General features: G+C 40.8%; 3 protein-coding genes across 4 annotated transcripts; 1 reads left to right on the top strand and 2 right to left on the bottom strand.

The window, feature by feature from the left end:
* Positions 1-38,729: 38,729 nt before the first annotated feature.
* LY96 (lymphocyte antigen 96) lies at positions 38,730-45,943 on the bottom strand. Its single transcript, XM_075085262.1, has 5 exons — positions 45,542-45,943; positions 43,611-43,700; positions 42,538-42,666; positions 41,539-41,591; positions 38,730-39,314 (listed from the first exon to the last, which is right to left on the bottom strand). The coding sequence occupies exons 1-5, from the start codon at positions 45,633-45,635 to the stop codon at positions 39,213-39,215; spliced, it is 468 nt and encodes a 155-aa protein (XP_074941363.1). The 5' UTR covers positions 45,636-45,943; the 3' UTR covers positions 38,730-39,212.
* An 8,820-nt stretch (positions 45,944-54,763) lies between these two features.
* On the bottom strand, positions 54,764-57,338 carry TMEM70 (transmembrane protein 70). The gene is made up of 3 exons (XM_075085259.1): positions 57,131-57,338; positions 56,526-56,637; positions 54,764-55,441 (listed from the first exon to the last, which is right to left on the bottom strand). Exons 1-3 carry the CDS (start codon positions 57,287-57,289, stop codon positions 54,993-54,995), a joined length of 720 nt encoding a protein of 239 aa, XP_074941360.1. The 5' UTR covers positions 57,290-57,338; the 3' UTR covers positions 54,764-54,992.
* Positions 57,339-57,872: 534 nt separating this feature from the next.
* Positions 57,873-71,514, top strand: ELOC (elongin C). 2 transcript variants are annotated; one of them, XM_075085261.1, is made up of 5 exons: positions 57,907-57,969; positions 58,371-58,442; positions 66,249-66,307; positions 68,388-68,531; positions 71,084-71,514. In XM_075085261.1, exons 3-5 carry the CDS (start codon positions 66,304-66,306, stop codon positions 71,272-71,274), a joined length of 339 nt encoding a protein of 112 aa, XP_074941362.1. In that variant the 5' UTR covers positions 57,907-57,969; positions 58,371-58,442; positions 66,249-66,303; the 3' UTR covers positions 71,275-71,514. The 2 variants fall into 2 exon arrangements, with proteins under 2 accessions (XP_074941361.1, XP_074941362.1); XM_075085260.1 differs by lacking the exon at positions 58,371-58,442 and having other exon boundaries at positions 57,873-57,969.
* The last annotated feature ends 202 nt before the right edge of the window (positions 71,515-71,716 follow it).

Below are 71,716 nucleotides of genomic sequence, written 5' to 3'. Positions count from 1 at the left end.
GACTTAAATGTCACCCAAACTCCCCGTTTTTCATTCACTGAATAGTGAGAGTAAGAATATAATGTAGTGAAACTCACTGGTGCACACAGACCATGGTGTGTGAAGCTGCCCATCACTGACTCTGAGCTTCCTCATCATCCAAACAGGGTGGAAGCTCCCCTCCCATCCAGTGTACAATGCCCAGCACAGCCCAGTCCTGCCCCAGAGCTGCAGCTCCTGGTCAATAACAGAAACAATACATTTGCCCTCACAGCATGTCAAGAAATATGGTCCTATTTACTCTGATTAAAAATAACTTCTTTTGATTACCTGTAAGCAAATAAATTAGCTGCCTGCAGCAGGAGAGCCAGAAAGCCTTGGCACGCTCATCCAGCACCTCTCTCTTGCGCACAGGAGCTCTGGCACTCTCAGGACACTCGGCGATATCCAGCCTAGCTTTTGAAACTCCTCACCCAAACTTCCATGTGCTTTGGGGGGCTGCAGTATCACAATACTGACAGGGTGGAAAACTGTGAGCTTGCAATTTGAAAGCTCATCTTACTGATACTTTATCCCCTCTGTAAAGCTAAGGGGGATGAATTTGTAGCACTCGTTATGAGCACTCTCCTCCACCATCTCCAGCTGCACAGTCATTACCAGCAGCTTTGCTCCAAGAAAGCTGGACAAGTAACCAAAACCAGGCTTTCTTTCCGTGTCTTGCTCAAGTCTATGAATGTGGAAATCTAAGACCTGTCTAAATCATGTTGCTGAGGTCTTCTGCATGAATCTTTCTCTGTCTGTAGCTCAGTAGCAATGCTGCAAATTATCTGCTGTTGGTCTTATAAGTAAGTGTAAAAAAAATTGCCTGCCTTTCCTGCAAAGACATCTCTCTAGCTAAGGTCCAGGTCTCTCAGGTGGTTATCAGGTCCATTTTTGACTCCTGAAAAAGGACATGTTAAGATGACAGGTACCTAAATAGCTAATTTACCAAAAGTAACAATTTTTCACTCAGCTAAGTAGGACAAAATGGCAGGATGACCTGCAACTAAGAGGAATTTGGAGGAGAGCACTTTTATCAACATTCCCTTCAGTGGGGGTATCTGACTCTGAGAGCCCCTGCAACAGAGCCCGTGCACCAGGCACCCACCTCCCCGCAGCGAAGCCAGCCTGCAGGTCACCACGAAGCCCAGGGAGCTGCCGAGTTATGGGGGATCCTCTATTTTGGCTCCACCATGCATCCTTGGAAAGGGGTTCTGGCAGGCTGCTAGCAGTCACTCCTGTGCTGGGCTTCTGTTTCATTCACAAAGCACTGCTCATTGCAGTTCGGCTTGTCCTAGCTGGGTGGTAACAGTCATGGTAATAACTGGATTTCAAAAAAATGTACATGCAAAATAATGAAAGATTGCAAAGGCTGTTTTCCACTGATTCAGCCTTTGACTGGCCAGATTAAATCTGCCTTAAGGAGAAGGAGACCTAATTAATCCAGGTCTCTTACACGATGACCACCTCTGTGTAGCTTCTCACATAAATTGTGTGTGACTCCTTGTGAGTCAGGTGAGTCTGTGGATGTGTCTGTGAGGAAGGTGTGGACAGGCAGAGATGCCAGTGCTGGGGCAATGGACGGCCTGCTCAGCTGGAGAAGGCATCTTGGTAAGACATCATTTATTTTAGAAAGGAAAATGAGAGTTACAGACAACTAAAGGGACTACAAGGGACGGCACCACAAAGAGTAATATCAAGCAGCAAAAAACTTGCTTAAGCATGCCAGCTTGCCTAGCTAAGCCCATTTTGTCAGGGCTGGACAGTGCATTTTGCTATCCCATTGTGGTTCCCACATGACAAGCCCTGTCCTTGAGATATCCTATCCCTGAATCAATAACCACTGGCACCAGCTTGCTCTGGCTTCTCTGAAGCTGCTTTGCAGGAGTCCATGCCTGATGCAGTAGCACATATTTTGCTGCCTCCATTACTTTCTCCCACCACATAAATCTGTGTTACTTTAATTACCTTCATCTGTGACCTGTTATTAAGGGATGCACAGGGGGCCACCAAATTCCCTGAGCTCAGCAGCACTAAAAGGAGCAGGACTTTCAGTCTCTCAAGGTATCAAACCTTTCACACATCCGATGAAATTACGGAGAAAATGGAAGAGTGAGTTTGCTTTCCAGGCAGGCTTTTAAAAGCTCTCCTTTCTCTGTCATGTATAAAAATCTCTTTTTCTTTTTTCTTTTCCCATCAGAAGAGGCATCTCGTCTCCCTTGAGTCACTTTTTCTTACTGCACTGTTTGCCCGCTTCTAGCTTGTACTATTGATATTCCTCAAACAAATAGTATGCCAAGGCTTTCCTAATTCACTTGTCACTGAATTTAAGCCCTTGCTCTTCCATAACCTTTGGAGGTTTTTTCTAAGCAAAAAATAGCACTAAGTACCTTGATTCTATGATGCAACAGCCTGATAAATATAATTTTTAAACATTTTTCTTTTTCCCCAGGATCATGACAATAATTTACAAGGCAATTTTAACCTTCATGAAGTTAAATCTTTATTTCTTTGGGTGTTTCCCTGCATGTTCAGGTTGCTATAGTTTTTATCCTTATTGAAAGAACTTTTTCACTTCCAGATTTTTTTCCAGTGTGTAAAGTCTATGCTTGTATACTTATAATTTTGTATACATACAAACATATTTATGTTCATATTAATGCATTTGTTTTATACTCAGCTTAATGCTTTTCATATATGCTTACATTCTTTGTTAACTTGAGTTCAAAAAGGAAGACCATTCTGTGCCTTGTGTGGAATATGAAGATTGGAAACAATCTTTTCCTAAATTATTCTATTATTCCATATCCTTCCAGTAATTTCAAAATATCTTAAAGACTTTGTTACCTGATTATAGGAGTTTTGTTATTGTTTAAAAGATTCTTAACAATTATTGTAATTTTAGGAATTATAAGTCTAACTGAAATAGTGAAAAACATTGATAATTTAATGCTAACTTAAATTATTTCCTGTATATTCAAATTCAAATATACTTCAAATTTAACAGCTGTTAATTAAAAATACTCTTTTTAAAGTTAAAAGATAATGGTCGTGGTGTCTTTTCTTGTTCCTGCAGATACATTGCCCTTTTCATACAGCTCCCGTTCATCTATAAACATATTGGTGACAAAATATTAATATTGCCTCTATCTTTTCTGTTGGATCTACTGCAGTTCATCCACTGCAAGATGAGTTTCATATACCCAGACAGTATTGTTTTAAGTTACTGGCAGGCCAATTACTTCGTGCATTTACATTCTCAGAGTCTTAGGTCAAATTCTGCTTTACCATTGGATTTATTTCTCTGGTTGTGCTTAAGAAAACCTAGAAATTTATCACCAGCCTTAACAGTTTCTCAGGTTTATATAATCCTATCAATAAAAGATTGAAGATCTAAAGATTGAAGACCAAACTGTGTTTAAAACGACCCAGAAAACAAAAAAAAAAAACCACCAAATCCAAGAAGTAAGAAAAATAAAATAATTTCAAAGACCAAAAATGCCAATTTATTTCTCTACATTGGAGGTAATCGCTGACTCTATATGGTATCAAAAGGTCTGAGACTTTTCAGTACTGGCTAAAAACATATCATGCAAATACTCATGTGTACAATACTGATATTGGGACAGGAGAAAATTGCAGCCCTGGTCCTACCTCTCCCTCCACAGGGTCTAGGAAAGGCTGACATTTCACTCCTGAGGCTTTCTTGGATTTCATGCCAAAGGGTAAGGTGTAGTATGCAGATAAAGAAAAGAGTTCTGCCCCAGAAAACCTGCATCAGGAAAATTCCTGCTAGCTTGGCAGAGGGCAGTGGGCATGGAGGCCCCCACCTCCTGTCCTGCGCCTCATCAGCCTTTCAGGGTCTGTCAGGGAGGTCAAGGCTGAAGCCTGAGCATCTTACACACCCGCACAGCAAGACATGTTACCCACCTGCTCCGCCCCTAGGAAAAGCCACGGCTGGGGCACAGGGGGAAGATCTCTGGCTACAGAACTGCTTATTTTTGCCCAGAAGCCCTGGCATAGAGACCCTCTGAGCTTTGCTCGCCTGGATCCTGAGGGGTTCTTCAAGCCAACCAAGTGCCCTCATGTTTCGTTCACTTGTACAGGGACAATTCTCCCCTGACCTGACTGAGCTCCCATGCCTTGGGTTGTGTTATTTTATGGACTGATGTTTCAAAATCCACAAGCGCATCTTCCTGCATTAAATAATCTCCTGACGAAGGTGTCTAGGTACAATGGTTAACTGCAACTAAAGGCATTTTAACTTTTCCTGCTTGCTAAGCATAAGACTAGAAGGGATGTCTTCAGCCCCAGAATACCACAGGCAACCACATCACATAATCCCTTTCATCAGCTGAGGGAACCCCCACGAGGGAATTCATATTTCTGTCCTCAGACTCTGTTTGGAAGATTATTCCAGAACCCCAGTTCTCCAACATATAGGAGTCATCTAGTTTCAAGCCTACTGTTTTGGCACACAGATTTTTTTTTTAATTTGTAAAAAAATTAAGAAAACTATCTTTAAATTTTTTATTAATTTCAAAATAACCAAACACAAAATTAGAGCGTAACTTTGTAGCAGTAGATCCAGGCCCTGAATTAATAAACAGGCCTGAATATTTAAGTCTGGTGCTACGAGAACTGTTTGTGAGTAAGAAGACCATGCCATAAGGATCTTTACTGAACTGTGTCACTTTGTTACAAAGGTGTTTGTCACTCATGAGTTAAGGGTGACAAAAGAATGCTAGAAAAATTTGATCCTACATAATGCTTCATTACTGGCAGGTAGGGAAGTTCAGTCACTTACATGACAAATTTTCATGGCTGTGAAGTTTCCCGGTTAGTTCTAAGTACTGTTTGCTGTGGAGGACAGTGACATACAGAAACGTTGGTCAGTCTGGAGCCAAAGCAATGTTTTTCCTTCAGTATGCAGCATAAGAGAGGTGAGTGTCATTGGTCTCTGTGTCCCAGAGAAGAAAATCCAGAGAACCTGGGAACTGAAGAAGTGCTGGTGTTCCTGCTCCCTCAGATGCCTTGAAGGCACAGGGCAAGACAGTGTCTGGTCTGGGTGCCTGGAAGACACTGACTCAGAGTATCCATCCAACTGCCTGAATATGAGAGACATGGAGACACTGAAAACATACACGTAAATACCTGAATTTAGTTTTGTCACCAAACTTGAACAATGCAAAATCAACAGTCTGACAAACAGGGAGTAAGGGGACAGGAAAGGATAAAGTACATTCCTTACCTCATAAGCAGTTCTGTGTTTCTTTTATTATTGCAAAGAGCTTTGAAGAGGCACGTGAGTGACCGAGGTAGGTGAACTGTGGCCAGGCTGGGAGTAAATACAGCAGCAATCAGTGGTCCCCCGGGAGGAGAAAGGGGAAGGAAGAAACGCAGCAGAGCACTGTGCTGCTTCTGGCTCAGAGGCAGAGGAAACAGGTCTGGCTGTCTTAATAAAGCCTGTGTGGAGAGATGAAGGTTTGAATGACAGGAAGGAAAATTATAAGCTTCCCTTTGATTGTGATTCAGGTGGGTTTGAGCCACTCCCAGCACCTTCAAAAATCCCAGGGGAAAGAAGATTTTTGGGTGCAGAGCTGTGCTATTCCTGTTACCATACCATGGCTAGAAAATCACGACAGAGCCAACCAGTCAGGCAGTCTTACTGGATGGATTATGAACTTCCACTGGAGAGGTGGAACAGAGGTGTCACCTGAGAGGTGCACTCAGAGACGATCAAAAGGGCTATAAAATGTAGCTCTCCCTGTAACAGCAAAAGTCTCTTACTTCCAATGACATGAATCAGTGTGTGCAGTCCAGATGGTGTAAGGTGGAGGGCTGCAATGCCTGAGAACAAATGAGAAAGGGAAGGAGATATTTATCAGAAATGAGGAAACCACAGCCTACCAGATCCAAGGCTTGTTCTCAATAAAAGAGCCGTCCAACTCACTGGCTAATGAGAACAGTCTTCCCCACACCCTGGGAAGGTGTAGTTATTTTGGATTCTTAACAGAACAAAATATTGCAAACAGAAGTGTCCCTCCAGCAACAGGGCATACTGCTTTTTTGCATTCTTACTAAATTAATAACTCATTAGCCAAAAAAGAAGACAGATGGGGTTGAAGCAAAGAAAACTTGTTCTTCCCTTCCCAGTACAGGCTCTTTGGCTGATGATGTAATAGCGCGTCTGCACGCGTTATTACTGCTAACCACAAAATAGATGAGCAGGTACAATGTACAAGAGACAAGCTGCAACAGCAGGATTCTTACTAAGAGCAAGAATGTTCATTCTTTTCTACCCTGCTGCTGAGAAACACAGATGATCCCTGGCAGAAAAAGAAAAAAAGGCAGAAATGGAACGGAAAGAAGTGTTATTAAAGGTTTTTTGGTCCTGCCAATTTTCCAAGCTTGCCTGAAGTGAAAAGCATATTTTTCAAAGTTTCATAAAACAAAAATACTACAAAGTGTACCTGGTTTGCACTCTGTCTACAAGGCACTGTCCTAGCCTCCAATACTCTCACAGCATGCAATGGTAAAGCAGTGCCTCAGCCACTCAGGGACTTGGAAGACACATTATACTCAGGTTATCACAGAGCACATTTTACTGTAGAGTTTTACAATCACTTGAAGTTCTTTGGAAAGAATAAAATAATAATATAAACCAGCTGGCCTATTTCTGGGTCAGTACATTCCTTGCTCCACCTTTCACCTGAACATCCTGCGCCCCTCCTAGAAGTTCCTTAATTAACCCCTACTTTATCTTGCAACTATCAAATGTAAATTAATAGTCATATGGGGTCATCTTTCCAAGGTTATGCTGCATGGCATCCACCTGCTCCTGCCTGTCAGCATTAAATCTGGAGAGTGCTACGTTGCTCCACAATCTACGTCATTTGAAGATACAGCTTTTCACCTATACAGCGAAGTGTAATATTAATTTGGGCTTTCTGATGTGAGCAACAAAGTCCCAGGAAGGAAAAAACCTCTTTATAAATTATTTTTCTCCCTAGGGTGGAAAGAAAAGGATGAATATGCATTTTGAGATTTTATAACCTTGCTTAACTCTCCTTTTTTTTTATGCGTAGTGGGTTTATTTTAAACCAGCTTTCATTAATAAGGAACAGAATTCCCTTATCTGACCCTAGGTATATGCAGCCTCCCACATTGGAAGGAAGGGTACTTTAGGCTAAATAAGCAAGTGATGTATAGCGTATAAAATGAGGCGAATTCTTCTCCCATTCTCAGGCAGCGCAGCTGCGAGTGGTAACATGTAGTGAGTGACCAGCACGCAGCGTCTCAGCTCTGTGAAAGAAGTTTTATTCCCCCTGAGTCACCGCAGATGACAAACACAGCCATTCAGATGTAAAGCATTTTCTAATGCGTTAGTACTGGGCTCTTGCTACCCTTAGAATAGATACCCCTTCTGTTTGCTTGGAAAAACTCTGAGGCCTAAATTTGCTATTTGAAAATAGTAAAATTTGAGGCAGCTGCATGTTTTTATTAGTGACTTCTTAGCTAGGAACTGTGAAACAGATTGAGTGTTATTACACAGTGGGAGATGGAATAAACTATATTTATGAAGTCACCCCTCCGGTAATCATGAGTTAACAACTGAGGCAAAAAAAAAACTTTAGAGCTAATAATTTTAGTAAATATCTCACTTCCCAGTACAATTTTTTACCCTTTGGTCTTGGACAAAAATGTAATAATTGGAATGAAATTGTTATGAAATTAATATCTTCTTTTTCACTTTATTCAAGTATTTAAACTTCTTTCTTTACTATAAAATATAAAAGAAGAGACAAGGAAAAGAAAATAAAACCCAAAAGCAGTGAACAAGACTTAAAAATAAAATCCTGTAATTTCAAAGAGCTTATAATTGGATTTACTATTTTGCTTTTCACTTCTAGATCAAGAACTTTGTAAAAAAAAAAAAGAAAGCATACAATACCTTGTAAACATTTTCTTGAAGTATTTCCATAAGTCATATATCCCTAAATACAACAGTTTTATAAGCTGAAACAGTAACACAGAGTTCTTCGAAGACTTCAAGAATCATCCAGTAAATCTGTGCCAATGAACTACATAAATGAATCTTCCCCAAAGTCTTTAATCTAGTAATTAGTAATACATCCATATTATACAAGTTCTTCTTAATATCTAAATTAATCAGAATAATAATTATTCATCCTGAACTGTTAAATAATCTATGTACCTATAAGTTCATGTAAGTTCATAATAATATCAAAAATTGAAAGTATTTCCATTACTTCTCCCAGGTGGCATTCTTCATGAAGGTAAAGTTGCTTAAATTTTTTCTATGAAAGTAAAAATGTAAGAAAAAGATATAGAGGAGACCACTTGTAAGAAGTACCTCAATTCATAACTTATGGCAGACAAACCTCAAAACAGTCCAAAACGGAGCCATTTCTGCACAACAGTAACTTACCTTTCCTTCTAACCTACAACCGCATAAGGGTGCACGTACACCTCCTTATCACATTGATAACCCTACATCTGACCCCAGGAAAACTGATCAGTATTAAATCAGGTATTTGTTTCTGCTATTCCCTAATAGACCCTGGTCAGAAGTTAAGGCAGTGTCCATTAGTAAGTACATACTTGTTGGCCAGAAATGGGGAATTCAGTAAATCCATTGAGCCAAAAGACATCTGAGTGTATGGCCTTTCTACCTTTCCATTATTTTCTCAAACCTGCTTGTTTGGCTGATTGCAGCTACAGTTATATAATTTATATAATTAATTGCTAGTAAATACTTTGTAAATTAAACAAATTTTTTTAAAAGGCTGGTATGCACACACACACACACCCCCTCAGGTGCATACACACAAAAAAAGGGTAATAACGTGTTTGTGCTTTGGTTTGCACCAGCACCATGAGTAACAGTATCTGGAGAGGTCCTTAATTAAGGTACGACAGGAGTTATTTTAGGAAAGGCAGAATGTCCAGAAGGGTCCAGCCTTGAACATGACAAAGAGATCCTTCCTGCTTGTTTTCTTAGTAGGAGGAGATAGGTGGACTAGATTAAAAAACTATATCCTGTTGAAACGTCGAAGGTGGCTAATAACTTATGCCTCAGTTTCCAGTGAGATACTACTGATAACACTTCTGTGAGGCTAGGTGTGCTGTGGATCTCCACCATTGCCCTTTACTGGGCAGAATCGCATCCAGTATGCTCTGTGTGCTGAGCCTTACACTGCCAACAGAAGTTATCAGCTGGTTTAAGTGCGTGTAGCTCCAGCAACTCAATGGAGATGTGTCCAGTTACATCACCTGTTGATTTAATTTGGCACTGCATTTGAGATTTTATTACTTGAACATCACTCCTGCCCCATTCTCGCCATGAAACTCCAGTGGACTGTAGTGTTGGGAACAGTATCTGTCTTCGACCTCTCTGAGAAGTCCCATCCAGCTGGCATTTCAGTGGCAAAACCAGCCATGAGCTGGCAGAGCAGCTATTGTAATAGAACCATAATGAAATCGTGTTTGATATTTCATGACTAAATCTTTATTCTGTGCTGCTTAGTCTGCTTTTTAATCATTGTAACTCTTTGCCCATCTCTGTCAAACAGTGCTATTGAGGAGGAAGGGGTAGGATTTTTGGCCCTACTAATCCAACTAGAACATCTGAGGCCTCATTTCTCTGTTAGGAACTTCTTTCTGTTCTGTGTAAGCATTTATTACAATGTCAGCATTGCTCTTTAGTTTAAGTAGTTCCTTCCCTCCCTGGCCTTTGTGCCCTTGAGGTGTTCCCAGAAAGCAATTCATTTTGCTGGGCGAAGTGGCATGTTTTTAGTATGTTCTAAAACATCATTGATGTAATCGCAATATTGTTTTCTGCAAGTATTATAACGTGAGTTCATAATACATGATTATGTGTGACCAGGACAACACCCAGTCTGCTGGAGAAGTCTCACCAGTGCCTTGCAGAGGGGTGTATATAGTGGAATTTATCCCTGCGGAGCTACTCCCTGAGGAAGTCTCTGCTGGAAGTGAAACATTTGATGTATTTCAGTTCCCTAAGTGATTTTTCCTCCATTACTACTAGAGATGCTTCTGACTTTTTTCTTTGTAATTTTTGACAGATGAACTCCTGCCATATTGCAAGAAACTACTGTTATTCTTCCCTAAACACATGAGCTTGCACTTTGTAGTGTTAAATCTAATCCTATTTCTATTACCCCATTATTTATCATAGTCATCCCCTTTTTTCCCTGTAGGAATTCTCTCTGTCCTAAAACCATGTCATCAGCAGATTCCATTAACAAGCCAGTACTCTCTGTGACAAGGTCATTAGCAAACACCTAAAACAGGACCAGAGACTCTTCTGGTCAAAAGAGGACAATCATGACCTCTTCCCAGTCTGACAGGGACCCTTCCAACACAGCCCACAGTTGTCTCCCTGTAGCTAGTCCTTCAGCCCTTTTCTCCAACTGAAATGACTTCTCCTGCGGTGCTGTATCGAAGGCATCAGTGCAGACAATAGGGGCTAGGTGCTGCCCTACCTTGCAAACGTTATCTGCAGTTGTTAGGCTGCAACTACCATCTCTTCCACATAGTGACTAGAAAAGTCACTTCTGCCTGCACTGAGGGCAGGGAGCTCATCAAGACTCGTGTCCTTCCTCCCTGCCCTTTGGAAGGGGTAGCATGACATGCATCCTCCCAAAGCTTTTTCTCAAGACAGTTGCTGGTGTAATGAAATTCCAAGTCTCCTCCATGCTGAAGTCTTTGAGTTCCTCTCCCCAGTTGATATCAAGGCTTGTTGGTTCAGCAAAAACAGCTTCTCTGTCGTGTCCTCGATGCTCACCGAAAGCAAACACAGAAATGGCATTCCTGTTTGTCGGATCAAAGTCATATTGGTGAATAACTGTTATTCAGTAATAACTAAGCTCTGTCATTGCTAGTAATGTGTTCTCCGGTTCATAGCCCAGATGTTGAAGCTTTTAATCATAATTCCCAGAAAACAGTCTCTGCTATCGTATTACACAGCTCCTTGTATCCTGTAAAGTCAGAGTAGCAGTTCTGTAGTTACCTAGATCACTTTTTCTGTGTACCTCAGCTGCTCCCAGGACTATAACAACTACTTCTCATATCCCTTCTCTAGTCCTTCATTCCCACTCACTTAAGATGGTTACGTTATTCCCAAAATTAAAGACCCAAGCTTTACCAAACTGCAGCTGATGTATGTGTGATGGTTGCCAGAGGTTATCAAGCTGCAAGCGCTGCCTGAAGAGCTGAATGCCTCCTCTGGAATACCACAAAGTAAAACTTCGGAGTTGTGGCTGTTGTCACCATTACTACTTCTGACAGCAGCAAACCAAAGTCCGAGAGCTAATGAGATACACAGTGTTGTTCCTGCTTGCCTGCATGCCCACTTTCTATCTTGTAACCTCTATCACTAAGACAGCTTTCTTCAGTGTGCCCTTGGTCACTAGTTAGCAATGCCTTTTTCCTTTTTCATTCTGATTTTATACCCCTTTTTTTAATGGGCTCACATGTGCCATGTTTCTCTTTTTATTTCCTACCTTAAAACCTGCTTGTCTTTGAAGGGATTCATCAGTGAAATTACCTCGTTCCTGTCTTCTCTGTGAATGGTTTTCACAAGAGTTATCATAAACTGATTGAGGATAAAAGTTGTTTTTTTTTTTTTTTTCTGGAAAAGGCACATGAGAACACATTTCCCACCATGTCTGGTATAAACAATCACTACAATTTGCAATAGCATCAGACCTGGACCAGAACTCAGCTGCCCAGGGTGCTACATAAATTCAAAAAGATGGTCCTTGAAGCTAGGATTTTAAAGATAAGAAACCTCAAATATGTACAGAAAGATGGAGAATGCAAGGTGCTGTAAACTGCCTGCATTAACGGCATCTTAGATTAATGATAATGGAACCTCTTTAAAAGCTAAACTAGCTTTCATCATCTGTGTCATTTACTTCCTTTTTATGTTTCACTCAACTTGAATGGTGACAGTTTCGTTTGTACTTCAGTCAGTTCTGTTGTCAGGCAGCAAACCTATGTTGCAGTTCTCGTGTTATAAATACTTAGAGGGAACATTTTGAAATAAACTATTTAAACAGAATTTGAAAGAAATCTTGAAAACCCCTTATCTTGATGATTTTACAGGCTAAATATCTAAACTTTGGCTAAAACTGACATGGTGCAACTTCCCTTAGATATTTAACAGATCTATAATGCATGGACACCATTCTGCCTTTGCACAAAATGCAAGCATATGACTAAATTAACTCTTATCTTTTATTCATATTTCACTTTACACACAACTGCCTGTTATAAAAGTAAAAACTGTGAAAAGTTATTTACCTGGAGAACAACTAGGTTTGATTTCCTTCTTGAAACTGGAAGACTTAAGGCACAGAGAGTAACACAAGCTGTTAACCCCCACATTTTTTGCTGTGCTGCTACTTCACACTGAACACAACAGCCAGAAAACAAGCCCTGTTGTTTTCCAAAGTTCAGCGTAATCACAAGTTGACTCGTGATAAATTTGATCTTTCTGCCACTCCAAGCATTAACATCCCCAAAAACATCTTTGAAGAGAGCAAGCACTCCCATCAAATCGCAGGTCATCCTACTCATGATCCAAAATTTAACATGGAAATGAAATATCTCTGGACTTCTGAACAATCGACTGCTTGAAATATCTCAGGATTCAGAAATTTAGCTGTAATAATCTAGAATTTCTGCTCTTAAAAAGAAAAAAAGAACTAGGCATTATTTAACAATGATGATAGAATATCTCAGAAAGGAGCTAAGAAGCCTCATTGCCTCTGCAGCAGCATTAGCGTCTAACCTGGAAATTGGAAATAAAATAATGTTGGTGCAGCACATATTTACTCCAGGATGTGAAGAGACATCTGGGCAGAGAGGAAAGGGGTAGGCCGACACACAAGTCTGCTTCTTGTCCACTGCAAACACAGAGCTGGTAGATTGATTAGGGAAGATTGGGAAAAGGGGGAAATATACTGGGCTCCAAAAAATCTACTCAAGCTAGCTCTACTAGAGCTCAATCTGCTCTACGCTACTCTACTCAATCTACTCTACTAGAGCTGCAGTGGACCTGACTCAGGATCACCAAGTAAGGTTACCAAAAGCCTGACTACCAGGGAAGGGCACTCAGAATAGTTGCCTCTCAGTGTCCTCTTCGTACGTCCCCAGCACTGGGATTAGGGAAATGGTAATGCAAGAGCCTGCTATGCTGGCATTGTGCTCCCTGGGTATTAATTATGGTGTTAATTACATAGGACAGAAATGGGTCCGAAGCATATGATTCAGATTCAAAATCTGTGTCTCTCACAATTTGGAGAAGTTTAAATTAATGAATCTGAACTTCTCCATCTTTGTAAAATTATTGAAATAATTTCTGCATAGTGATGCCAAGGAATTGAAAAAATGTATGAGTATTGGATCAAAATACATGTAGCTTGACTTTAATGTAAATCTTTTTGCTGTCCCATATAATCAGCCCGTACAAATTGTAATGGAGCACCTTTTTCCCTGAATCTGTCTTCACCTTCAGCCGAGTTTCAGTACAACTTCTTCCCAAAGCTGTAGCTTCGGAGAGAAGATATCTGGAGCAGCATGCTTTGTATGGCTTCCGACGCAAGTTTTTGTGATTATCAGAGTCAGTCTCCGTACTGTAGGGTGGTCAACAAAATGAGTTTGGATTGTTTTTCTGACAGTTCAAGAATGCCCGTCTAAGTGAATATTTCTTCCTTCAAATACAAAGAATGTAGTTGAATATTACAACCATACTAAAGATGAGGGAGCACAAAAGGGAATCCAACCTGAACGAGAGAAAAGCTTTTAAAAATGCCAACAAATCTTCATGAAGATGACTTGTGCTATTCCCTTTAAATTTCATTTAAATTTCAGTTTAAAAACTGACAATAAAATTGTTGCGGTAATAAAACTGACTTCATCCTTGCAACAAAACCAGGAAGTTTTTTCCCAAGGTTGGCTGTGATCTACCCTAAAAAGAGATTTTCACCATCAACCCCAGAACAGACATTTGATTCCTATGAAAAGCTGCAGAAGTATAATGAGAGTAGCTTTGCTGGGCATAGGCACAGGATGCCACACCTCAGATGTTTATGCTGTTAATCTGCAGTGTGAAACTAGTAAGAGGAGGAGGAAGACAGAGAAACCGTGACACAGTATTGTCAGCTCTCACTTCTGCAATCTCTTTCCTCTTATGTTCCCTTAGAGCTTTAGGCCATGTCTACATGCAGAAGGCACACCAGCTTTACTGAAACTTAAGCGAAGAACTTGCATGTGTGAAAGCATGTTTCAAATTCATTGCTGACACAACCTGAAGTGATATGTCAGCCTTAAAACCCACAAAAACTCTTCCCATTTTAATTGGCACCAGATTACAGCATTATTTAAACAACAAAAATATTGCAAGACCCCAGTTTTCTATCTCTGAGACACAGGGCAGGTAAGCTTAGCTCTGGTTGGGATCTTTGCTCTGGCCAGGCAGTGCAAATGCAAAGGCAAGAAGCATAGGTAGGAGGGTTCAGAGAAGTTGGGTGAACTTAGCCAGTAGACCTGTTACGGCAGACATTTATTTATAGCACAGTAGTAGTGCACATGCATTCCCTGAAATACAAATCCAGCTTGCATGAAGCAGGCATGTTTCCAAAGGCGTTTGGAAGGAAAGCAGGACAAGAAATACAGACATGTTACAGCTGCTGTTCAACTATTTTTCCTTTCACATAACGTATTTCCTGGCTTCATATTTATTTTTTCTTAATAACTAACTTTCTACTTATTTGAGCTTGGAGATGGAAGGGGCCTGGGGAAACAAAGGTTTTCCTGGTGAGTAAAAGTTGGTGCAGAAGAACAAAACCATGTTCTTTAGCTGGTGAAAATTACTGTACAGCGTGAACTGGCACAGAGATACCGGTGTGGAAGCTGTTTTCCTTAATTAAGCATGCAGCAAGGTAGATAAAATTTAGACTGGGATGGGCTGCTTTCAGATAGGCCGGCTCTGGGGTTACCAGTGGTAGCTGCTCTCTGCGGGCTGGGATCAGCCTGTGTATTGCCGGTGGCAGGAGGCTGCAGCCCCTGCTGCACCCCTAGCTGCTTTGCTCTTTGCCTCTCTTCTTTGTAGGCCTTTTGCCCACGCATTCAGACATTTATATACTTAATGGCACTGACTGTGTTAGAGACTGGACCACGAGAAATGGTGTGAATGCCTTGCAAAACTGCAGGCAGACCGTGGGTGGGTGCCAGCCAAGGGGAGAGGATAGGGAGGGTACAAATTCCTGATGATTAGCTGTGTGCTTGGCCGCACAGGGAACTGGCTGCTGGTCCCACAGACAAAAGTTCATGTCCTAATTTGCCACCTGTCTTTTGTCCTTCATCTGGACTATTTACACACTTGGGGTGGTGGATGCTGTTACCCTTCACCCCCAGCTCTCCCACACCATCCCGCAAACAAAGCTCTCGGAAAGACGTATGTGATCTTGCCAAAAGCCTTTAAGCAGAGAACGGTGTAGGTCAGCCCTGGAGATTACAGATCAGCGGGTGCCTAAAGAGAGCACAGTGCTGGCTCCAATCAATGGTGACGAGCGTAGCATTCATTTCCCTGCTGCTGGGTCCTGCCAACCACAGACAAGGGGTGACAAGTAGCTCACCTAAAATCTGTGCGACATCTCCTTCCCTCACCTTTTAGGAAGCAGAGAGTGGTCTCATAGGACACCATCTAACCAAATAATTTGCCAGTTAATTCTTAGGCACCCTTCAGATGCAAAATAATGAATGTGAAAGATCAATGGGTGAATTATTGATCCTGTCAAAACCCTTTATAGCTAATTATAGCACTGAATGCTAACTGAAGTGGCTATTGGCTACCTACCACTCACAATAAGGTCACTAGCATGTTTACAAAAAAATCCCAAACAACTCTGAATCTTGCACTGTAACAGCATTTCACCTCATCTATTCCAAAGGCAATGCACGGCACTTGGATTGTTTGGGGCATGGCAGTGTTTTAAATACAAACTCAGTTGTCCTTGTCATCTAAAGTTGGGCATCTTTTAGCAACAGGAAGCATTGCCAGCATTTGTGAACACCTCCAGCTAAGCAGGAACTCGCTGCAAGTCTTAGCGTGTGTTAGACACGTCATGCATACTCACCCTGGAAAATAAACCTTTGCAATTATTTGAGTCCCTCCTTTGCTTTTCCAGTATCATTTCTGTTGCATTCATGAAGGTTTCAGAGAAACCTATGTTTGTTGCAGCAGGGAAAGTAACAGCATGACCTGTATTTCACCTAGAACCGAATCTGTCTGGACCCCATCATAATTTTTTTATTAAAACAAATGGACTTTTTAAAGGTGATTAGTTCAATTTAAAGTCAAATTTAAAACTCCACTGCTCATCTCTCTTGTATTAGCAACCGTGAGGTGCTTTTAAATGTTAGTCTCTTTCCTGAGGTCTCCTGGGCAGGAACAGTTTTCTCTTTCACATTTTTAGGGGAAACATTTGTTCTCATTTCAGATCCAAATGATGCTGACAACTCCCAAAGTTTTCCACAATATGCGAGATATTTCTATTCCCTTTTTGACCCTCACTAGAGTAACTGATAGTAGATACTTCATGTGTGGGAGAGGGAAGTTCAACCTCCAAATCTAACTAGAGTACTCCCAGGACACCAGTCCAGGTTATTCCTAGTAGCCAATCAAGCCTGCTCTGTTTCTCACAGTACCACAAAGCAAAAAGGTCCACTGGGAAAATTTGTTTGGAACTAGGGAAAATTCGTTTGGAACTAGTATGTCTCTACCAGTCCTTTTTGCCTCTGTGAACTGTCATTTTCTAACAACAAATATTCGTCAAAAAATCCCAACCAGCTGCACTGGCATCCCAATTTATCACCACCTAACATGCTGAGACTTTACAGCAGAGCTTGCCTCACGGTGCCTAAGACACCTGTCGTTTAGGAAGCTGCTGTACTGGTAGGTGCTATCAAGGGGTATTGTGCTGTCTGCAGCCTTCAGGAAGTATGAGATAAAAGTTTGATAGAAGATGATGGTGCCTTGATAGAAAGGAGAAATTTGAGTGGAAAACTGAGAATCTCTCACAGACAATGTGAAAAAGAGAAGATGAGAAGGAAAGATTTGGATGCCTTGTGGCCATCCAGACAACCTGAGCTAACCTTTTTACCATGATGTATACTGTCATGCAGGGATTCATTTCCCTTAACTTTACAGTGGACATCTAAATATGTCTCTACTGTCAGGGGAAAGAAGTAGGCACTCCTTAGGCACAGACCACCTTATATTACATTGACATCCAAAACGCTTTAGAAGTAGCAGTCCCATGTAGCTACTTATTTCTCTCCATTGATTATTTTAGGGTGGGTTGACAGATTACTCAGATGGAGACATTGCAGATGTCTGCAGTTTGACAAGAGGCATCTCATTCTGCTTGTGGCTGAATCACATGCCATGTACCCATAAACGAGTCTTCGAAATACAGGACAATCCAGAAAGCTCTATTTCAGAGGTACTTCATAGATAAGTATGATTTTTGCTTCCTACACTCTCTCTCCACTGAATTGGTCAGCAGTCTGAAAGAGGACAAAAAAGTACTTCTTCTGAAGAATCAGACCCTTGATATGAAAAGAGAACATGCTGGCAGGACACAGAGTGCCTAATATTCATGAACTAGTTTTTTTTCCTTTTTATTTAACTAGAGATTTCCTTGTAACTTGCTCAGATGGCATACTCAGTGCCTCAGGCAAGCCTATGCAGCTGGCTCTACAGCTTGCAAAGGACTTGGCTACGTTACAAGTGTCATATTTTCTCACAGATAAATTGTTCTTGAATAACATTGCCTAAGTAATAAGGTTTCCATCAGTATCAGCTTTGCATACCTCCTTCCCCTTTTTCACCCCTCTTTTATCGTACAGACGCATTAACTGTGATCACTGCAAAGAAGGTCTATTTATGCTTTAGTTCCCCCGAGTCCCTCTTGCCATCTTGAAGGGAATGGATGACATACAGGATCATGTTCCATATTCCACCCTCATGTCTTTTTTTAACACCTGCTTTAAAAATCCAAGGCCATGGTGCTGTGGACGAGGTTTAGTGAGTGCCCACAGCAGTTGTTATACAGTAGGCTGGTGGCTGAAAGGAACTGTCCTCACCTGGCATGCCAACTTCCAGGGTCCATTCTTGCAAGTCCCAGGACTTGTGGGGATCCACTGGAGGTAGGGGAGTGGGTTTTGTGCATGCATGAGTGAGACAGATATGGGTTTGTAAATTCCCAGTAAGGAATTGACTTTGACATACCTACAGAAATATATCTGGGGTTTTTAGCTGAATAATCTCTCTTATTCACATTAAATATTTAATCCTTGTCCTTTCCTTTGCAGTGCTGAGAAGGGACAGTATGACACTAATATATAGCCACTTTTGTCCCAAAGGAATTCTATCCTCCTAATTACAATCTCTTCCTCTGTCCAAATGATTCCCCTGATGACACAAATTACACATGGCATGAATGGCAGGACATCAGACCATGTAATTTCCTGAAGACCATGGGGACAGCACAGAGCAGACACGCAAGGTTGTCATTACACTTACAGACAGTGCACCCAAGTCCCTGTCCCTAAACCTGGATGAACAAAAGATTTCAAACTTGTGTTATGAAAGCAAGACCTAAAATCTGCCGCATCCTTGGCTGCAGGTAGGCGGCCCCTCTCTGTTTTCTGTAGCTGTTCCTCACCCCACATGACCCCTAGTCTGAGCTGCCCTGCTCAGAGCTGCGCCAACAAGAGTTGCAGCTACTATTAAAATGGAAATATGGCTGTCTTCCTCACCAGCTCCTGAAGATGAACACTGAAAACCCTGAGGAATCCAGTGTTTTATCTCTTTTTTAAGATAAATTTTGAATAAAGGGCAGTTGTCTGCTTCTGGATGAAAGGTTTGTTGTCCTACCCGCACTTTCAATAAAAATGAACCTAAGCTTTACCAGGAGAACCAACAGGGAGAACAAAATGAGAGCTGGCTAATATTTACAATATTTACAGCACTGTGTCATCCAGCTGAAGACAGCAAGATGACACAGTGGATAAAATGCCAACAGCTTCCGCAGATCTTTCTGTGTTACTGCTCCCAACATTGTTACCACTGATGGGGGCTAAAGTGAGGGCAACAACCAGGGGAAATTTTAACCAACGTCCAGTAACGTGACTGCAGCCCAAGTCGCCATCCAGAATGTAATTCCACTCCTCTGAAGACTCAGCAGGGTTAGCTGCAGCAGATAAACAAGTCATTCTGTTACCCTGAGGCATGACAAATACCACTGTGAAGCTGCCTGGATGGAAATGAAGGGACTGAGCGCAAGGTCCAAGCCCGCATTGCTGCCTGGGAAGGCTGAAGAAAAAAAAAATCTCAGCTTTCTACTAGGTGCTGTCTTTTCACAAGCAGAGTGCATACCCCATTTCTGACGCAGGGGCACCAAGGCAAGGCTTGAAACTGAATGCACTGTCACCGCTGATGGCTTTCTGTCTTCTTGCCTAGGCAGAAAATGTTGAAGGTGCAAGCAGGGCAATTTGGGTTCACTCCACTGCAGTGCCATGGACATCAGGCAAATCACTTAGGGTATGTCTATATTAAGAGGCTGAAAACATACCAACCCTCTCCTCTTTCTCTGGGGCATCTCTAGGCCTAGAAGAAGAAGCAACAGAGAAGCAAAGCAAATACTAGCTGCCCTGTGAGAGTCCAGCAGAAGCAGATATCCTTTTGACATGACAGCTCTACACAGTTCTGCATCAGCACTTTTGTATTTTTCCAGCCCCACCTTGTCATACCCCTGCAGCACCATTCAAATTTGCCTATTCAGAAAAAAAACCCAACAAACAAAAAAACAATCAAACAAACAAACACACTGTCTCAGGTGCTTAGGTAGGAAGCAATATAAAAGCCTCAAAAGCCTCAGAGAAATATGTCATATGGCATGATAACCAGTGAACTCTGCCTCAGCCTGTGACATATACCTTCCTATAATGCTCTTGGAAAATCAATGAAACCTGTGCTCTTAAGCAATGTAAGTATTTTCTATTCCATAAAGTGGAGAGACGGAACTCCCAAAAGGTATCAACAGCATCCAAGCACAGAAGAAATATCATTTGTCAGACAATAACATTGTGAAATATTTCACAGCTGAAACTATATTGACTTGACAGAAACTGAAGCCAGTTAACACCTCTTATTAGAATTTTACTCAAGAATAATGCTTGGGCAAGATGTCCTTAGCCCCAAAAAACATGTTTAACATTTTCTGAACCATGATAAATTTTACCATCTGCCTTCTTGCCCTAATATGCTCCCTGCCTCTTGAGAAAAATGCAAAACCATGAATGAAGATTTGAGCCACTCTCAGACTGCCAGAGTTCAAGGCATCTATCAGCTACACCATGTACCAAAACACGACACACATGGACTACTTGCAGGCATACGCTCAGTAGTCAATGCTTCTCCTGGACTATTTATAATTCCATGTCTTGCAGAGAGAAAACAACATAGAGATTAATGCAGGGTCAGATTCTGCCACAGAAATTAATTGTCATGCCTCTAGTTTGTTCCTAAGTTAAGGTGCTGCTTGATTCAGACTGAATAACAAATAATGTACAGAAAGTTGCATGCTACTTATAAAAACTTGTGAGCCGAAGAAGCAGCTAAATTCACAACAAATCTCAAGCGCTGTTAGTTACTCATTCAGTTTTCTTTCTCTGTGTGACAGTCAGCTCAAGAGTTTCACTGTCAGTTAAATGTTCCCCTCAAACAGCTACTTGCTGAAAAATCAACACTGCACGCTCAGTTAAGATGGCTGGTACGTGTTCAGAGACTCCTGTCCGACTGCAGTCCTACGTAGACTTCAATTGGCTAACTGGCCTCGGTGAGTGCTATGCATAGGAGCTATTAAAGCTCTAATATTTATACCATCACTACCTACATTTGATTAATTCTTGCTTTGTGCTATGTTTTTACTTAAATGACCAGTCAAAAAATCAGATTTTTGCAGTTTATTTTGTTCACACTGAGGATGGTGTCTGCTGTTCTGTTGGTGCAGTCTGCTTCTTTGCCAAGACACTACAAAGTCCTTTTTTGTGAACACAGCAGAAATCAAATGAGTGTCCAAGGCCCCTTCACACTCAGTCCCAAACACTTCTTCTCCTTACTGAGACCATCACATCTGCCCCTGTGTCCAGTAGCCTGCTTCTGCCCAGGGTGTGTGAACCCCAAAAGCACCGGACATACAGCCACTGTATAGCGCGTGCATCACGTGCGGGATGAACAGGGCCTGCTGCCCCGAGGCTGCACAATCAGTCAGATACATCTGTGGTGCTGTAGATGTGAGGTGGGTATCTAGGATTTCTGTGTGTAAAGCAGCCCAGGTGGAGTTTCTCTTGCAGGAGCTCTGGGCAAAGCAAAGGCATTGAATCTGCTCCTCCTGAGCCCTGGGAAAGTGCCTCAAACATTAGCCCTTCTTTGCTGAGGATAATGAATTGCACTTTTATACTTCGCGCTTACTCACTGTTGGCCATTATGTAAACTATTGGTGACACTAGCAACAGGATAAAAAACAAAACCTGAAAAAACTGTCACTTAAAGCTGCCACAGCCACAGCCATGACTCTGAATACCCTCAGGTCACTTCAGCCTGCAGGGAAAGGATGTACAGTGATGGCTTACAGCAACATGAACCAGACAGCTGGAGCAGATCCTCCCCACACTTTTCATTACTTCTCACTGGGACCACAAAGATTGCTTCCCCATTTCTTTTTTTGCAAGCAGCTAAGAACTGTTGTATCCACGCATCACTTTTCCCTTGCCAGGCTGCTAATTGCAACTTCATCAGCCACTTCCCAAGAATCCACATGGTGGATCCATGCAATAGAAAAGCAAGGGTGTTGACAGATGAAGCCTGGCAAGTTTCCCAGAGCCGTTTCAGGATTTCTGACCTCAGCTGCTTGCTCCGTCAGAGATAACCATCCCATGGCAGAGTCAGCAAAAGAAATGTGCCCCAGCCTCAGCTTCTTCAGTCAGTGTCAATGCAGCATTGCAGGGCTCAAAGAGCTGTCAGGCCTTGAACGGGCAGACCTTAGAGACCTCCCCACAGCAAGTTTTGTTGCGATTCCTTTGCCACCTCCCTACAGAACTGCTTTTAGTTCATTGTCTACTTGTTTGCTATTAAAATTGCCATTTTCTCACTGGTTTACAAATTGCTGCTTCTTATATATGCTGTTTCCTCATGCACAAACAAACTGTATATATTGACCAACTTTTCAGTATACCCTTTCTGTTCTTGCTACTAGGCTCTCTGCCAAATAATTGCTGAACACGTGATAAAATGTAAGAGGGAAATGCAGGTGAATTCCACATTCACCTACCCTCAACAATGATGCTGTTATGAGCAATACACCATTGTCAGACATAAAAGAAGTGCTGGGCTTAACATGCGTTTGAATTAAACCTCCAGGCTTGTGTAAAAAGGCTACTAATCCCTTTTGCAATTTAAGTTCCCTGAGTCTCCCCCCGCGCCCACTCTTTAACCCGTTGCTGGTGTAGTCCTAATACAAATACTAATACAAACACTGTAACAACCACACATGAATGTCTATACATCCCAACATATCAAAGCGAACCACTCTTTATCTCAGAGAGCAACAATTGGCCTCTTAAACAGAAGCCAAGAGGCTTAAACGACTAGATGTAATGTTTTGGTAATTGCCAGCTTTCTCAGCCGCATTAGGTCAAGGGAAACATTTGTGACTTGCTTCAAGAAATCCCCAGCAATCAAAGCTACTGACTGGCAGTACTTGAGAGGCTGCAGTGGAGACGGTTCTAGCAAATGACTCCTACTAATGAGGAAACGCTTGCATAAGAGAGCTGGGAAGCAGCTTTTCCAGAACACTTTCAGCCAGCCTGCTTTCTTGCCAAACATCAAAGGATTGCAGAGCTTCTTTTTAGAAAGTAAAGGAAGTTTTCCACGGAAATCTACTGAGCAGATTTGGAATTCACTAATTTAACTCAGTTAACTACTGAGTGGCGTAGTCTTTTTCTTGAACAACCTCACCCCTTCCTTCTTCCCTTTTGTTCACATAAAGCAAGCAAAGTCAGGAGAAGCAGCCAGGACCTGTGTTGTGATTCATAATTGTGGGACTGAGAATCTATTTTCATTGACTGGACAACAGACAGAAATGGTGACTCTGCAGCTGACTCCCAGGACAGTATGTAAGATATGCATGGCATGCTGTAAGCTTTGTAGTCTCGTTTGGCAGAGGAAAATTCCCTAGATAAGGACAACGGTAGGGAAGGGAAGGAGGAACCAACTGAAAAATCTTACAGCAGCAGAATTCCTCAGAGAAGGCTGAGAGGTTTGGATTAGGATCTTCTCTTTTATGGATAAGAATAATTCTCTTAAGCTAAAACAAGAGAAAGAGCAAACATTTAAACATCTGAACTTGAATAATTGTTCCTGAAGTAAACCCTCATATGCACAAACGCAAACAACCTTACTTCACCCCCGTCTTTCCGGATCGAGGCATGTCTCGAGGCAGATCTTCTAACACCTACAGGAATAGTGACAGATAAAGAAAGGGGAGAAACTTTAACTCTTATCTGAAAGGCTTAGATGATTTGGCAAAGATTTTTCCCATCCTGAAAGGTCAGAACAGACCTTGCTCTCTTTTTAAAAATCAAAATGGTATTATTACTTAAGAAATATCTAAATCCCCAATGATTTACAGGTATTTTACACTATGCATGGTGTATCCATCCCATGACTAAATTGAATAAACTTTACTAATGAGAGACACATCAATTGAAGGAAGGAATTTGTCAGTTTTCACTTTCTCTGCAGTTTTTTACCTCCGCCACACATCAAAATGTCACTGTCCTTTTGGATCTCTAAAATTTACAGGAAAACTTACTCAGAAAATTAAACTTTATTTCAGGAGTTCATTAATTAAAAAAAAAAATCAAATGTGGGCTCAATGCCCTTTGTGTAAACTAGTGTAACACATGAATTCTCTAATTCGTCACTTCATTAATCCACAAGTTCTCTAGCTCACGAGCTCTCTAGCTTGCACACCTACAGGCAAAGCAGCCGCCACCCTTCCTCCTCCCTCGTGGTGCGGGCATCCCACTGCTTCACCAGGGAACACAGGGACTTCAGTGGTTCGGCTGCTGACAGAGCTGCCCCAGAGGCTTTTTGGGTAAACTGGCGTATTTCTACCTTCCAGCTTGGGAGGCTGGTCTATACATTTCCATAGGTTAGTGGATTCTGAAGAAAACAACAGACGGTTCCTCTGCAGGAGACGGGAGCTGCAGGGCACAGCTGGCTGCAGGTGACAATGGCTGCAGAGTGGCCCTTATCTCTTCTTCCCACTGTGTCCTGCCTGCGCGTTGCTCTTGCTGTGCCCCGATGGCTGCTCCAGCACATGTCAGGCTGTGGCACGAGCTGTGTGTTTAGCTAAAACTGGAGCTGAGTGAACAGTCACACTTGCCCCTCGGTATAGACCAAACACCCAGCAAACCCACTACCACGACAAGTATTGCTACTCCTCTTGCCTTCGTGAGGGTGAGGGCAGGAGGAAGATCTGGGCACTCACTAAGCCCAAATCAGGTAACAACTGGTGATGCATACTTTCAACACAGCGAGATACGTGATAGACATGGATATAAAAACATATTAATAGCAAAACTAATAAAATACAGCACAATAATACAATGATCATAGGATGTAACATAAGATGCAATATGCCGCTTGCAGATGGCACATATCTCATAATAACATCATACCAATGACGTCCAGCAGTTTGTTCTATTTCTGTCTCAGTCCTGACAATCTGGCCAGTATCATGTTTGATAGCAATGGTCACCTGTTTTTGACAATAGCCTTTTCATATTTGGTGATTACAGTTTCCAGTTCCTCAATTTGAGAATACACTCTGCCCATATATTGGTCCTAAGGGACTAGTTGGGTCCAGGCTGTAGGCCAGTATTCCACCAGCATCAATAGGAGATTAGCTTTCTGGCCTCTATAAAGTTGTCCACAGGTCTCTAGTGACCTTACGGTGCGCTAGCACTCTCAGGCAGGAGCAATAATTTTATACCAGTCATCCCATAACAAAGTTCAGAGCAGGCTGCATGTACTCTCTAGATGGACACTTTCTGTGGTATGCAGATTGAACAGCTTTTGTGTATTCATCCAGGACGTCAGCAGTTCCTAGGGAGGGAGAAAAAAGAATTGGGTCTTGGATCACATCCAAACCAAAGCAATGATTAATTTCCTTCCCACAGTATCTACAATTTCCCATATTCCTTTCCCTTAAAAGTGCTGTAAAGTAACCCAATGTCTTCCAAGTGATGAATTCTCACCTGATCTCCTGGATACCACACTCACATGTTCAAAGTATCACGCTGCTGTTAGTTCAGCATGGGATTCTTCAAAACCTTCATATAATGGACTACCAGTAGGAGCCTGCTGAGATTTCAGTGCTTGTACATTTTGCCATAAGTTTCTTTCAGAGTCAGCATTACTGTTTCTACATTTGAGTTGTTATTTAAGCAATCCATTCCATTTTTCTACTATATCATTACTCTGAGGTCAATAGAGTAAGTGAAAAGTCCACTTAACTCCATGCTTGAGACACCATTCCTGTAGTATTTTATTTTTAAAATGTCACCCATTATCTGACTGTAACTATTGCAGCATTTGCTGCATAGCAAACTCTTGAGTTTAATCCTGCCACAGGATTAAATCCAATCTGGATGTGGTGTGTGTAGGGTAACTATCACCCAATCTGTTATTTCAACACCAAACATAATGAATTTCCGCCCTTCAGAGGTACATGTCATGAGTTCGATATAGTCTACTTGCCAAGTACCCCAAAGGACTTTTCCTTCCCTAAGGTTTGCTGTTGACTTTGGACAATATAATCCTTTATTTCATTACAAAATCCACAGGTGATCACACTCACCCCAGTGAGTGAACTGCTGAACTGCTTCATGGCAAGTAAAGTCCTTAGGAGTGTAGGAGTAGGAGTACCAACAACCCTTCCTACAGAAGTACTTAGCATCTCCAGAGAGAACTGCAAAGCTGCTCTAGCAGGTAATGTCTGGGCAGGGAAATCTGGACTTTAGTCTACCCTAAGGCTGTAGATTTCACTACATTCTCCTTTTTCCTTAAGCTTTCATCAGTCATCAAATATTCCATTCAAGTCAAAGCACTTTCCTTCTTTCACGTGTGTATAAACCTAAGTGAATCTTTTCATGCGCAAGTGATGGCAGAGTATTATTTTGTGGAACCACGTTTTTCAGGTTAGACTTGAATTCACATTCCACAGACTAGCCAGAAACAGGCAAAACACATTAGTAAGATATGAAATCAAAAGTCTCATCACTGCTGGCTATTAAATAGATAGGGCAATGTTCTGTAAATGAAGTACTAACCCGGTAAGTCTAGTAAGCCACCTTCTCTCTTCATTATATTTTGCTAGCATCAACACATTCATCCTTAAACACGTAACTTTTTGTCACTAACACTGCTGCACAGTATTTTCTGAACCCAGTCAAAAGACATGACTGGAGACCTAGCAGGAGAATTTATCATTTGTGGGCACTTCAGCTCCAGCAGGAACATTGCCCCTCCATTCTCCTGCCACGTCCTAAAGCAGGCTTATGTTTGGCAGCCAAATGCCCAGAGTACCACAGGGTGCCTTTATCAGCAGATCTGAAGGACCACTCTCAGTCACAGCTGACCGCAGTGGCAGCAGAAAGTTATCATTCCAAGACTAAAGGCATCACTTCTGGAAAATCTCTGAGTTTTTTGGATTTTTTTCCAGAGTCTTTGAATCAACATTTAACTCTTCTCAGCACTTCAGTGAAAAATATGGAGATGTTTTCTTCTCATTGGATGAGTCACTCCACAGCTCTAATAGGTATATCCTTGAGGTCCCATACCTGCTCATTAGCAGTTACATAGCCTATTAGCAAGCAGGTGAGCGTCGTATTTCAAAGCTAGGAAATGAAAAGTCCTGTTGCTGTAGGACTGCTATTAGAATACTTTCTGCAGAAGCATTCATTTAGATTAATTTTTAATACTTAAAAAAAACTGTCCAAACTGCATTGTGTCAAATGGCCTTGCCAGAACTGTTGCAAAGACTTTCTGGCTCTATATGAAGTTTATGGGTTTGTATCAACTTTCACCCCATGGAATTTGTCCAACAGTTGTAAAACAATAGAAAAAGGAGTGCTTTCTTCAGTTTTGAGCAGACTAAGACAAATAAAACCAGACACAGGAGCCAATTCTGAGAACCTCTAACATGCGTGTTCAAATGCACCAGCTTCATATTATCACTGGATTTTTCGGCACTCTGAATGTTGTAATGCTTTAAGCTGTGGCTGCTTAACACCTCTTAACACAAGGTACTGCCTGCAAGGAGAAATAACTTGTGCCGATTTTCCTCAGGTAAGAGGTGTTTGGGGTTTTTTGTGTGTTTGTATTTTATAAAATTTAGAAAATGTTCAGGTAACCTTTTATCTTGATGGATGAGATCCACATCTGTACGTAAGGGAAAGGTAAAGATCTAATAAGGGTCTTTTGCGCTGAAGTGTCTTCCACCCTAATAAACTCAACATATTCATGCTGTAAGGGTGGTTGCAACCCTGATCCAAACAGGGGGAGTGAAGGGGACACATGCAGCAAGGTGATTATATCAGGCTGTGTAGAAGCTTGAACTGCATCAGCTAGTGCTAAAAAGAAGCTCCAGCCCCACTGCTATGTCTGCTGCCGAAGCTTTTATATATACATACTCATACACAAACACAATTTCTTTATTCAGCTATTTTCTTATTTCTATTCTTCTTCTAAACAAATATTTCTAGCACATGCTGATTAAAAGAACAATCATTTTTAGCCATACAGGTCATATGCAAAAGCTGTATGCACACCAATTTAGTTCAGCAGTTTTAAATAAAATAAATAATAATAAAAAAGACATTTAAATAGAATAGCTGGGACTTGTCTTGAAAAGAAAAACTGAGAGAATGTATAATGGCATGTGGCTGGTATGGGGGTGGTAACTGAAGACAGAAGCAGAAGCAAGAAAAAATGTTTAAAATTAATATTAGGCCTGTAAAAAAGAATGGCAAAGCTGCATTTAAAGTAAATATTCATGGCCATGCCACTGCAGGATATGTTCACACTAGTGTTCCAGGCAACAACAACAACCCACAAACAAAAATTAAAGAAAATGTGCTTCCTGTTCAATTAAATTATTCCTTAAAAATTAAAGACGACTTGTTTTCTGCTTTCACCAGAACAGTAGCTTTATGCCAAATGCCAACACAGGAGTCACTTTGACCTATAAAATACCTTTATTGCAGCAGCCACTGTACAATTTAATGAACTTGTTCACTTTTGCAAGACAGGCTTTGGACAGTTTTCTATTATCTCTTGCTCTCCCACAGCATAAGCACACAAGCTGGTACAAAATGTTAATCACAGTTTTTAATTTGGATTGTTATTAGCTTCTTTAATATTCAAAGCAACCCTATGAGAGAGCGAAACAATAGCTCCAAGGCAACAGAAGCTGTTCACTTCCCTTCCACTGAATAACATTTCCCAGCCTTGCTTTCAGGCTGATGCTGAATTATGGGCAGAGGTGCTCATAGCTCTTGCTAGATCCAGATGATTCTCCATTTCCATACCAACGGATAAGACAGCCTCCTCTTCCTCTTTCAGTGCAAAGAGGGAGCAGGGGAGAAGGAGAGAGGTGTTAATGAGCGCAGACGAGAGCTGGTGGCTGCAGAAGCAGCCCAGGTGCACCTCCAGCATGCTGATGGGGCCTGCAGCACAGGAGCTCTCTGACTTCGGCGGCAGGACGCTCACCATTGCAGCCAAGCTAGTCAGCTCCCCAGAGGGCTTGGCATCAAGCTGTGGGAGTGCTTGAGCCATCACGGGCAGTTTTTGCCACAATTAGCACACAAACCAAGCACCTTTCTGTGGACAAGGGAGCCTTGACCATGCACTGCTGCATGCTTCCTCAGTGACTCAGCCTCACTGCTACTGCTTTTTCTCCCAATTCTGCTTGTGTCAATCACTCTCCAAGTTAATTAGTCTGGTTTCAATTAGTAGGATAATTAACACCTCATTGTAAGTAAGAAAATAGTTCTCTTCATTTCAGTCCTGTATGACTAAATCTGAACTTTGCCTCCAGCTCAACAGCGACTCCTGAATAACTTGACCTGATAGTGAATCTGTAGTAAGTGCTGACTAGGAATCAGAATCCCAACAAATTATAATGTTACAAAGGCTTTCAGCTCTGTCTATTCCAAGCACCACAGGATTTTTCAGGGTGCTCAATCCATTTTTATCTCAAAGCATGCAGTGTGGCATTACAGAGAGCTGTACATAGACAGCTATGCAGGGAAAAACTCTGCCTGTTGCAGCAGAAGAAACAGACATGATCGCTATGTGAACTACCGTCTTCATTTAGGTTTCTTCTCACAAGGAGTGTAAAAAGGTGCTGGTTCAGCCCATGGGCAATTGTGCAACAAAACCTACTTCAAAACTTTAGCCTGTAAATGGAGCTGAGTGAGTCTAAGTCACTTGACTGGCAGAAAACCCCTCTGTGTTGAGGGAGATTTTTACGCAGTAGGTCTTGTAGTAAGGGGAGGTGGGGAGGTGCTAATATATGGAGAGATCTTCAGGAAACAGGAGACCTTCAGAGGGGGAGTTTCTTAGGAAAAGTTAAGGAAACAGAGCTTGTCTTTAGGAGAGATTCTTGTTCAGGTATTCATATTCTTGTTCAGATTTTCCTACGAAAATGCTAAGGGAGTATTTAGGTCTCTTGTATTTCATTTAATGACAGCAAATGATATCCCAGGAGGCAAGACCTATTTAATATATAACTAGCAATCACTAGTATTCCTGATTATATAACGGACCAATTTCCACATAGTTTAAACAGACTCCTTTCAGCTTTGGTATTTTAACTCAATCGATTTTCAGGAAAGACGTTTTCAGTACAACTAAACTCTGACCTTGATAGTGACCGTGATGTACAGTGCCACTCAGATGTGTGCTTATTTTTGTGTTCCTTCATTTAGACCACAATAAGCTTACAGGGTGCTTAGAAGCTGAGTAAATATTTCTGTTCCTCAAAGCAAAGATTTCTGCAGATTTGGGGAAAATGCCTGCACCACACTGCTCAAAAGGTGATATGTGCTTGGGTTATTAAAGACTGAATCGTCAGGCTGTAGCAGAAAGGGGCACATTAAAAATGAGTGACAACCCTTCCCTATTTGAGTATATAACTATACATGCAGCCTTAATATTTTTCTAGCACTGCTTGGAATTTTTGCATAAAATTTCTTGCAGCAGGGACTTTTGGTTGCTTGACAGATTCAGACTGACAATCTACAGGTGAAAGGCTTTCTGCCATGTTACTAGTCTTTTGAGTCATTCAGGAGCATAGTGACAAGTGCATATTATGTGTAGGCACTTATCTTATCAAGGGCCAAGCTGTAAAAATCCTTCTAAAAATTGGCTTCATTGACTTAAGCAAGTTTGTGTCATGCTTAAGGATGTGTAGAATTTGGTTCCAAGTACAGAGCTTCCTTTCTCATTTGATTGCTCATTTATTCAGCAAGATAATAGCCTGTCAATCATCAACAAGGATAAGCTCTCCTAGCTCTGTAATTCAGAGAGCAGTGGTTGATTTCACAAAGTGAGGCACTAACTTGCAGCTAACCTCCTCCTTTTATTCTGGGCTTGATACCAACTTTGGAAGAGTTATTAAGAATTTAAAGCCTAAACAGAACATCTTCTTTCTTGAATATTTTAGTATTTATCTTACCTGTTTAAATAGTCAAATATTACTCCTCTTTTTTTTTTCCCCCAAAAGAAATGAATAGAGTAAAAACAATATAAAGCATGCAGGCAACGTTGTGCCATTTGCTTTCATGCGCATCAAGATCTCCTGAAGGGAATAATGCTCTCTTGACAACTCAAGAAAGTGTACGCCGTAGGATATGGTAAGTTTCATTATTTAGCATATATGCATTTATAAAGCATATATATCTGGCTTGTGTGAAAAACCCTGCTGCTCTGCAGTAACTAGAATGCACCCCCACTAACAGGGCAAAAACCTCACTCAATGGGGAGGCCTTCACTTCAACTCCAAGTGTGTAAATTGCTTCACAGTTTTAAGGGAAGGAGGGAAATGGGAATACTTACAACTTCATGTAAGGGGATTTAAGATCAAGAACTTGGAAAATGTGGTAGCCTAGCAAGATGAGAGTCACCTTGGGGTTTTAACCCTTTGATATTTATTTCTTCTTTGTAGAAAAACTTATCATGTGTAGAAAAATTTACCATGTGTAGAAAGTTGAGGCGACCATGCAACTGACAGATTCTGTGTTACTGTGCACATGATGAGACACTTACCATAACGAGTTTAGGGAAATCACTTTAATTTATAAGACCAGACTACTTCAGACCCAATCCGTGGTGAAGGCTCACAGCCCTGCAGAGAAGAAGGTGCTGGGTGTTGGCTAGCAGTTGCCACCCTGCTCCACTGAGGAGTGACACTGTTGTTCTTGAGTCTACAGGGGTTCTTGTGAGTGACCTGTGAGAAACTGGAAAACCACCCAGTCCTGCCAAGAGACAGCAGACTGAAAGGTTTCCACCCAGCTACAGTAAACATTAGGGCAATGCGCCTCAAAATATATTGCTTTTTTCCTGTGTTTCTCAATCTTCAGATAGAATGTACAAATAGGTCAGTGATTTGGTAAAGAGTTTGCATCAATGTTCTTCTTGTGTTAGGACCTTTTTGATAACACAACTACGTACTTCATTGTGGTCAAAAATAAGGTCGTTTAGTTTGCCTGCCGTCTTATATTTCACAGAACTGTGGTCAACGTGATGTTCCTTGGAAACCTGTGAGACCATTGCAAAAAAGGCTGAATTTGATGTCAAATCCATGTAACATCAATTTAAACATCCAAACAATTCTTATGGTCAAGACCCATCACAGCTAGGCATCTGGTTCTATTTTCAGCTTGGTGTTCCAGCAAAATCCTTGTGCATAGATTCTGGTATATACTTTACTATGTCATGCTATATGCTTTTCAGGCCATTAATGCTTTGAAAGATGAATTACAGTGGAAATTGCTTTGGAAAATAAGAATTAATTCTGTTTGTCTGCCACCCTCAGCAGAAAGCTGTCTTGCACTGCACCAAACAGGTCCCCTCATTGTGTAGGATTTATAGGTTGCTCTTTGGAGATGTCAGACAATCTCACTGCAGAATTAAGGGATTCTGGGTCACTCTCTTGAGGCTAGATGATTAGTAGGTGCTTTGGATCTGGCCATGATTCACATTTCAAAGAACCCTTTAAATATTATTTTACTAATTTCATAAATATTTATACAGTATGCAGCAGGGAAGCAACAGTTCTGATTACAAGCTACTTACAGAAGGCAGCATGCAATTCAACTATTAAAAAAGCAGATCATTATAATAGTAATTGCTGAATACCTTGAGCTTATGGTGAATTTTAGCTCTTCTCACAGAATCATGGTGTCTTAGTCATCCTTGTTGTATTGACAGATCATTTGGAGAATGTCTCCTCTTTCAAATAAACCTAATATTAGTACCTGACTCACTGATATTGCAATGTTTTGTCTATAAATATTTCCAACCTCTTGGATTTGATTGTATATTTTATGTAACTTTTTACCCCACCTATACTTTCTTCCTTATTTTCTTCCACATTTTCAAAACTGAAATTATATTTACCATATTATTGCATATTTTCTCCCTAGAACACAGTGATTTTGGAGTGAAGAAGTGGACTATCACAAGGATTGGCTGTAGCTATCAATGGAGCAGCAGTAAATCAGGGACAAGCTGTGTTTCCCCTCCCATCACAGCAGTGACAGTGACGGTGGACTTTGCAGAGCATTGCCCCTCCAGCAAGGCCAGAAGAAGGCATTCTCTCCTGTGTGGCTCCCTGTCCCACTCACAGACATCCAGGCTCAGCATCTTGAATCAAGCAACATTTGTATAAAACTTTTGCAGTAGAACCAATACCAGCCTGGGAGGAAATATAGTTTCTTTATTATATCATGGACTTCTCATCTACACTTAAATAAAATTATTTGCATTATGACTGTGCTAAGATTAGGATATATGAAAATATATATTGCTGAGTGTGTCCCTCTCTCAGCTTCAGTAAGATTTGGAGACACTAAACACCTCTGGTAGAGCTTATCAGAAGTTGGCCTGTCAGGTCCAGGATGTTACTAAAATATGCTTTAACTCTTGGTCAGCCCTGAAGCGGCCAGGCGGTTGGACCAGATGATTGTTGTAGGTCCCTTCCAACTGAACTATTCTATTCTATTCTATTCTATTCTATTCTATTCTATTCTATTCTATTCTATTCTAAATTTTGTTTACCGTGGCCATATACTCCTAAAGGTGCATAAGCAGGAGGTGTACTGGTACTGGTCTGTTTATTTGTTCTATTTGTTATAGCATTTGCTTTTTATAAAACCAAAAGTACTAAAAGTAAATTATAATTTACAAAGTTAAAATACGTGGTTTGATCTGCTCCCCTGACATCTTGCTTCCTGTTGTACTGTTTGTAAAGTCTTAATGTTGCCCTTTGCATATCAGTTCCAGAAGAAGGCATATAAAGTCGTATACAACTGAGCTGTGCCCCTGTATCCTATAGGAGAACTCAAATTGTCAAGTAGATACTAATATGAGTACAACTATCAGCTTGACTCCTGGCTTATCAGCAGAATCACAGTTTTGTGGCAAGACAGTCTTTCATTGAATAATGACAATTTGTCAAACACAAAAAGTAGAAAAATATTTCTTATTTGCTGAAGCATCTCAAAATTGAGTTGAAGCCTACTATTTTTAAGTTATTTGTTCAAAATAAATACACAACATTCTGAAGTTATAAAAATTATTTATTTCACGCAACCTTTTCTTTTTCCTTATTACTCATCTGAGAATACTTTTTCTTTGTTTTAATATTTTGTATTGTCCTAGATAAGCAATTACTTCAGATTTTTTTTTTTTAGGAATGCCTTTCCTCCATAATTAGAATATTAAAATCACCAAAACTGTTACAGATTAGAGAAACTGTATATCTAGCAATCAAAGTCTCTGGAAGGTAGCTTGGGGAATCAGAAGGGCATATTACTGGTGACAGTCTGTTTTTCTGACAGTCATATGTGAAATTTTCATTAATGACATTCATTGTTCTATGTTATATCTATTCTATTAATGCATCTTTAATGATTTAAAGATATAAAGAAAATTCCACTGCATGCAATGTCCACTGACATAGGACAGATTGCTTCAGTGTGATACACGATTATAAAAGATAACTACCAGTCTGTTCAGCTGATATTCAGATTTGAAATAAAGTCAAGTTGTTCTAAAACAGGGTCAAATTAATTTAGGGTCAAAGTGAACAACAGCTCACTCCTGTATGCATTATGTTTTGTTTGATAATTTCCTCCTTTATGCATCTCAAGTGAAGGGCAGGTTTTTTTATTCTATTGCTTTCAAAGGACTAATGTTAAAATTTTGCTTTTCTCTATCTTTACTTATGGTAGGGTTGTGGGTTTTTTTAAAAAATTTGCATTACTGAAATTGTTAATCTACACTACTATATTAAAAGACAAAAATTATGGGTAATACAGTGAAAAGTTTAAATCAAATCCGGCTGAACAGAATGTATATAAGAATTAATCTACCTTCATGATCAGTATAGAGGTATTTCTTCAGGAGAGATGCCAGACCTCTTGGAGAACAAAAAACACAGTGGATATGCCCAATTAGCAGAAGTTACAATTTAAGAAAAAATTATCGTCTACTCTGTAGTGCTTAAAGGTTTTGTGCAGGGCAGGAAAATGGAGAGACGGGGACTTTAACACTCAGAATGAGTGACCGTTCCCTCCTCTGAGTGAAGAACCAGGTTTGTTATTAAAAGTTTTGCTTTCATTGCTTTCTCACTGACTGATGTAATGTGAGTAAGAAATTATGTTGGTAAGAAATCTAAATTTAAAAACACAACACCTGTAGTTAAGACAGCTGTTTAGGCTAAAGCACACGGAAAAAAAAAAGCTTTTTTTTTTTTCCAGACAGAAGGTTTGGGAAGCTGTTATAAATTACCTGGCCAAATACATGTATGTGTGTATATATATATGTATATATATTCGAGACGTATGTGTGTATATATAGAGAGATATATATAAGGTCTCTCTTTGCCAGAAGTAAAATGAGTCTTGAAGAAAAGAGGTTATGGACATACCCATCTACAGCAGCCATGCAGCAAGGCCCCTGTGCCTGGGATCCACAAGACAAGTACGCGTGCACAGTGACTATTTTCCAGGATTTTCAAAGTCCAGTCATTTCCAACGCCAGCAAGGAGAATTTCTAAATTTCCTTTCTCCTGTCCTCTCTCCCCTGAGCTCTGCAGGCGTGAGCTGCCCTCCCTTCCCTCCTTCCCCATGTCTTCCCGTTAGAAATGTCACTATCCCCATCTGCTGACCCTGAATTCCCTGTGCTGGCAGGAACGCACAGGCAGAAGGAAGCAGCTGAAGTCATTCAGCATTATGTGCTACACTGACACTTAAAAGGCAATTACTAGCATTTTCCACTGAGAAAAAAATTGTGCAAAAGGGATTAATGCTGCTATGTTTCTCTTTTGATGCCTATAACACAGATCAGGATATATCTCCGGCATCATCAAGTCCAACTCCTTCTTGCTTCAGGCACCATGTAGTTTATTTGTTCAGTATGGGTATGTGTGCTTTCGACCAGCTAAGCTAACTGGTGATTGAGGGATTGCTTATGCCTTCAAGTACATCCCTGGAAACAAGATATGCTATTGTAATACCTGAATTACGTGGAATTTCCTTTGTGTGTCTATCTCAAAGGATGTTACAATTTCAGCCAGCAAACGTACATGTTATTGCGGTCAGCAGGACTTCCTTCATTTGAAATTATGCACACTTTACTGTTTTCATCAAATGAAACTGTAATAACACAGCTCAAAAAGTGTGTGCTCTTATTGGAAAACACATTTTACAGGAACTGCTTCCTCTGATAATTACATATTTGGCGACAGAGGGTGAGGGGGTGAAGAAAAGCTATTTTCCCATCTGCAGCAAATCCTGACAGCCACTTAAAAACAACAGTAATGAGGGAGAGAAAACGAGATATTTGTGAAGGCTTTAGATATTAGTTTCAGATAAGCATGTCACACACGAGGCCTTCCTTGATTTATTTCGGTTTGCAGGGGAAGGGGCTGCGCACAGCTCACTGGAACTCCTGGCAAAATACAGGTATCTCAGGGTGCGTAGGTCTCACTGAATATTTTAAGCAAGAAATACTTAGTGAATGGTTTACTTCACAGCATTCACACCATTCAAATTCTGGACAGAGCCAGGAAATGCAGAAGTGAAACATGGATCAAAGTTTACTGGCCCAATAAATTGAAGAAAAAGGAAAGATTCAGGTCAGTCTTTGCTGAGTCCAAGTAATTCACCTCATCCTAAGTAGGTGCCTGTTTGCTGTAGAGCCCTGCGTATGGGCTCAGGAAAGTTTGGAAAGGAACAAAGTCAAATGATAACTGTTGTCAACTTTGGACAACAGTAGAAGAAAGGAAAGCCTTGTAACAGCTCTAGGAACAAGACACGCAGAGCAGACCTCTGCCTTCAGCTGTGCCCTTCACCCTGCGGTATCGCAGCAATTTCAGGGTAAGCTGTTTGCCTGACCTTACACCTTACAAAAACCTGTCTCCCCTTGTCCATGAGGGAACGTGGCGTGGCAGTCACCAGTGCTGCAATAAGTGGAAACCTTCAGTCATGCTCAGGAGAGAGCTTGAGGCCTTTGAAAGGTCTTTGCTTTATAAAGTTGTGGCTCTTGCGTTCTGTCTCGCAATCCTATCTGCTGGCATGTGTAATCATAACCCTTCAGCTGAAGACCTACACTATAAAAGTCTGCAATGCCAGCTACTGAATACATATGTTTATCTGTAAATGTCCCTATTTAGATACAGAAGTTCTATTTCTACCTTTACATATACTGTAAATCTTCTGTATCATCTATAAGGCATTAAAACGTGTACTTATGAAAAATAATGCATGCGAATGTCCTTGATTTCCAGGAGCTGTCAGTCCCTCCTATCTGTGGTACTTGCTGCTTAATAAACGAAACACGTCTTCTAACACCCTGAATAATTCAGGGCAGCGAAAAACTCAGAACACTTTGTCACTAAAAACTGTTTTGAGGCTTCACCTGGCGGTTGCTGGAAAATGTGAAATGGGTACACAGGGACATCACACAGTTAAGACTGTTCCCTAGACCAGTAATACTATTTGAAATGAACAAAATAGAATAAGAAAAGTAGGAATTGGTTATCAGGCTCTCTGGCTGCTTTTTGACTGGTATTTTAGACAAAGAGGAAACTGGTTGCAACTCTAGTAACTTGGTTACAGCGGCAGGAGCCACTGTGATACTCCATCAGGGACCGTTTCTGCAGTGGTCTGTGGGCTGAATGCAAGACAGATGCTTCGCCATTGCCACTTGGATGTAATCATGGCTTCATGTCTCCACCATAATGCAGTCCTACTTCTTATATTTTTATTGCCTTCTGATGATTTTGCTTTAGGTTGCTGAACTAGCACTATTGAAACCAATTTTTAAATGGAGTATCTACATACTTGGGTGTGGGGGTTTTGTTGAGATTTTTTTTTTCTGATACCCAGTATGAAAAATGTCTTTGCATTTAAAGTGAGATTAAAAGCTTCACTTCTGCTTATTTTCATGCTTGGTATTTAGCAGCCTGGAAGAGGGTTGATTTGTTCTGGTTTTTCATTTTTTTCAGGCATTTGGAAGTCATCTGCTATACACAGCATGACCTCACAGCCAGTGCACCACACACCTTCAACACCAGCCCGTTCATTAGAGAAAAGTGTCTGAACTCACTAACCAACCACTGGTTGGGGGCTGAGCATGAAAAGAGGACATGGCATCTTAACATCAAGGAGGGTACCTACCTGAAGACAGGAAACATTTGTACAGTGTGCTGGTCAGCTGTCTTTGACCATACAGGGGCACGAAATTGCCATGAAACCTGCAAGGATGCCACCGCTCTTCCTAAGGACCAAATCTTATACTCCATCAAGATTTTACCAAAAGTCTTGGATGTAGAGGTGCAGCAGAGAGGGAAGGTGGGCACCAAGCATCAGGCTGCCCAAGAGGCAGAAGTCACAGAACAAGCTTTAGATGTGCTTTTGGTAACTGAGAAAAAGATCAATCTTTTGGGCAGTGATTGTCCTCCTTCTGAAGGAGACGGCTTGTGTAGTCTGCCCCTCGGACACTGAGCAAGAGCTAAAAACATGCTACAGGGTTGTGGTTACAGCCCTGGAGGGCTAAATTCAGCCATACCAGATCAGTGTAACTGGAAACATGTTCCACTTTGGACGTTATTCATATCAGCTAGTACCACATATCAAATCATTACTCCTCTGCTTCAGCTCGGTGCAAACAGAGCAAAACACTAGGAAACCTTTAAAGATCATCAGAAAATAACAGGAGAATAAAAAACATGTATCAAATTGATTGTACAAACGAGTTTTATTATGAAAAGAAAGAAAGAAAGAAACAAACAAACAAAAAAATCCACCGCAGGGTTCCAAGATTCAAATGCTGTTATATGTTGAGTATTGGAGAACTTCTGATTCTTGCACTTCAAAACTTCTTGCATTAGTTCAGCACAGTCTGAAGAACTCAACTTTTTTGTAACTCAAAGCACAGCACTGAAATATAGTCCTCAGCCTGAGCCTCCAGTCAGGGTTAGTCTGTGGATTAATCAGGATGCCTGATTCACAGAGATTTTGAGATTTGCACATTGACTGAGCATCTGATTACAGCAGTGCTATAAATGGATAAGACCATCCCTCATGTAGCTTTCCAGACAGTACATGGTGTATTCTACCTCAGGAAAATTAGTGTGTTTATTATTTCACAGCTTGGATTCCAGTTGCTTGTAGAAGCGACCTCCATATTCTGGAGTTATTTGAAATGTTTGTTGCATTCAGAAACTGTCTTGTTTTACTATCATGGTGAAATTCAAGCACATGATCATATTACTCTCAGGAATATCAGAGAATATATGTAAAATAATGTTATAATTGCCCTAAAACAAGCAAGAAGGAAAAAAAGAAAATTAGTGCATAATGTTGCATGCTTTTGTCCAAGTAGCTGCTTGGAATCGTTCTGGTGATTTCTGTTAGGACTGAAAAAGAAAGATTCCCATCAGGGACTGTTATCATGGGTATATTCAGATATATGTGTACATAAAAAATAGTGCTCAACTTCCTTCTCATGACCAGGGTACTAAGGAACAGCAGCAGGCTGTGGTCCATCTTTCACTTGTCAGGGTCCCCTCTCAAACCAGAATCCTGTGCTCCTGAGGGCGCCTGCTCCCCCTTCCAGAGCCCTTCTCTTGAGTAATATCTCTGACTCCACAAACGGGAATTAAATCAGTTGATACACCAGGCTGCGTTCTGCAGGAATGGGCTTTTTTGTCCCCAATGTGAGGCAGTAACCTTATTAGCCCTTATAGCTTACATGTAGCAAGGATTCAGTCCTATCAACACTTCTATATTCTGCCACCTTCTTGCCCCATATGCAGACCGTAGGTAGCTGCAGTAACAGCCTCTGTATTTTACAGGCAGTCCTAGGGAAATCCTCCAGGCTACATACCACACAGCTTCTGACCAGTCTTGTACAGAGTTTGTTGTACTGAACAGTCCATCTTTTTGTTTTCAGCTATAACCACATACTGGACATTTAACTGCTCTTTGGCCTCAGTGGTATTTACCAAAAATCATCAACTTACGGTGAATGTATGGCGTGAATACACCAAATGTCTGCTTGACGAAAGCTAAAGCAATCCCACTATTATTGGTGGTAAAAAGTTTGTCCTGATTTTGGACATGATGTTGAGATTAGGATCAAGTAGACTAGAGAGAGGAGAGTGGAAGAAAAGACCGACGTGAGAAGAGTGCTGTAGTCATTCTTCAGTCCCTGATCAAAGTATAGCCAGCACTTCTAATGTGAGGTCTCAAACTGCCTACTTAAATCATGCTGTCAGGGCCTATCTCACCACCCTGCATGGAGCATCTGCTCCTGACCAGCAGGATACCGCTTGCCTGAACCTTAGCCGTAAGCCCAGCTCTAAGTCAGACACACTTTCTCACAGTGAATACTGCTGTAAGCAATACCGGTCCTTGCGTCAGCTCAGCATTCCTTCCAGACCCACTGTGCTCATCCACATCCAGCAGTCTGATCCGTAAAGCAGCATCACCCCAGGTTTAGCTGTTGTCTAACTACTCATCTTCACATCCTTGCACAGTCAGACTTTTGTAAGCACCAGGGCAGAAGATAGCTTGGTGGCCTTTACTGAACCCAAGTCTTTCTCTACCTTCTTTGACTCCTGTCACCTTCCTCTTCTAGTATGGCAAACTGGGGATGAGCACTGGGGAGCTGAAGGGCTCTCAGGACTAATCTAAAGACAGGGAAGCTTGCAAGAGTTTCTAGTATACAGCAAAGCCTGTAGTTCCTGGTGTTAGTTCCTGGTCTGGCAGGGTCCCATTGGGAAGCATCAGTTCTGCCATAAGCACCTCATCTATACGAGGACTGCTCATGGCAGAAGACATTGCTTTCTATTACCAGCTCTGGGGCTAGAAGAGATGCTGGATGGGATGGTGTTCAACAATGTTAGAGACCCATGAGCTTTGAGTTAGGGGGAAGCGGGAGATTTTGTATCAGTAGGAGATCCTTAGTGACATTTGTGAGGACTAATAGGGATGGTAAGGGTCTTGGGAAGGCTCAGGCAGCTGATGAGGCAGATGTTGGATGAGAGTGGGATAACCTGAGGACTGGTGCTTCTCCTGATTTAATGCTGGTGCATTGCTTTTACTTTTGGATATTGTTATCCCTCTTCAAATCTTTGAAAAGTGTTTCAGGGAGGAACAGACCAGTGAGTGAAGAGAACATAAAGTAAAGAATCAAATGGGCAGAAAGAATATGGATGGATTTACTCAAACAGGTAAAAGGAAACACAATAATTTACCAAACAAAAGGGAATGATAAAGGTGACTTTAACTGATAACTTTGGTCTTCTCTTCTATAAAATAAAGGAGGAATATTAGAGAAATGATAACCTGAGGACATTTAGCATTTCAGAGATGCTACCATTCTGGAGTCATCACTTCAAGCATGAGAAAGTTTTCTGACATTTCTTTTTGCTGTTTTCTACAGTTTGGGTGAACCTCTATTTTCTTTTTCAGAAAATATATACATGTAGGTATGTGTTTTTACTATTGTATTTCTTTACATAAAGTGCTGAAAATTACCTTTGGAAACTTTATTCTTGCACCTTTAATTTCAAATGATGATGCAACTGTTTCTGTAAAACATAGATAATTATAAATGGTTACATAATCACAAAGTCATCAAACTTCCTAAATAACTTCAAAGCATATTTCTCAGCAGCAGTCCCAATGCCATTTACTCTTCCAGTAATGAAGCCCTCACCTGTTTCTTCTCCCAGAGCTCTGCCTATTTGTCTGAACCACGTTAGAAAATAGAAATGAACCACAGTGCTCCTGCAGTATCTCCTACAGGCCCATCCTACAGTGATAACTCAAAGAATTTAAGTTTTAATAGTTGTTGAGGTGAATGATAACTGAAGAGAGCGGATATTCATTTTTAAAGAAAGGACAACATGGATTGCATATTTTGACCTCCTTACAGGTCTTTTTGGCCTTTAATCTGACATCCTGCCTGAATTATCTGGATCTGAGCCTGTGTCATGTTATTGTTGGTTAGCCCCTACAACAGGATTGACTCTTCTCTAGTCAAAAAAAGCATTATACATGGGTGTAGAGAATCTCTTTAAAAACCCATCCAAACATTTATCTAAATAAACTGTGTTCTGGATAGTAGTAGGGCCCCTAGCTGCTCTCAAGTTTTCTGTACAGTCCAGTCAAATGTACTCTTTCCACGTCAATAAATTGTATGTCAGTAAATAAAATTGTTGTGAGATGAAGGATATCAGTAATCCTAATTTACTGAGATGGAAACTACAGTACAAGGATGTTAAAGCATAGAATTTGGAAAATCTCTGGTTTAGTGGGGTTCTGGCACCGGACAACTGCCTGATCTGAAGTCTGATGCCTGCCAAGCAAGGCGAATCAGTCTAGGCTGCAGAGAGAAGAATCTCTCTGCACAGGATGATCAATCAGTCTTTTAAGAAATCTGCTTAGTGGTGGAAAAGGGCTGGCAGGGTATGGCCTTGTTTTGGAGGCAACCTGCCAAGCAAGGGAAAAGCATCATATATTTTCTGCACCAACCTCCTTTTAGCATTCCGCACACTGAATATTTGTCGTCGGCTCCGCTGCAGAGGACTTCTCTCCAATGTAACGCTCTGGCACCGTCGTACCAGACATTGAAGACAGCCGTCAAAAAGGTGATGTCACTTCCTAGTTAATAAATTGCAGGTAAGAAAAATGTAACTGGTGGGGAGGAAAAACACATACGCAGGCATGCTATTCAGATAAAAACCAGTTTTCTCTGAAATACAGTATTTTTTAAAGACTACCTCCAAAACAAACAAAAATACGTATCTTGAAAACTGCTGCTTCCAGAAAAATAAGAAGCTGGTTTTCAACAAAAAAAATCAGTCTTAAAAGTAACTCAGTGAACAATTTCAAAATCTGTTTTAATTTCTTCAGCAAAGATAACAAAGTTCACTCACTTTCACAGGTAACCCAAAACAATACTCAGATGAGGGCTCTGTAGTTTTAAGCAGGTGTTGCAAACAAGCTGTCCTGAATTCTGGTAGCCATCATAAAGATATCTTTCTAGGGAAACAAACTCGCCCCAGCTCTGGAGATTTTACTCAGAAGGTAAAGTTTACGATACAGCTGTTTACATAAGTAACCCAGCCTGCCAGCTTAGAGCTGGGTTTAAACATTAGTTTTGAGGTTGGGTTTGCATACATAGTCCAGGACCATTTCCAGCTTCTGGAACACACATATTCTTAGTAGAAACCCTGCCATACTCGGATAGCCTAATTATATTCTCTGTCCTTAAAGTGACTTACTTCAGGCCAGAAGCACTTGTGTGCTGCAAAATCTTGTCTGCTCCTTTCAGACAAATGCACGTGCACCTAAACCATCTCAGCTTTGCAGGTACAGCGCCAGTTAGCGTGCAGAGCTCTAGTAACTGCTCCAACAAGTAAAAGTCAAGCACACTTATTTTCACAAATCACAAGTTCTGTCCATTATTATCGTTTATCCATTCCATTTTTAATCACAGAAAGTGATCTAAATAATTTGACATTTAGGGTAAAGTGTCAGCTTTTTGACTGTAGTAATTTTTTTTGCATTTGTAGAATATAATTGCCCAGTCAAGAGGGACTCACTTGGAATCCAGGTAAGAGCAGCTCTCCAGTCTGATTTGTCCACGATATTGCAAGGTGTCACATTAAATGTGAAAGCATGAGCTGTAGAATCTACAGGATAAAAAAATATTTCATATTGTTAGCGTGAATAGGTTTCTCCAATAAAATTTAAAAAAACCATATAAACACACAATATACACATTTAAAAATGTATTTAATATAAGGTATATACTATAAAATTCTCTAATATAAATATGCAGAGTAAACATTAAATATGTATTTAAAATGTTATTTCTGATTATTTGTATGCTTAGAAGGCAAAAATAATATCATATCACTTTGAGATTAAGTAGTAAGGAAAGTCAGTTGGTAGGTCGATGATAGCTTGCACACAAAAGTCAGAGGCAAAAGTACCTTTATTTCTCCTTTGAAGTTACACAAACTTTTTATTAGCATTGAGCCAGTATGGTCCTGTGCTGAAAATATCCTTACGTACGCTAACCATGGAATCTATATAAACTCGCTGACAACATCTAAATATGTTTTTAATGTACTAGCATATTTTCCAGGATAATGTAAATGAGCCTTTGAGTAGGCTTGCTTTGCACTCACCTAATTGCACAGCACTGTGCGCTGTACAATGCACAGTGTCAGATGCAGTGTGATAAAGCATCATACAACCTGTATCTAATCTAACTTAGACCCCAATATCTGATATTTTAATTTTTAAAAAATTAAATAATTTCCAGTCATTATTTTTACTTTCATTTTAGGAAATAATTCTATTCAGTTCAGCTTGTTTCTGCCCTCCCTCATGTGCTCTTGCTGAAGAAGTGCCCTGCTTGCCACGGGCCCAGAGGCAGGGTGGGGAAGGGGTGCTTCCCATGCTAACCCAGCTGAGTGCCAGCAGGAGCAAATGGGATGGCAGTGTGATTTACACTGAGGGGTTCAGGCTTGTGTTTCAGGGATTAAAGCAAGGGGCGTGCAAAGGGAAACTGTACGGCTGTTGGTAACAGTCAGTTTCTCATCTTGGATACAACTACACGTGGGAAATTACGGCAGGAAAAAGGGCAATCAAAGCTCACCATGGTCTCAAAGGTTTGTTTTGCAAGCTTAAGTACCACCACTTTTACCCTTGTTAATGTGTTAATGTATTAATGTAAAGCACTTTTACCCTTGTATTAATGTAAAGCACTTTTACCTTTGTTAATGTATTAATGTATTAATGTAAAGCAAAGTACCCAAACTAAACATCCCCTCCTGTTCCTCAGTTTATATAGCTATTTTACAGGTGACATACACTAGTAATGCACACAGATTTTCAAAACGCCTTGTCTTTTCCTTGCAAAATATCTCCTCAAAAGCCCACCTTCTTGCCCCTGAGTCTGCAGGGGCACACTGAACCTGTTCAGTACGGAGATCAGGGAGGTGCCAAGTTGTTGCAGAATCGACCAAAACCCTCAGTGAATGACATAGATCCAGTGGCCTACGACACAGACACAGCAAGAAAGGACACGCCATGTTGTCCCAGAGCCTAACGGATCCTCCGGCCTGACACAATATCACATTCCCCCTTTTTTCCTGTGTACTTAAAGCTTTTCATTGTAATGTCTCGGTTAAATCAACGTGGATAATTTATACAATACAGTACTTGCAAAAAGAAGTTTAAATCTCTTATTTTTCTAATATTTCCTGAATCGCAACATACCTGCTTTACTTGGGATAAACGTCTCTCTTAGCTGCTGCAACCAGCATTGTGGTAATATTCGCACTTATGCTGTATAATTCTTGTAACAGGGTAATTAGTAACAGAAATATACTCCAGCTGAACTTCTTTTTATTTTTCTGTATTCACCAAAGAAACACATTTGAAGGAAAGTTCACATTTCCCCAGACTACAGCAATTATTGTGCAAGCACCAGTACAAAAAGAATAAGCTATTTTTTACTTACCACAAAAAGTATATGACAGTTCTAGATCTGACGACGTACAAAGAAATTCGCTGGCTCCAGGAGTGAATAAAATAAAAAAAAGAAGTCCAAACATAGTTACTTATTTTACTCAGCTCTTGATGGAATAAAACTTCATTTTGGTGAAAGAGGAACAAAAATTCAGCGCAGTCATCCTCAGTCACATGTCTTCAGGGACTATTCGGTAATTTTGTCAAATTCTCTGCAATCTTAATTAATCCCATGGCAGCCCTATCAGTTATCATCACAATAAATTCTGTGAAGAAAAAGATTTTCTGCCTTTGTTGTTACATTTTCACCAGAAAACACAGCTCAAGCCATGAGTGAAAAATGAAAGAGAAAACTGTCTGAAATAGGGAAGTGAGAGGAAGTAAAATTATGATTACCAGAAGCACGTAAAGGGCAAGCTTTGTTGACTCATCAGACATAACATTTGTTAAGGCATGATTTCAAACACTCACAGAGTTTCCTGTACAAAATAAAGAAGAGAAAAATCCACAAATTACGAAAAGCAAGTCCACTCTCTTATTGGTATGGTAGTCAATAACCCTCACAAGTTTTCAGAATTGATTCCTTACAAACCATGCTTTAAGAACATGTCAGCACTCAGGAGAAGTGTAATTAGATGATATATTTCCAAATGGATGTAAGAATGGGAGCTGGATGCAGCCGTCTGACGTGTTACTGAGTAGAGCCACTGATGTCCTGCCCTACCTCAGCTGTATCTATCACAGTCATACTTCTTAGTGAAAACAATTTTAGAAACCCACAAAATTAGAGTTGATGACTCCCACATCCCCCTCCCAGCCTCCCTCTGTGACCTTATCACGTACTCTTCCCCGCAGTCTCTGCTGGAGGAGCGGCCCTGCACAATTTGCCCAAGAGCACGGAGCCCAACCACTGACTGCTGTGCTGGTGCAGGGCACAGGCGTGGGTCCAGGTGGACACTAACCATGAGGCAATTAATAGGAAAAGCTTCAAATTTTGGCTGAGATGTTTCTATAGGAACAGAGAATCTACCTGTCACAACTGAAGATAGGTTAGGAACCTGGGTTTAACCTAGGATGTTGAAAACAGTCTAGGTTGCAGATTTTGGCACTCAAGTTGAAACACTGAAACAAAAATTCTTAAAGCACTTTTGGTATTATATATACTCTCTTATGTCTGTCTGTTAGTGCAATACACAAAAAATAACATATTTTGCCTGTATCTGCTATATCAGTTTTGCGGACTAAACTGGGTCAGCTTTTACTGCACAAACCCAGCGATACTGCTAGTCCCAACTACAGAAACAGATGAAAAAAAGAAGTCCAATAACTCATTCAAGAAAGTACAATCGCCATCTAACTGACAGGAAATGCAATTCTATTTTTTTCTGAATATAATAAAATATGGAAACTTATTGAAGTTATGGAAGAATGATTTACAGAACTTAACCAGATTATTTTCCCATGAGTTACCTACTTGATTTGTATGTACGTCTGCAGGCTCCTCTTAGATCAGAAACCGTATTTGTTATGGAAAAGAAGCAGTATACACAATAGACAGGCATTTGGTTTATATTAAGAAGGAAACTCAATAAAAACTACTTATAACTAATATAACTTAATCAATAGTTCTGACTCCTTCACTCCCCATCATAGTGTCTAAAAGCTTTTATTTTCACAAATTCTGTGCACACCAGGGTAATATTTTACATATTTTAAAGATAAAGTAGCAAAATATTTTGGTTTTCAGAAGTCCAAGCATATGACACAAAAGGTAATTTAGGAACAGCGACATGCACAATAACTTGACTGATTGCACCCAGAAGAAAGAGCGGGAGGGAGAATTCTATTAAAACTACCTAAAAGTACCAACTAATGAGTTAATGCATGTAATAATTCACAAAATAAGATAGAAATTTGAAAATTCAATATGGCTAGAGAATTCTCACCAGTATTTCCAAATCTTTCTACAGACCACAGGAAGAGTCCCACCAGCCTGACAGAGTTCAGGACTGAAACAAACTTCTAACATTTGGCTTTTTACTGGGAATTCAAACTGACACAACTTTCCTGACAGAACTCCAGAGTACATACATCGTACACAAGTTTTTGCTGTTGTTTAATAGGATGCTCTAAAACATACGCACCCTTTGTGATCATAGCAATAAGACAGTTCTGTTTCCAAATGGCCAAATTTTGCTTAAAAATAGTAAAATATGTAGTGAAATTCAAATCAATCAGGAAGGCTTTAGTAATTGGAAAAAGAAATGGAGCAATGAAGCAGCCAGTAAAGAACAGCTGCCTTGTACAGGTACTGTTACCATGTCCAAAACAGGTTCCTCTGAACTACAAAGCCGTGGCCACTGACGTGGAGCGAGCCTAATCAGCGAGAAGCCAAGTCAGGCTCTCTGCTGACTCCTCTGTCAGTCCAGCAGATTTACCAAAAGTCACAGGTCAGTTTGAAGTAGGCATGAGATGGCACTGACCGTACCCTATTGACGTATACAATTACCCAGCTGAAAGCGCATCCCTCTGCGGCCAGTCTTGTACTTGCTTCGCTGCACAGTGCGTTGAGTGGCTGATGTACTCATGGGCAGACTGGAAAGTGCGCTCCAGATTTACAAGATTTTATATAAAAGCTCTTTTGACATAAATGAAGACAAGCTCTCTGCTGAACTCCATGACTTTCTAGACCTGCTTCAAGAATAGGTGGGTTTTTTCAGATACTTGCTGCAGTAAATGATATAGATGAGGAATGAGTCCCCCCTGGTGGCTTAGACAGACAGACACATGGGGAAATCTTTGTATCCCCTCCTGCTCCTTATTGCACAAGTCAAGACTATTCCAATGCTTTAAAAAATCAGTGTAACTAGGCTCCATTTTAAAAGGATCTGGCTGGCTAGTGGGAAAATAGGAACAATAAGTTCTATTGGTATCAGGGCTAAAATATAACTTACGCCCATGATTATAAAGTCTACAACCTTCATCATTGTGTCTGGTCAAATTGTCCTTAAATTAAAATAACCTCAATAATTTTAAAATCTTGTACGAAAGTTCAGTTTTAGACGCTTGTGTCCTCTGATGCCCCTATCAATGCCATTCATAAAAGTGACCTCTTGTGATGCTCACTGAAGCCCCCAACTGGTGCCCTAGAGGTATGAGTCTGTTCTGTCCCTTTCAAGTCAGTATGAAGGGCACTGGAGAGGAAGGACATAGAATTCTATATATTTTATTTTCACTAAATACTCTTTCTTTACTATAATCTTTTTCTTACATAGTCAGATCCAGAAGGAAGGTGAAAAGGAGAGAGAGAGAAGTGGAAAGAGCTACACGACAGTGTTACTTCACTAGAGTTTTGCAAGAATTTACTTCATTTATTTTGAAATCCTTTGCAACTACATTTAGTAGGGACCAACTCTCATACCCAGTTAACAGTACATAAAATAAATCCAAGTCTAGAGAATTTAGGATTTCATACCTATGACTTTTCATTTTGTCTACATCTGAGATGCTGAGGGTAGAAGTTTAACTCCAAGCCTCCTCACCAATTTGTTGTTAAAGTCCTTAAACTAATTTATGATATTTTTATCTTCTTTCTCAATATATCTAACAAGTGCTTAACTTACTTGTGATTGCTTTCCAAAATAATCACTTTGTGTTTAGATTGCTGGCTGCAGATGAGTGCTTTGACCAGATAAGCACTTAGAAGTCACTGAAGGAAAGATTTATAATATACATTACCATAATATCTCATCACAGGAAAATAAATAACAGTATACCAATACAGCAGAGGAGAGTACTCTGTTTCAAAGTGTTAGTCAGACAGAATTAAAAATTATGTCCTAGTTCTCGGCATGTACCAAAACCTCACATTAATAGAACACTTTTAAGATGTTAAACACATTTATTCAATAAAGAAAGAGGCAATAATAATAGTTTAATTTTCCTTTTTTGCAGGACTATTTGTGACAGTATTTGAAATAGACCTTTTTGCAGCTGGAAGCAGACATGTTTATTACTGGGTTTAGGGACAGTGCTGAAGACAGTCTAGTATAAAGGGGCTATACATAAGGCATAATGCATTCACAAAAAAAAACAACCCACACTTGGCAATCAACATAAGAAGTAGAAAAACTGTAGGAAATTATGGGTAAATCTCTCTTCTCAAATCCTCCCATCCTATCTTCCACAGTGTTGACAGTGGAAGTAGAAAGTCAAGCCCAGGGATACCCGAAAGAGGTAGAGGACTCAGCTCCTCTACCTGCAGCTGACAAAGTACTTGAGGGCACCAGGGAAGTCCGACCCAAGGGCAGTGCTCCAGCACGTATCCAGTGGTGAGCTGGTAGCATTTGAGTAAGAAAGCAAATAGTTGTGGAGAGAAAGAAAAAGTGATTATTCGGAATATATATATTTTTAAGTGCTGTATGCACGTTGGCTTAGTGGTTTGATTTGAATATAACCCACTAAACCATGGGAAGCTATTAAAGCGAAGCAAATACACGCCAGGTGGTATCCTGTGGAAACAATTATGTTGGAAGTAACTCTCTGTCTGTTGCCAGTAGGCTTATGGTTTATTCTTTCTAAGCCAAGTTTAAGATTAGTTATACTCTAAAGTATACATTAAAATGTTAAAGTTGTTGAGGGGAAGAGAAGGCAGAGGGTGAAGGGAAAAGGGCCGTGCCCTACCTGAGGCTGACAGAAAGCATACCACAGCTTTCTGTCCACTACCACATAACACTGCCCACCCTGGTATTCCAGAAATGGAGACAGCTGGACATGTTTTGCAGTCATTTGCTCTTGTTCTCTATTCCTCCCTGCTTAAAATAGCTGCTCGCTGAGGTCTGTATAGCAGTGGGATAATCTTATAGTGGGCCAAACTCCCAGCTAGCACACTTGTCCCATGTCTCAGTGGGGCTGCAGCAGGCTATGTTGTACTTGGGGGCATAAAGAAATTTGTGGTATGACCACAGAACTCCAGGGCAATCGAATTGCAGCAGCTTACCAAGCTTCCACCTAAGTTATACTGAGGCAATTGTAATAATTCACATGTGCTCTTAATTTTCACAGCACAAACAGAATTTCGTGAAGTTTCCATCACCTAAATTAGGCTTTCACAGTACCGTGCAAAAACCTACTTAGATTTTCTTCATCTTTGCCAATGTGATGACTCTGGTTTGTATAACGCAAGCTCCATTGAAATTAGTTACATTTTGAGAGAGTGTGGTTAAGAGTATGAAGTACCTCAGAGTTTTAAAGATTTCTCTTTAAAGTATCAAAAGGTGATAATTTTCTCATCAGAATTTTCTACATTTGCAAGAAAAGGCTGAGGGTTGTGGGATAATTTAATTTAAAAAATAACATTAAAGAATGACAAGAAGCATTGTACTTTATAATTAAGAACAGACAGGGACTAATGAATAATATTGTGGACAAAGCTAAAAACCTGAGAAAAAGGGAGAGGGACACCAGCAAGAAACTAGCATGTAGTCAAAGACTGAAAAGGAAAATTTGCATGTATCCTGTCTGTTTTCCTGGGGAAAAAAGCAGTCATCTGTGACCTTTGGTGGAAGCTCTTAAGGCTGGAAAGGGATAGGAAGCAAACGTCTAGGAAAGAGGATCGAGTCATTTAATAAGTTCCTGCTCTTCACATCAGATTGAGTGAAACTGGTACCGGGGTAAGGTGTGAGACCCAGCTGCTAGGGACACGTGACTGGTTGGTACTGGAAAGGCTGCAAGAGCTGGCAACCTTCATAGTACGCGTAGCCTTACAAATAAGACAGCTTGTAAACCACATATTTTACAAGACTTGGCTTCTACATCAGTATTTCCTTCAGAATCTCCACGTGTATGAGCATATTCTCCAGGTCTTATAAATTAATTGTTTCTTACACCCAAAGAAAAATCAGCAACTTCCAGGGATGAAAATTTTAGCAGGAAGTAATACTTCTGCAGTTAGAACAGTTTTTCATCAACTGTATAAAACTGAACAAAAATAAACTAGAAGAAAACAGTAGTTCATAAAATTCATAGGACTGTGAAGGACGTAGACCTAACATAACCAGGCTTTGGGAATTATTTGATAGCAATCTGTTTATTGAAACACCCTACAGTCAATTGTCCTGCAGGATTTGTTAGTACCAAGGGGGCCTGTTTTGGTTTACGCACATTTCCTAGCTTAGAAGCACACCAAGCATTTCGGTTTCCCACTTGGAAATGCACTCAGTACACTATGACATATCTGTATTAAGACAGGCTGTTCGAAACCCAAAGTAAAACAGAAACACATCTAGAAGTATTTTTGGATTACGTGTCCATTCATTTATTTTGCTTCTAATGTGAGGAACAAACTACAGTTGTTTGAATACTAGTCTCTGCTGCTGCTACCAGGTTCCAGGGTTCTAAATCAGTCATGTATGTGTAAGTGTATCAAATACTGTGTTCAGTTTTGGGCCCCTCACTACAGAAAAGACATCGAGGTGCTGGAGCATGTCCAGAGAAGGGCAACGAAGCTGGTGAAGGATTGCGAGCACAAGCCTTATGAGGAGCAGCTGAGGGAACTGGGGTTGTTTAGCCTGAGAAAAGGGGGCTGAGGGGAGACCTTCTTGCTCTCTACAGCTACCTGAAAGGAGGTTGTAGTGAGGTGGGTGTTGGTCTCTTCTCCCAAATAACAAGTGATAGGACTAGAGGAAATGGCTCAATTTGCATCAGGGGAGGTTTAGATTGGATCTTTGGAAATACTTCTTCACGGAAAGGGTTGTCAAGCATTGGAACAGGCTGCCCAGGGAAGTCGTAGAGTTGCCATCCCTGGAGGTATTTAAAAGACGCGCAGATGCGGTGCTTGGGGACATGCTTTAGTGGTGGACTTGGCAGTGTTTGGTTAACAGCTGGATTTGATGATCTTAAAGGTCTTTTCCAACCTAAATGATTCTAAATTCACACTGTTAGTAAAAATTGCAAAAAAAACCAAATCTGAGAATCCTGGGATTATACACAAGGACAGGTAGAGGTGGAAACACTAGCAGGGATGGGGTCAAAGCCATACTTATTTGGCAACCATAATGAGTATCATGATTTTAAGATTTACAACTTGGTTGTTTCCCAAACTGAGTTTGCCAAGTTAGCAGCAAAGAAGGTAGAAGCAGGTAGAGTATTTTGCATCTCTAGTAAGTTTGGCCTTTCTTTTCTTTAAAAGTACTTTTAAAAGAAAGCTATGGAATTACCATTATTTTCAAGTTGCACGCTATTAGTATAAAATACTTTTCTGAGACTACATCATGGCCAGAATCATGATCTGTCTTCTGGTAGAAATCTGGGGGATTTTGTGGGTTTGTACGCTTGGTTGTTTGGTTTTTGTTAATTAAATCATCTATGTGTCAGAAAGCGACCTGCTAGCTTAACTTGCATTTCACTACCAGAAGACAAACAGATAAAAGAAGTAATGTTTAACTCACGTACTTTTTTTTTTTTTTGAGAAACTTAGCCACTGGGATGGAGCTCTCTTACTATTGCTACTTAAATCTGAATCAGCCAAGTCTCAAATTTAACAGTGAAAATTTTCTGCAATCAGAAGAAAAGGCTGAAGATTTTGATATTGCTCAAGGGGTACATAAACATAGTCTTGAGGCCTCTCTTTTACCTTCTCCTGCCAATTCTGTTTCCTCTTCTCCCTGTATTTGGCATTTAAGGATGAAGTTGACGTTACCCACAAGCACAAGAAAAGAGTGAATGCATGAGACATGGAAAGAACTGAAAGATTATTCTTAATTAGGTGTAAAACACCTCTTCAGTAAGGACAAGCAGTACAACCAGGTGATCAGAATTGCTTGTTACTGGCCTCACGTCTTCAATAACATTTATGGATTTTTTTTTTTTATCTTATTGTTACCTATTAAGTGACACTGGCTTAATGGGGCTAGATCAGGCTTTTAAAATTACAGCTGTGCCAAGACAAAAAAACTGCCTCAAAAATATCTGAATGGGATGATTTCCTTTTTAATTACTCAGCAAGTAAATCAAGAGCAGTTTCAAGAGTCTGAAAAGCAACACTTAAAAACACTGATGTTTTAATATGACCTATAGTGTCATCCTATGACAGGACACTGAAATAATAGTCTTGGAAGACATTTAGATTCGTCAGTACATTTTTTTTCAGCTAGAACTTAACAAACATCCGTAAAGGTAGCTATAATTATTTTCTCTTTATTTGCAGTATCAGGATGACTTAATTAGTAGCATCAGATTTACTTATTAGAAAGGGCACTGAAAATACAAAAGGAGTAATGTGAATTTAGCCTTTTTTTTTTAATGCAGTAATTTTTAAGCCTCAAAATATTCAGGACCTCCATGATTTGAAAACAAATATCTGTCAGTTTATGTGACAAACATTTCCTTGGGCTAAAAACATTTAAATCCAATTTCCACATACTTAAGAGTACAGAACTAACCACTCTAGTCACAGGAAGAGATCTAATCCTCTTTTTACTTAAGATAAAGGTGGCTTCCTTTGGAGCTCTAAAAATCAAGAGGTATGTTTTTTAAAGGCACAAGATCTAAACAGTACTCTACAGGAGATTCCCTTTTGCTTCCTCACCTTACATAAATGCTGACAGAGCCCATTTTAACCACTAGCTGATAGCATTTTCTTTAAGTCAGTTCAAATACAGCCCATTTTCAACAGGATAGTCACAGAGCAAATATGCTGCTAAGGTGCTTCCCCCTGCCCAACAAAAGAGGCTTCTTGTCCTCCACCGCTGGGGACAGGGTTGCTTGGAGTGGGGCTACAGCTTAAGAAACCATTGAGTAGCTGTGCATAGCTAGAGAATATTGCAAGGCAGCCATTCTCCCTATCTTCTCCCAAGGCCTGCAAGCCTCTAGGAGGCTGTAACGCCAACTGGCAACAACTGTCTGCTTTCTGCGGAATCCTCCTGGCTACCAATGCTCTCACAAAGGGAAGTCAAAGCCATCTCCATTCCTTTCATACCACCAACAGCATTGATGAAAAAGCCCCATCTTTTTGGACTAAGGACAATTAATCTTTAAGGCTTAAAAGCTTAACTACATTCTTGATGGGTAATAAGTATAGATGAATTTTTTTTCTATGAATGGCTCCTTTTGAAATGGAGATGGTGAGAGTGCCGCACAGCCCATGCATTTCACAGTTCTCCTGCATAGTTAACAATAAAAACCAGGCCAAGAACAAACAAGCACAACACAGATCTAAGCATACTTTTTTTTTTTTACTATGTTTTGTGTCATTAACTCTGAAGAAACTCTCACAATGTTTACAAGTTTTAAAAAAATGTGTTGGTTGTTTTTTAATACATTCCAAAATGCATTTGGGGAACTCTAGCTATCTGATACTTCAGAAAACATAATAGAATCTTACATTCTTTCACATATATAGCACTGCACCATGAACAACAATGGTGACATTCATGATCTTCAAATTACTTCCTTTCATCAGGTTCCTTCTCCTCCTCTAGGTTAAAATAAAAGGATTTGTCATAGCCCATGAGATGGTTATAATCCTGAGGATTCGGGAAAAGCGTCGGATTAACAAGCATTGATTTTGTTTTAGCATAAAATGTTGTAAACATCTTGGTGATGTCTGGAATCTTCACATCTTTCTGATGGAAAACTGTCGCTTTTTCTGCCAAGATTGCGTTGTATGTAATGGCCGTATACGTGTCCATTTCATCTTTGTAATACAGTCGAATCACATAGCCTTTTGTAAGGACATGCAAAGTAACTGGTGTTACAAATGTAAAAAACCCGATCAACCCATAAAAGGCAGCTTGTATAAACAGGCTTTCAAATCCAATACCAGTTTTGAGCACGATGTAGGGCATCATGAACAGATTGAATATGCTGGTGGAGTAAGAAAAAAACCTCACACCTACACAGAACAAGACCAAAAGAAAATGATGGTTAATATTTATGAGTAAAATTATCTCTATGATTAGGTATGTTTGGCTACTATATATATTGATGGCACTACTTGGACAGCTGCAGTTACTGAAAATCCACTTCCCTTTTATTTTTTAAGCTCACAAAGAAACCATTGGAAGTTCAACCCTACCTTCTTGCCACTTGTTTATATATTTGTTTTGGGTTTATCAGAGCTGGTAGCTGGCTCTATTTCTATGATGCAGTCAGCTACTAGCTGTTACGCACACCTATGAAGCTTTTACTTCACAGATAGGAAAGTGATTTCAAAAGAAACTTTACTCCAGTTGTGGACACACATAATGGTAATCGTCACAGGTATGACTGGGAATTTCTCTCGTCATCAACAACTAACGTTGATGTTCGGTGTACATTACAAAGAAGCTTGCTTGGTCCCCCACCATATGTAACTTGAAAAACCTAGGTTATCCAGTATTAACAAGTACTCCGCAGCCATCCTGCGTGCAGCCTGAAAGACAGCAGCCAGTGTTGTGGATCACCCACAAGCCACCATGAGAACCAGCAGTCTAACATGCTGTGATAAGTATGTATGTTACGGCATAATCACTCCTTCTTTAAGACACATGTCAAAAACATGTATCAGAAAACATCCAATGGATTACTTTTCACGAGGTCTTTGTAACATTAACTAGTCGAAGAAAGATCAACAGAGTCTCATTACAGATAGTGCATTTCATCATAGTATCTGTCTACTTCAGAAACATTTCAGTAACATTTGAAAGTGCACAGAATATAAACAGCAGTTACGGCTAATCTTTGTTCGCACTCCGAAGGCTGCAAGCGAAGCAGGACCAGGCTGAGGGGTTACAGAGATGCACAGTACCTACAGAACTCCCTGTAGACCTAAGTGTAGAAGCAGACACCACATTTTTTTTGCTGTACAGAGGATCCAGTTTTTACCAGAGTTGGAAAGGACAAGATGCTCTTTTATAACATTGCATTTTAAAGTTATTAAACACTGTTAAATTAAAAAAAAAAAAAAGGGGCAATACAAGTCACTTCAAGTCACATACCTAACACTGCCTTTGCCAAATTTCCTTTATAAACTAGTCTTCCATGTTCTGGGTGTTCATGAGGGGAGGACGTTGAAAGGCTGCGAACAGCCACTCCTTGAAAAGATGTCACCTGAAAGATGAAAGTAGTACATGACCAAGAAACATCAGTACCAAAATACGCTTTTTAAAATATATATTTATATATATACACATCCACAAATATATACCTATATACGTATATATACGAACGCAAAGTTTCTCCTTGCCCTGAACCTATTCTCAGCATCTTAAATTAGGGATTAAAGTCAGATTACACTACAACACGTGCCACAAGCAAACTCCAACTGATACGCTTCTTGACTGTTTTAATAATCTCCCATTTAGATATGCCAAATTAGCACTAAATATTTGCAGCCCCACTGACAAAGATTAAGTCTGCAGCCCTGTCACAAACGGCTCTGCAGGGAGACACTCCCACCCCCGCGCTTGCCAGGCCTCCGTCTGACCCCAGGGGTGCCTTGAGCGGAGTCTTCGTTCCCTCCTTAGAACCCCGTTTTGGCCGCGGCCCCGAGGCCTGCCGCCCTGCTCTGCCCTCCCTGTCCCCGCCACCCCCTCCCCACAACCTGTGGGGCCCCCGCGGCGGCGGGCAGGGCGGCCCGGCGGCGGCAGCCGGCCGGGAGCCGGCGGTAAGGGGCGCCCCGCAGCCAGGAGGCGGCGGCGGCGGGGGCTGGGGGGGCGGCAGGCCGGCGGGCGGCCGCCCGCAGCAGCAGCACCCACAACATGTCGGGCCGCCTCCCGCAGCGGCCGGCGGAGGGAGAGCGCCCGGCGGTGCACCAGTCGGGAGCCCCCGCCGCCTCCTGCGGCCCCGCGCTTTGGTTCCGCCGGCGGGAAGGGTCCGCCCGGTCCCGCCGCGCACCCGGCCGGCTGCTGGGGACACCCTCCGCCCGGTGGTGCGGCACCCCGGCCCTGCGGGCGGTGCGGGGCTCTGAGGCAGATATTCAGGGGCGCTCCCGCCAGCGTTGCGTTCGTGGGGGGCAGTCGGGCGGCGGCGAGACCGAGAACAATTAGGACCCGTGCAATTAGGGCCCGCGCCCAGCGAGTTTCGGACGCCGCCTGCACCGGGCGGGGCGGGGTGGGGCGGCGAGCCCTCAGGCACCTCGGCTGCCGCCAGCCCCGGGGCAGGTGCCACCACCCAGGCAGTCCCGCCTCAACACCTTCCCCCACCGCGCCGCTCCCAACATGGCGGACCGGCACCCGCCATCCCCATGGGAACTACGCGCCCCGGCATGCCCCGCGCCCCGCCGCGCGGCATGCCGGGAGCCGGGCGCCCCCACGCCTCCCAAGGGCAGGGCGCTTGGCCCGGGCCGGAAGTGGCCTGTGACATCGCCGGAAGTGCTTGAGAGGCAGCTGGCCCGAGGCGGCGGGGGCCCTGCGAGCGGGGCGGAGGGAGCGGCGCCGACGGGTGAGCGGCGGCGGGACGTGGGGAAGGGGAACCCTGCGGCCTCCCCTCGGAGGGGACTGGGCCGTGCTCGCCCCGTTCCCAGAGGCGGGAGGGGGGTGGGGGGGAACCGGGCCGCGGGGCGGGGGGCGTGGGGGGGATGGTGCGGTGACAGGTTGGGGTGTCGTGTCAGGTCGAAGTGTCCCGTTTCTCCCACCCTTCACCCCCCACCCTCAACCTCCCACCCTCAACCTCCCCGGACAGCGGCGAAGGGCGCGTTTCTCTCCCCCGCCTGCAGGAGCAAAGCGGGTCCCCTCGAAATCCAGGCGGCGCCGGGAAAGGGGCTTTCCGGAAGGGTGTTTTAATTAAATACCGTTCTTAAACTTTTTCCGGCACAAATGACGTCCGGCCTCTTCCCACGCCAGGCCCTAGAGAGAAGGGGAAAACTTAAGGCCGAAAAGAATTTAGGATGCGCCCCCAGGGGTTGTTGTGCCAAGGTGAGAAGTGCTGGTGGAAGCGCGTTAGCGGCGAGGGTCGGCGAGGGTAAGCGAAGGGAGGGTGACGGAAAAGGGTGATGCAGTTACACGGAGTAAGAAAAACCAGCTTGTGGGTACCGTGCGTGCCTCAGAGGGAGGTTCTGCTTTGGTGCAAAGGAAGCTGAGCGCTGGTAAATTACTGAGGCCTTCAAATATTTGTGCGAAAGGAAAAGGGGTGTTAAGCAGCCAAGCTGGAGGGCCAGTTTAACCTTACAAAGTGTAATGCTGTGTGCGGGAGCTTTATTAAAGGTGTTTAATACTGTAGACTGTGAGTTAAGCCTTGCACTGTAGGGAGACTTAGATAGTCACAGGCCACTTGTTTACTTGGGTTTGCTGAATATCACTTGCAAAAGTTCAGTTTGGAAGCAAGCCAGAAAAACATAGATAAATAGACAAGTGTGAGACCTTTAGGCTGAAAAACACTTTGTGCCCATGTTTCTGTATAAATCCTTCTGTGCTCCAATTTCCTCCCTTTGTTACACTAAGGACAGAAAATACTGTTAGGAGAGAAATAATGTTTATTAACCGAAGGGTTACTTAGAAGGACAATAAGTGTTAATTAGTATTTGGTAATATATTGGCTACCTTCTTCGCACATGTAGTGTACACCTTCTACCTCGAGCTCAGCATTTTAATGTGTTTAAATTATGTCAATAAATTTTTCGCTAACATTTCCCATTAACATTGGGAGCTTTAAGATAATCTTTAGAAACTTTCTGTACTTCAGCATTTAATTTTTTCCTTGTTGTATCAGAAAAAAGCCATTTGAGACTTCTTTTTTTTATACTAGAATGGGTGATGAACAGATTTAGGTAGTTTCAGGTAGTCTTAATGTGAAGACTTGGTGTTGGTAGAGTGGGGTGATCCAGTTGATTCTATGATTTTACCTTCTTCTATCTCCCACCCTCATATTTTTTTCTGATACATTTGTGTTCATGCTTCTGTCCCTTATGCTTTGTGTGTGGACAAATGGATATCTTTCAAATGTATACTTAGCGTCAGATGTCTCACCGGGTTTTTGTAATTCTCAGTGTGTATTACAAGAAACCCTCAAGTTTTGTCAGAAAAGTATGGGTTTTGTGAGATTAAAATAAAGGAATTTTGCTGTATTTTGACAAGTTCTCTTGCACCTAGAAAGGTTCAGAATTTAATTGTCGTCATTATGGGGTAGTTTGCATAACAGTAGTTTTTGATGGCTGCTTATAACAAGAGGGTGGAAATTCATGCCCTATATAATTTTGCATTACCAGTGTATTTTCCCCAATGGCAAGAGCTGTACGGTACAGGGCTTTTATTTTACGTTAGGAAGAAAACAGTAACACCCCCCTACCCTTTTTTTTTTTTTTTTTAAATATATTAAAACCTTCTGTGGAGTTACTGAAAATGGAAGTTTCTGTAGATCAGAAAAGAACATCTTTTATGTGAGGTCTTTGATAGTCCGTGCACGGTAGCTTACTTAATCTTTTTATCTTAACTAGCATGCACCTGTAGTATACCTTCTGTCACACTTCAGTTTGCCCCCGAATGTTTGAATTATAGTGACCGTGAGTATGGAATAGCGAATCAGCTGATTCGGGAATCACACTATACCAGTTTTCTCTCGTGGTTTTTCTAAATATGCTTTGATCCTTATTTACGTTAATTATTTTTTGATGTGTACTGAACAATGAATACTAAAGCGGAGAGTGGTATTTTTAAACAAGTTAGTGTGTGGGATCAAGAACAGGACTAGAATTTAGGATTAAACAGTAGGAGGCTCCTGTTTTAACATACAGCAGCTTTTGTTTACTCTTGCTAATATACAAATGACACCCAGAAAATGTCACATTTGGCTTCTAAACTAACCTAGGAATTGTGAAGGCATTTGTGTTATTTGCCCCACATTTTCCAAAAATTGATGGCGTAGAATACAGAAATGTCACCAGCTGAAGCGTACAAAAGCCGTGTGTGCGTTGCACAGCTAATGAGTTGGAAGGCATTTGAATTTCCTTAGACCAGAATCGTTGTGGGATCAGAATCTGAGTGCTTGAAATGTTTGCACAGATCTAATTTTCTTGTGCTAACCAGAATAAAGCAATGGAGTTCTGGAATCCATACAGGGGTTGCATGTGTTCAGTTAAATTAGCGTATGTCCTTCAAGTCTATTCCAGCCTCATCATCGTACAAGATATACAAGGAAATTATATTCTGGAAATTCTGGGAAGTTTGGGAGATGAGCAGGCAGCTTTGGGAACAAGGTGGGACGTTCATGGACGTGTTTTGGTTTTTTTCCTTGCATTTGATGCTTAAGAGAAGCAGAAGCAGGAAAGAGGTCAAACTAAACTCACTATACCATGCTATTTCTTCTTAGGGTTGTAAGGAGGAGAATAAGATGTTTAAGTGTGCTAACAAGAACACTTGCCTCGTGTAGATTGATCACCATGTTTTACAATACTTTGCTCTATTCTACCTTGTAGGTGTAAATATTCCAGCAACTTCTGAAAATTTCCAGTTCTCTAATATCTAATGAGAATCTTATGTTTTCTGCAGCAAGAGCTTCCTTTTTAGACTGGTTGGAAAGTTTCTGTGCCAAATACACTGGTTTTAGTCGTATTGTATTCTCCTCGTTGACTAAGAAGTGGCATAACCTTTTTATGTAATCATTCTTTTAACGAATGCAGGTTTTGCTCATCTTTTCCTTTTTTTTAAGGAGGCAAGGCAGGAGAACAATAATACCTAATATACGTGCTTTTTTGAGATTAAAGGCAGGGAGCTGAACTACCTAATTGGTAATGCCACATTAGCTTCTTGAAGGGGAAATGGAATTGCGAATGTAATTCGACAAAAAAGAGCAGCTCTTTGCAGGAGTCTGAAATAGTCAGGTCAGGAGTATATAATCAAAAAGGCAAACGTTTGAGTGTTCAGAAAACTTGGATTGTTCTCTTCCCTACTGCTGCATTGGTGTGGTCTTGGCGAAATCAGACAGGGGCAGCTATAAGATACAGAAAAGTTGTTAAAATATAGGTAGTTACCAGGCATCTTCAGAAATCTCAGTGAGTCTCTCTCTTCATGTTGTCTTGGCAAATGTTGTAATTTATATTTTTTTTTGTTATACAGAACAAAAATATAGTGACATGTTTTGCAATAAATACCATATTGGAAAATACACTGTAAGAAAATAATTTCTGGTAGGACAACATGCCAGGTCACTTGACTTTCCTGTTTGTAACCTATTATTTAATACTTAAGGGCGCACTGTTGTCAATTGAAGAAAAAAATTTTTGTGCAGAAAACTTCCCTCCGCAGTCATTTTACTATCTACACAAGAGATAACTTATGTGTGGCAGGGATTTCTACATCCTTCATCTGTCTAATTTCTTTTCTGTGTGCATTTTTTTCTGGTTTTTTGGGATGTTAAAAAACAAATCAAGATTTCTATCAAAAATAAATATTATGTTTTCTGTGCCAATTTTTCAGTGTATTTCTTCTGCTGTTCTCATTTCTTTTTCTATAGACTTATGAACCGGTAAGATAGTTGGCTGAAAAAATAGGCTGCAGCTTGAGAAAGATTGTCTTAATATTGTCTCAGGTAACTTGAGTGTAGTTGTTAGGAAGCAAATGCTTTTCAAAAAAAATATTTTTAGAACTGCAATATGTTCAAATCTTCATAAAGTGTCATGACACACTGAACACTTCTTGATCCAGAGGAGAAACCAATAGATGCTAACAGGTTATTATTGCTTTTTTAGGTTTTTCAGGTTTCCCAGCTTTCTTGGTTTTCTTCCCTTTTCTCCTATTTTGTTGCATTGGCTCTATGATTTTTCTGTGCTCTCTGCTATCCATATTTTGTCAGGAGTAAATCTATGCTTCTCAGAGTATTCACGATTACTGTTTTAGACTTTTTTGTCACAACAAATGACGCGGTGTTATATCAGAATAGAAACTGGGTGAAACCAAACTGTATCCCTTGCTTAGATGTGGAACGTGTCATATCATGGAATGTATGATGTCTTTTTGTTAAAAGCAGCTAGGCTTTCTGCGTCTTCTACTTTTGGCAATAGAATGTTAGTTTTGTTCTATGTTCAGGCCAAACTTGGATTCTGGAATAGCAGTATAAATTTTACTTTTTTTTTTTTTTTTGTTATATGTTCATTTGTTGGACTTAAACTGAGGAATAGTGTTGGCACGCATCTTTCTCTTTGATGCTTATCCTTTTGATGAATTGTTGTATTTATCTTCAGTCAACTTTTATTTTGCTAAGCTGAGTAAGCAAGTCTAATTTTTCTTTTATGCAACAGGCTCGTCATATCAGTAGCTCCTGTCTGTAGTTCTTGTAATTAGAACTTCTTTTTCTTGAAAATAGGAATTCAGAATTGTGTGTGGTATTCCAGACAAGTTGTTGCTTATGTGCAACAATGTTTATATTTCCCTATCTCTATTGCAAAGAAATCCTTGATGTGCATTTGCCTCTTCTTTCCCCGCCTTTTTTTACCCCCAACAGAGCTGCATCAGTTTGTAGTTGATCACAGAACAAATATACTCCCAAATAACAAGCCCTGACTACATGAAAGAAGCTTGAATCGGTCCCTGTGTGCAGGGATCTTGTGTTTCATATGGTTTTATTTCATGTGGCTTCTACTATGCTGTTTTTTTAAGACCACTCCCGTGTGTGTGTGATACTATGCTCCTGTTTTGCTGCAGAGCTTTCCACTTCTGTCTTATCCAAATCTACCTATTCTTTTATGGCAGCACAGTTAAAAAAAGAAAAGTTTGATATAACTTTTCTAGTCCAGTTGTTCCATGTTTGCAACGTAATATTGTATTCTTGTAGAAAGTTTATTTCCCATTTTAAGATTACGCTCTTATCACATTCTGTTCAAGCTCACACGATTTACTGAGTCCAGATTGCATCTTGTTTGAGTTTCCTTTTTTCAAGGAAATGACTGATTCATTTTTTAGGTATTGGTTTAGTCCAGCGTGTCCTAAATCTGCTAACGCTTACTGCATTTTTTAATCCTATTTTCCTTTTTAATGCAATTGCATTCAGACCACTGAGCCTGATAGGTTTTTTCTTCTTTAAGTGTTAACTACTGTATTTTTTTGTCCTCTCTAATCATATAATAGCTCATCTCATTTGATTTAATTAAAATACTCATTGTGATTTTTTGGGACAGCGTTAATATTTTGGTGTAGGCATTTTTTTCAGTTCTGCAACTTCAATGTATTGGCTCCCTCGAGTTGTGCTTTTACCTTGGAAGGTATTAATATATTTGCATTCCCACTAATTAGCCTGTCTTCATTCCTGTTTCTAGTGATTGGAAATCAAGGCACATTTTTTTTGTCACCAGTACCTCCACAAAATGATATCACTTCTGGGTTTTTTTTTTTGCATTATTGTTATTTATAAATCATAAGCAGTTTCACTACTCTTTTGGAGTGTAGGGAAGGTTTTTGTGACTAGAGAAAGAGGCAGCACAAGCAATCCTCTTCTGTGAAGTAGAAGTAATAATGTAAAGTATCCCTTCAGTTCTGAGCAACTGATACTCTCTAATATGAGGCTTGATTCCCATGTACAAAAACTGTTGAAACAGGGTGAAAGATCCCATCGGTTTTGTGCCACAGCTGTTGCAGGACCCAAATGTAATTTACTTGGATGCGTTCCTGGAATTATTGAAAATGGCAAAGGCATTTGACACTCGATGTTAAGGTATCTCTATGACAGCGTACAAAAAGTAACTCTCAGAGGGCATTCCTGAATGTGTCTTGTATTTAGGAACTTTTCACCTGCAAAAGTACAGGTGAAGGTGTTCCTTATACCAGTGGGGAAGGAAAATCTTTTATAAGATATTTCTATAAAGTCAAGGTAACTTTCAGAGACAAAACCAGTGTAATTGGAGGATGCTTTTTGCTCAGTTCTCCACAGACAACTAAAAAATATTGGTTGTGTGTGTGTAGTTTGATTAGGTGTATGTAATAAAGTGCCTTGTGAGAGCTTGAGGAAACATTGAGACTATTTCATATTAGTACTTGTGAAAAAAGGGAGGTGGAACAATTCAGCACCAAAGTGCTGGTGAGAAGTGGAGCTATCTCAGCAGTAGCAAAGAACTGCATCTTCCGAAGAGATGCAGAGATCTCTGTAAAACTTCCTCCAAATCTTGCAGCTCCCTCCTCAACTTGCTTACATTTTTTGCTAAGCTTTTACCAGAAACATAGGAGGGGAGGGGACAGGAGGACTGGTCTCTGTTCTGTTTTTTTCACACTTCCCGCTCTGGGTTCTGTCTCTAGTGAGTAATTGCAGTTCGTGACTCTGCTGTTGCTCATCGCTTTTCGAAGCAACAACATGGATTGTCAGAATTCTTTAGTCTCTTTGCTGCCTCCAACCCTGGATATTGGCTGGGAAGCCACCCAGAATCACTGGTGCTGTTTTCCTGAACCTGTGGGCACACAACAGTAGTTCATTGACTTGTGCTGGGTTAATGTTTGGAGAGTAGCTGTTGATGGGAAAGGAATTTTAGGACAGCAGGTGGGTGGGTGAAATTTCTCTTCCAAAGTTTTCTTTTCCACAGCAGAGATGCAGTTCAGCATAAAGCAATATGTGTTGTATCTGACCATACTGGATTTGTTTTGCAAATAAGTGCTTCCATTTCCCTAACTCTTTGGATTCATTTACATGGCAAAATACATATGCATCAAGCTGGATGTCAGTTTGTAAGCTATGGAAGCTCCTGGTTACCTTACCGTGTGAATACTTACATTAAATGTCTGAAGTAGATTATCTAGGTGACATTGGTGGCTGTATCAGGAACTGTCAGTCTTCTGGGAAGGACAGGTTGGAGGCCAGGTATTTAGTGCACACTGATTAGACTGATGCCTGAGCCTTCTCTTCTCCCGCCTAAACAACCCCAGTTTTCTCAGCCTCTCCTCATATGGCAGGTGCTCCAATCCCTCAGTCATCTTTGTGGCCCTTTGCAGGACTCAGTAGAGTCTGGCATGTGCTGGGGAGCCCAGAGCTAGACCTGGCACTCCAGACTTGTCCTACTAGAGCTGAGTGGAGGGGCAGGATCACCTGCCTCAACCTGCTGGCAGCAGTCCTCCTAATACAGCCCAGGGTGCTGTTGGCCACCTTTTTTGCAAGGGCACGTTGGTGGCTCATGTTTAACTTGGTGTCCACTAGCATGCCCAGGTCTTTTTTTGCAAAGCTGCTTTCCAGATGACCAGCCCCCAGCTGGTAGAGGTGCCTGGGGTAATTCTGCCCAACGTACACGGTTTTACCGTTCCCTTTGACGAGCTTCATAGGTTTCCGGTTGGCACCTTTCTCCAGCTTGTCAAGGTCCCTCTGAATGTCAGGACAACCACCGCATCTTGAACTGCTCTCTGACTTTTTTTTTTCCCCTCTGTAGACAAGCCATTCAGCCTCTAAAGTTCTTTTTGTGTTGTGGCAAAACTTGATTTCTTTACCTCCACAATACCATTGCATGGATGTTGTCCATAGTGATAAAAGTCCTAAGGCTCCTCAAATAACTAGCTTTATAGTCACAGGTCTTCGAAAAGTTTAGGGGAACAACTTCTTTACAAAGTAAGCTGAACTTCAGAGATTCTTGAATATGGTAGCAATCTCTGGACAGCAAAGGTAAGTTTCAAAACGTAATGGTGCTCATCAACATTTCATGCTGTGTATCATCGTATTCTTTTCTGAAGAGTATTTCTGATAACATAAAGGCTAATAACTAAATTTTACTTAAGAAATTGGACCACTGACTGAAAATATTGCCACTTGTGTTTTTTCAGACGCTCCTATTGCAAAAGCTGCTGTTGAAAAGAAAAAAAATTTTATAAGAAGAGAATGGGTAAGTTAATCTTAGAGGGTTTTTTTGTTTCCTATAATGTGAAGCATTTTCTCTCTTGCATCAGTAGAGGAGGTGGATTTTAAGACTTTAAATGTAAATGTTGATCTTGTCACTGTTTTTCTTGTAGCCTCAAAAGTTAATGGAACTTTCTACAGATGTTTTTTAGGAGGATTTTCTCAAGTGACTGTTCATTTGTTGAAAGAATTGTTCAGAGTGTATTATTCTAACAATAAATTTCACTTGCTTAATACGTGTAGTGCTGAAAATGTACACTCAAATAGGATGCCTTTAGACTTTTATAGCACTAAACTTTTAGATAGTGGACAAGAAAATTTCACTATATACTACGGTCAGCCTGTTGAGTTCTGGCTAAGAGACCATAATAAGGACTGATTTCTGTAAAATTACATCAGTGTGTGATCTGACTGAGTGTCTGAAACTCGTATCTACCTCTACAAATGACTGGTTAATGAAGAAAAATTGGACAGATTCTGGTTTTATCTATACTTTTTGTGAATATATTTTAGCATGTTTGGCACTGGCAGTACTTTATTTAAATTGGCAGTAACTACGTGGTAATTAAATTTTAACTTCCAATTCACAAAGCAACTTACTTGATTGGGGGAATGTTATATTTGCTGTAACACTAGCTACAATGCAAGGTACTTATTCCAATAAATATAATTTCTATCCTTTGTTTTGTCAGAAGGAGAAACAACAATCACATAAATCGTCAAGTTTGTAGTCTGTATCTGTTTTATCTTCTGTACTTCTGCATATAATTATGAAGTAGTGGCTGTATATTACTTTTCTAGAAGCATAGATATCTCTTCTGTTATACTTTTCCAAGGTGGAAAAGCTTCCGGGACTTTCATTTTTAACTTTCTGTCAAGATTAATACTGTTCTGAAAATCAAATTTTATGTACAGTGTCAAATTCAAGTATTTTTAAATGGTATTCTAGCAATACTTGCTATATTAGTCCCTTAGAAAACACAATATTTGAAAGAAGGCATTAACCTTCCAGTTTGAATTTGATAGGATTTGTATATTTAGTGGGGTGGGTTTTTTTTACACTCACTTTTTCCAAAATATTTTAATATTACTGCAGTCTTAAGTAATAAAGAGTTTATAGGAACATAGGAAGACCTACTACAGAGTGCCATGGTGCACTGTACAGGCACCAAGCAGTCAGTGGTTCCTGCCCCAGAGAGCCTGAATAGACAAGACAGGTGCAAGATGGGGAAACTGTTAAGACTGCACAGCATGAACAGTGCAGTGGTGGCAACAGTAACGTTTTTTTCAACTTCTAAAGATAGCGCTGTTAGGAGAGAATAAATGAACAAACAAAAAGAGAAGGGGGATAAGGGCGTCTAGAGAAATGAAGTACAGAGGAGGGATATAGTGAGACAGAACGGAGAAGGGAAATGGGAAAAGCACAGTCAAAACTGCTGTGGGGGGAATTTCCAAATTTCCTTGGTTGTAGCGCTTTCGTACTTTCACGGTTTTGCACCAAAGGTCGCAACAAAGGGTGTGCACTAACACTGTGTGGTTCCAGGTCTGGCTGGACAGTGAGGGAGGATGAATCTTATTTCATGTCATTTTTCAGTACAGGAATACCGACTGGTTTTATTCTTACCTGTGCTTCAAAAAATGCTTTTTTTCCTTGTAGTCTGATTTTTAAACATTGAGTATGTATTTAGGTAACTTTTAGTAAGTACTAGTATGATAAATGTGGCTGTAGCCTTATGGAGGGAAGAAGTAGCATGTTCAATTCACTTGAGAGTGTCTAAAATAAAATTTCATCCCTACGTAGATTTTGAAGATCACGTCAGAATTTGGTGATGGAGAAATGAGAGATGTTAATAAAATTCCTACTTCTGCAAAAATTCTTGCTTTAAAACAGATTGCTGGGCGCTTCAGAGAAGCTGTCTTCAAACATGTGAAATGCTTCTCTCATTTCTGGTTCTATCGAGTTCTTCAGTTTGCAAACGTAGTCATAGAAAAGACTGCAGTTTGCATTCTTAGTGATGTGAACCAGTCATTGTGTTCTGAAACTGTTAACCTGTTTTCCATTATAGATGGAGAAGAGAAAACATACGGTGGGTGTGAGGGCCCAGATGCTATGTATGTGAAGTTAATATCTTCTGATGGCCATGAGTTCATTGTAAAAAGAGAGCATGCATTAACATCAGGAACAATAAAAGCTATGTTGAGTGGACCAGGTAGGTACAAAACAGTTCGTTCCTTCACGCCCTTTGTTTTTGCCTTTGGACAGTTTGAATTCATAACATGCAGCGAGTGAAAGTTGGAATAAATTATAACTTTTCCAGATCCTGCCTAGTTCCTCTTTCCGGTGGAACAGTCCAGCTCTGTGGGGTGTTGTGCTCTCAGACATATAATCGGACTCTGTCTCCTTTGATCAGTTAGCAATCTTACAGTGCCGTTACTCCAGTTTCCCATGGTACGAGAACTTGAAATGTGTGGGTGTCAAGTTCAAAACAAACAAGAGCTGGTAGTTCTTCATGGCCACCTCCATGGCGAAACTTTTAGTGTTCTGTACTGGGTCTGGCTGGTATGGAGTTAATTTTCTCCATAGCAGGTTGTGTGGTTCTGTGGTTTACATTTGTGACCAAAACAATGCCGATAACACACCAGTGTTTTAGCTGTTGCTGAACAGTGTTTGCGCAATGTCCAGGCCTTCTCTATTTCTCATTCTTCCCCCCACCCAGTGAATACAGAGGGGAGCGTGCAAGAGGTTGGGAGGCAGATGACCCAAACTAACACAACAAGGCAGACAACCCAAACTAACCAAAGAGACATTGCATGCCATGTAATGTCATGCTCAGAAGCAGAAAGGGAGAGGAGGGGGCTAGGGATCCATCTTTTGTCTTGGAACTGGCTGCCATCAGTCTGCCTGTGGGAGGTGGTGGGTGGTTACCTTTGCATCAGTTGTTTTGTCCCTTTCTATTCTTCCACTTGTGTTTCGCCTATTAACAATATTTTTTATCTCAACCCATGAGTTTTCTTGCGTTTAGTCTTCTGTTTCTGTTCCCTTGTCCACTCTAGGGGGAGGTGAGGAAGTGGCCGTGTGGTGCTTAGCTCCCTACTGGGGCTTGGGCCACAACGTGTTCACGAGATCCTATGGCAAGGAGTTCCTGACCTTAATGACAAAAGTTAGCTTAAGTTATAGAAGAGAAGGATCTCCTCTGTTGCTGAATATGTGAGACTGCCTCTGGTTTAAGAAGTGTCTGAACTAATTCTTGAGGACCAAAAGGGTGGAGGAGAGAACAGGGAGAAATTAACCTATGTGCTTTCCCTCTTCTGTACCTTCATCCTGTATGTGTACCTCTGGCCACTTGAGGGGTGGGCAGTAGGTGACATGGGGCTTTGGTCATTCTTATATTCTCTTTTAGATTCTGGTGAGAAGGATTACGGGAGAGATCTGTTTGCTTAATATATTTTTAATTAATTAATAGTAGTTGGGCAAACAGCAATTAAAATCCTCAGCTTAATGTTCTGCTAAATGGCACTGTAAGCATTGCATTTGAAAATATGTAGGAGGTCTGTTGTGTCTGATCCACTCCATGTCAGCCTCCCAGATATGTGAGAGGAAGAGTAGTTATAAGACCTGCTTTGAATTTGTTCCACAAACAATGTGAAGGAATAAAAGGTGAAGTAGCCTGCTTAGAGGGCTAGAAAACTGACTGCAAAGGAGTCGGCATTCAAGAATGTTTTGTATAAAAATTAGCAAGATAAATGGGTTCACAAGGAAAAGTACTCTTGCTGTCTAGTTCAGTAGGTCATAATTTCACTGATGTGTAAGTGTTCCCTATTTCAGTACCGTGAGATTGCCAATACACTAACTTTTCTTCCAATGCTTCCTGCTGTTCCTGTGCTAGAATTCAAGCTGAATTGGCTTCAGTGCATGCAGATATTTCTACACAAATATGTGTAGGCATTAGTAAATTGAATTAAATAAATCTGCTTTGTAGTTAGAACGGGATTCCTATAGAAATAGTGGGAGCCAAACATTGCTAGGTCTCCCGTAAATATGGAGTACATGTTAGTGTTTTTTGTATCATTTTTCAGTTTAATGAGTTGGAAGTCCAGAGAGATGAGGAAAAGAGGGACAAAGATAACAGTAGGAAGGCTGTGAGGCTAACCACAGGATGACTTCATATCATCCAAGCTCCATGCTTAAAGGCACTATAGAAAGCTAATTTCAAATGCACTTGGGTTTTGAGACTTGAGCTTTGGATAAATTTCAACCCTCTGTCAAATTTAAGAAATTCAAAACCAGTGGGATCACAGAGGAGACTACTGATAAGTGTGCATATGCAGATACAGAACATCTATAAACTCTCTTTTTTTCCCTTGGGTAAGACAGCTAGAAATTTGGATTGATACTTTTTTTTTTTAATGTTGTTACTGTGACCTTTAGAGCTGAGCACACTACGGTTTCAGAGCACCTATCAAGGAAGCATCAGAATTAAACCTAAATTTCTGGTGTAGTTGTTCAGAATATTGTTAGTAGGCTCTAGCCAAAATAAGCATTTTGTAATGCAGGGAATCTTAATATTCTTAAGGGTTGTGCATGTGTCATCCAGCTTTACACTGAAGAATCTAATACCCAGCGATATGGGACTTATGTGAGTCTCTCTAGAATGTGTTGTATTAGATGGTAAAGCGTTTCATTTTGCAGTGAATTGAGATTCTGACTTTTGGTTTGGTGTTTTGTTTTTGTTTGTTTTGTTTGTTTTTGTTTTCCCTACAGGACAGTTTGCAGAAAATGAAACAAATGAGGTGAATTTCAGAGAGATCCCATCCCATGTCCTATCCAAAGTATGCATGTATTTCACCTACAAGGTCCGCTATACTAACAGCTCTACGGAGATTCCTGAATTCCCAATTGCACCTGAAATTGCACTGGAACTTCTGATGGCTGCAAACTTCTTAGATTGTTAAATAAAATAAATTATAATAAAATGTAAAACTTTTTTCAGTATTTAATACATGTAGTTCAGTTAGTAACTTTTTTCAGATAGCATGTTGCGTGTGTGCTGTTGAGAACGGTAAAGTTCACTGCAGAGGCAATTGCCTTCAGTCCTTTTGCATATAGCAATCATTCAGTTGAAGTTTGTTTTGCTGCTTACACAAATAAGGACCTTTTCACAAACTGAGACAAATAAACAAATATGCCAATTAGTAGATGGCTATGCCTTATCCTTTAGGTGTGGTAGAACTTTCTTTTAATACGACGACCATAGAAAATACTGGAGTTTAGTCAAATGCTCTCTAAAAGGTAATTATAGTTAAATACGAGTAGCTGTTTAGGGTTTCTAACTTTCTCTTATTGTTAAGGTTTCTAAACATCTGAACTTAATCTCCTTTGTAAGATAGCTGTCCT

Source organism: Phalacrocorax aristotelis, chromosome 2 (assembly GCF_949628215.1).
Source record: "Phalacrocorax aristotelis chromosome 2, bGulAri2.1, whole genome shotgun sequence".
NCBI classification, from domain to species: domain Eukaryota; kingdom Metazoa; phylum Chordata; class Aves; order Suliformes; family Phalacrocoracidae; genus Phalacrocorax; species Phalacrocorax aristotelis.
The sequence above is the reverse complement of the archived record's forward strand: the minus strand, read 5'-3'. Positions and strand labels throughout refer to the sequence as shown.

Bases quoted from the DNA above. Each gene is read 5' to 3' on its own strand.
- LY96 (XM_075085262.1), bottom strand. From the start codon at position 45,635: ATGTTTGGACTTCTTTTTTTTATTTTATTCACTCCTGGAGCCAGCGAA. The intron at 43,701-45,541 runs GTAAGTAAAAAA...TTTATCCTGTAG, and splicing joins ACTGTCATATACTTTTTGTG to ATTCTACAGCTCATGCTTTC. The intron at 41,592-42,537 runs GTTGGTGCAGAA...TATGTTTTACAG, and splicing joins GTGCGGAATGCTAAAAGGAG to AAACAGTTGCATCATCATTT.
- TMEM70 (XM_075085259.1), bottom strand. From the start codon at position 57,289: ATGTTGTGGGTGCTGCTGCTGCGGGCGGCCGCCCGCCGGCCTGCCGCC. The intron at 56,638-57,130 runs GTTGTGGGGAGG...TTCATCTTTCAG, and splicing joins CCGCCGCGGGGGCCCCACAG to GTGACATCTTTTCAAGGAGT. The intron at 55,442-56,525 runs GTATGTGACTTG...TGTTCTGTGTAG, and splicing joins TTTGGCAAAGGCAGTGTTAG to GTGTGAGGTTTTTTTCTTAC.
- ELOC (XM_075085260.1), top strand. The intron at 68,532-71,083 runs GTAGGTACAAAA...TTTTCCCTACAG, and splicing joins AGCTATGTTGAGTGGACCAG to GACAGTTTGCAGAAAATGAA.